This window comes from Cnephaeus nilssonii (genome assembly GCF_951640355.1).
Source record: "Cnephaeus nilssonii genome assembly, chromosome: 11".
In the NCBI taxonomy this organism is placed as follows: Eukaryota; Metazoa; Chordata; class Mammalia; order Chiroptera; family Vespertilionidae; genus Cnephaeus; species Cnephaeus nilssonii.
Genome location: NC_137082.1, coordinates 34,586,400 through 34,649,220, shown reverse-complemented (window position 1 = coordinate 34,649,220; position 62,821 = coordinate 34,586,400). Strand labels below are relative to the sequence as shown.

General features: G+C 50.2%; 3 protein-coding genes across 3 annotated transcripts in view; all 3 read right to left on the bottom strand.

Moving 5' to 3' along the window:
- Positions 1–2,239: 2,239 nt before the first annotated feature.
- Positions 2,240–18,747, bottom strand: LOC307107480 (uncharacterized protein; the record flags this gene model as incomplete). The annotated part of the gene is made up of 12 exons (XM_079784717.1): positions 2,240–2,334; positions 5,359–5,422; positions 8,088–8,228; positions 9,224–9,277; positions 11,378–11,560; positions 12,288–12,373; positions 12,743–12,806; positions 12,925–13,009; positions 13,839–13,970; positions 15,698–15,802; positions 17,380–17,596; positions 18,639–18,747. 12 exons carry the CDS (start codon positions 18,745–18,747, stop codon positions 2,240–2,242), a joined length of 1,335 nt encoding a protein of 444 aa, XP_079640843.1.
- A 608-nt stretch (positions 18,748–19,355) lies between these two features.
- BPIFB1 (BPI fold containing family B member 1) lies at positions 19,356–43,746 on the bottom strand (the record flags this gene model as incomplete). The annotated part of the gene is made up of 14 exons (XM_079784716.1): positions 43,629–43,746; positions 42,450–42,591; positions 41,670–41,777; positions 39,493–39,633; positions 38,439–38,520; positions 35,088–35,151; positions 33,337–33,422; positions 32,178–32,357; positions 31,249–31,302; positions 30,624–30,782; positions 29,027–29,094; positions 28,732–28,777; positions 27,580–27,643; positions 19,356–19,375 (listed from the first exon to the last, which is right to left on the bottom strand). Exons 1-14 carry the CDS (start codon positions 43,741–43,743, stop codon positions 19,356–19,358), a joined length of 1,329 nt encoding a protein of 442 aa, XP_079640842.1. The 5' UTR covers positions 43,744–43,746.
- Positions 43,747–62,135: 18,389 nt separating this feature from the next.
- Positions 62,136–62,821, bottom strand: part of LOC307106943 (BPI fold-containing family A member 1-like) — a gene marked incomplete at both ends in the record, with an annotated part of 4,520 nt that continues 3,834 nt past the window's right edge. Inside the window, 2 exons of the mRNA XM_079783765.1 lie at positions 62,136–62,176; positions 62,563–62,626. Coding sequence (XP_079639891.1) covers positions 62,136–62,176; positions 62,563–62,626 — 105 coding nt within the window. The remainder of the gene's footprint in view (positions 62,177–62,562; positions 62,627–62,821) is intronic.

The following is a 62,821-nucleotide window of genomic DNA, read 5'->3' as shown; positions in this document are numbered from 1 at the left end:
GACAGGGACTCTGCAGCAATCCTTGGGTGTCCCTCCATGGTCTGGGCTCCATGGTGGAAAACTGGCGCTTAGGAGGGCTTCGCCTATAACTCCTCCATTTTCCCAAGGCCAGCTGGGGTTACCGAGGGAGCCGGACACTAGGTAGTTCATTCCCAAGGCAGAGTCCATCATAAGCCCCCATTCTTTCTGTGGTGGGGATTTTATGACAATCCTAAGTTTCTCCTCACCCGCCTTTTTCTGGGGCCAGGCCTGACTTATTATCGGCTTTGGCTGGTGCCTATCTCTCCAAGCTTTGCCATCTCCCCACACTTGGCAACCATGGGGCTGTTTTCATCTGACTGCAAAGCCCTCTGGTTCCCTGCCCTTCTCTGCTCACAGCCCTGCCCTGCCGGGGCCACATGGGATTGGGACGTTAGTGAGGAGGGAGGGCTCAGGCACTGCTGTTGGGCACATGAGAACTCACTGCTGCCTGCCTCACTTTGCAGGGCCAGGGAAGCTGTGAGGTGCAGCTGTGAGGTGCGGCGTCTCACAGTCACCCAGCTTCCCTCTTGGGTGGTCTGGCTGCTTTCCTTTGCCCCTTTCCTCCATACTCACGGCCTCCCAAATATCTTTGGGCTTCACAGTCCTTATTTTCTTAGGCACCCCAAAACTTCTCTTCCCTGCTTCCTTCCTTTATCTTGACTAAGGAACCTTTCCTGCGTGTGTAGATTTTCTGTGTGTCTTTCTATACCTCATCCTCTCAGGGCCTGGACTTGGGAAACTCAGGCTCTTGGTCCATTCTCTGAGGAACCCTCCCTTCTCTGAGAAACCGAGCACTGAATTCATAATATTCTCTGAGGGGCCAGGGGAAGCAGGAACTATCAGGGAGAAAACCCTTTCTTTGAGCATTTCAAGGTGGCCTTGCCACCTTCCAGAACCTCTTGGCAAACTCAGAACCAGACTCTTTCTCAAGCAAGTCATCTTTATTGCAACCGAGATTTTCCACTGTGACTGGAGCCATTCTTGGAGTCTCAAGGGTCTGGAGCACTTGTGGTTGAATGGAGGGATCCTCGGCAAGAACCTATTCCTCTGGAATGGTCAGCAGCATGTAATCCTGTGGATAGAAGCAGAGCGGTGTGGACATCCATCCTACCAAACCAGCTCTCCCCGAGGCTGCGCCTGCCTCTCCTGAGAGGGGTTGTGTGAGTCCTATGAGCACACCATTCCCCCGTGGCAAGAAGACACAGTCGGGGACCGATTGGATAAGGGGATTAGTGGAGGGCATGGAGGGTCTTGGAAATGTCAGTGAGGGAAGCAACAGGCTGGTCTTTGGGGCTCTTCCTGAAAGCCTAAGTGTCAAGGCCTTCTAATGTCTCTGATGCATTGGGGTTCATCCTGCCGGGTCACCCTGAGGTGGACCTGTCACCGGGCTAGAGCCTTCCACTTGCTCCCACCCACAGTGCCCAAACCTCTGCTGGGCCCGCCCATGCTGCTGGAATCCAAGTGCTCCTGCCTGTACCTTCTTCCCCACCAGAATGGGAGCTTTCGGGGGGTTCAGGGACCGGGTCTAACTCACCTCTTTGTCCCAGCATCACTCAGCACAGGGCCAGGCACGAGCAGCTAGTGCCATATGTTGCCTGGCTGCATGAGTGGTAGTGAATGAATGAGTGAGCAGGGAAGCCAGGGAAGGAGGCACAGATTGTGCACCGCCCACTTCTAGGTGGTGCCACTCATGGAAATGACAGGATGAGTGGTGATACACCCTGTAGTTGTGCACCTGGCACAACGTGCGAGGCGGCTTAGAAGTGAATCAATGTGTGAGCCAATGAGCCCACCCACCATCATTCCTTTGCCTCTACAGGTCTGGCTCTGATGTGAGACAGCCGCTGTGGCCGTGCCATGACTTTGCCTCTCTGAGCCCTAATTCGCTTGTTTGTAAAATGGGACAAGTCACAGCATCAACTTCATGCAACTAATTGTGACGACCACCTGTGTAAGGCATTGAACCTCTCAGTGAGCCTAAGGTCTGGCTCCCTGAGGGATGCATGCAGCCCCTCGGAGCCTCAGTCTTCTCATCTGTAAAGGGGGCATCACCCCCAGGATGGCTGTGAGGAGACGGTGAGTTAAGGAAGGTGAAGGGCTTGCCACATGTAGTGACTCCTATGCCCAGGCCTCAGCTTCTGCCTCAGCAGGACAGGGACCAAGGCGACTCTAAGACCCTTCTAGCTCTGACCTCCCACTTGTGTCTCCAGAAGTTTCTTTACCCAGCATTTACCTCAGAGAACTCCACTCGGGCCTTGTTGAAGGAGATGCCCTTGATGCTGGGCAGCGGGAGGTGTTGTTCACTGAGCAGCTCTGTGAATGGGGTGGACAAGGAGCTCAGTGTCCTGTGTGTAGGCTGGGGCAGTGTGGGCCAGGCCAGCTGACCCCTGGCTGCTCCAATGCCCAGACAGGGAAGGGACTGGATGTGCCCCCTTCCCTTCCTCGGGGAGCATCATCTCCATCCCCCTTCAGGCAGCCCCTCCAGAAAGCCAGGCCTCTCTGATGCCCGCCCATTTATTAAAATCCTGTTTTACAGGGACTTCTCTCAAACATATTCACTAACTATGAATGCCTTCTTACAAAGTCATTCTTCTTAGCACAATTTTAAGGAATGTTCAATATGTTGGAGTCTTCTTATGATTGTATCAATGAATTTTATTATTCTCCTTTAATTGTGAGAAATGGTTGAAAATGCTATACATGCCTGAAAAATGCTAAAATCTTGGCAGAAACAGGAAATGTCTCAGAAAAGGATTAGAAAAAAGTCAGTATAAATTGAAAAATTAAGTTTACAACACTAGAAATTTGATTATATTAATAAGAAAATATCCATTGAAGCCCTGGCTGGTGTTGTTAAGTGGTTAGAGTGTTGGACCCAATCAGGGCATGTATGGAAGGCAACAATTGATGTATCTCTCTCACATTGATGTTTCTCTCCCCGCCCCCCCCACACCCCGCCGTCTCTCTCCCTCTCTCACTTTCCCTCCCTCCTTTCCACTCTCTCTTTAAAAATCAATGGAAAGAACATCCTCAGGTGAGGATTAACACACACACAATAAATGAAAAAGAAAATATCCATTGAATATGTCAAAGAAGGGAAAATATTCATGAATATACTGAATTATTAAATATATAAAAAATAATTCTTCAAGCAAGTTTTTGGTGAATTGGTAAATGTGGTGAACTTGAATATAGTCAGTTTTCAGATTGAATTTCAATGAATTCATCATTTGGCTGGTTGATTTTTGACACACTGAGTTTTGGGGAACCTGACCTGGGCCCCTTTTTCCCTGTCCTCTGCACTGACCAGCCCTCACCCCACCTCATCCACCCATCAACACTCTGGGCTCAGGGGAGGGTCTAATACCTCTTGCTGGCCTAATGTGGTATTTGGTCCAGTTAGGTGGGGGTTGGGATAGAGGAAGAGGGATAGTACCTCTGGTCTTCCATCTATCCTCTGATCTTTTTTAAAAACTAAAATATAGTTGCCACATAATATTATATTAGTTCCAGGTGTATACATAATGATATGACATTAAGAAGTGATCACCATGCCCTAACCGGTTTGGCTCAGTGGATAGAGCGTCGGCCTGCGGACTGAAAGGTCCCAGGTTCGATCCCGGTCAAGGGCATGTACCTTGGTTGCAGGCACATCCCCGGTAGGGGGTGTGCAGGAGGCAGCTGATTGATGTTTCTCTCTCATCGATGTTTCTAACTCTCTATCCCTCTTCCTTCCTCTCTGTAAAAAAAAAATCAATAAAATATATTAAAAAAAAGAAGTGATCACCATAATAAGTCTAGTACCCATCTGTTACTATACAAAGTTATTACAGCATTATTGACTATATTCCCTATGCTGTGCTTTGCACTCCCATGAATTATTTATTTTATAACTGGAAGTTTGCATCTCTTAATCCCCTTCACCATCTTCTCCCATTACAGTCTGCCCCCTTACCTGGCATCCATCAGTTTGTTTTCTGTATCTATGAGTCTGTCTCTGTATTGTTTATTTGCTTTTTGTAATATTCCACATGTAAGTGAAAACATACAGTATTTGTCTTTCTCTGTCTGACTTATTTCACTTAGCATAATACCCTGTAACCCCATTCATGTTGTCTCAAATGGCAAGATTTCATTCATTCTTTTTTTTTTATGGCTGAATAGTGTGTGTGTGTGTGTGTGTGTGTGTGTGTGTGTGTGTGTGTGTGTGTATTGCATCTTCGTTATCCATTTATCTGTTGAGGGACACCACCCTTCCTATTGGCCAGGATCTAAGATACACTTGTGGAATGGGCTCCCTGGGATAGGTACTAGCAAAACGGGGATGGGGGTGAGGCTTTCTCCTTCATCTTTTGCCTCATCCCAGGTCAGGTTGCATCCTTGCCTACCTGCATTCTCTCTGACTGCCTTGTCACCATCCTTCCCCACCTCCTTCTTGAACACAAAATTGCTCACTTCATGCCCAGAACCTTCCCTGGCTACCATGGGCCTTAGAATAGATGCCAAATTCTTCAGCCTGACTAGCATTTGAGCCTCTGCCTGCTCCTCTGGCCTCACTCTGCAGTCCCAACATGAGTCCTTGAGTTGAAACACAGAGAAAAGCCCCTGTTAGGGAAGCAAGAAGCCAGGGTTCCGGGTTCAGCTCTGCCAGAGACTTGCTTTGTGACCTTGGTTAAGTCACTAAATTTCTCTGGCCTATCTGAAAGACAAGGAGGCTGAGCCAGGTAATTTCTCAGAGGTGAATAATCATCTCTGTGTTTGTGGACACATGCGCTGACCAAATAATCATGTGGGTGGGTGGACAATGGTTACACAGACTGCATCAGGGGAGGCGAGAAAACCCATGAGTTCTGTGAGGAAGAGGCACCTGACTAGGCTCTTAAGTTAGCTTCCCACTTAAGGGGGGCATGTTTGCCTAGGCCTCACCCAGGCTGCTTCCTTTGGGTATGTAACTACCTGGGTCCTGTAGGTGTTGGTGTTGTGAGCTGTGGGCTCCACCACCTCTGATAGGCCTTCCTGTTTTCACTTTCCATGCTAACCTCTACCTCCCCCAGGAAGCCCTTCCTGGCTCCTCGCCCCATGTCTGAGTTCCTATCACTGTACTGCCTGGGCGAAGAACAGGAGTGCACACGTGGCCCCTTCCCCACCCTCCTCATCCACCACATCCCAGTGTTCAGGGTTTCTGTGCTGCGTCCTTTTGCCTTGTGTGTGGGCGATTCTTAACCAACCCCAGGGAACAAGACAGAAGTCAGCTGTATGTGCAGAGCTTTGGACACTGTTGGTGCTTCTCCAAGCTAGATGGTATGTGGGCATGAGGGGAAACCCAGTGGAGCTTACCGTTGTGATGGGGCAAAAACATCCTCCTCAGAAGCTCTGAGACAAAGGCTTTCAGACGTTCTTCCTGCAACAGGTGAAAGAGGACTGGAAGGTCACTTCAGCTGGGTCAGCAGATTGTGACCTCTGGAACGGGGGACCCCAGTGGATAGGTACCCACAGGAGATCAGGAATAGTCCTAGGGACCCCGCTTTTTAAGACTGTTGGAGCCAGATGAACAGATTAGTGAAAGGACTGGGGAAAGTTGAGGGGCCAGTAAAAGCAGCCTTCACCGCCTGTCTCAATGACTGTCTTATCGCTTCAGGGCAGCCCAGGGGTGAGGAAACCCAGAGAGGGGGGGGCCCACAGCCCTGCTGGAGGCACAAACTGAGTATTCTCCTGAAAGAGGCTGTTTCCAACCTGTAGAGAAGGAGGTACCCTTCCAAATCCTGGTGTCATCCGGGATGCATCTCTCACCTTCCCCATCCTTTCCATCAGGAAATCCCGTCAGCTCTACTAGTTCTTTCAGAACGTCCTGCACCTGCCACCACTGCCACCACGTGGTTCATGCCTCAGCAGCCTCTGCATCGTCTGCAAGCCTGGGGGGTTGTGGCCTCATTGCCTCCACCCTGGCCCTTCTGTCTGCTCCTCCATGGGCTTTCATGTCACTTGGTAAAAGCCAGTCCTGACTAGAAGGCCCTGATGGGTCTAGCCTTGCCCTCTCTGCTCCAGCCACCCTGGCACCTGCTGTTTCCAGAACGATCACGCACACCCCTGCCTTGGAGCCTCTGGTCCCCTCTTTCCCCATATTCCCACCGCTCCTTCCCTTACCTCCTCCCATCTTTGCTCAAACATTCACCTTCTCAATGAGGCCTTCCCTGACCTTTTAAATATTGCCCCTACCTACCTCTGCCCCCTCCTCTGCTTTTCCCACAGCACTGCTACCTGCCTACATAATATATAATTTACCTTATATATTATATATTATGAATGTGAGTTCTGCAAGGGCAGGGACCTTTGTTTTGCTCACCGATGTATCCTAAGACAAGGTGGGCATGTGACAGGTACTAGTGTTAAGTGAACGAAAGAATGAAATGGACCAGTTTAAGTCCTGGGTACACCCCCCACCCCAGTGGGCATGGGGGCTCCAGGGCAAGATGAGATGAGGGATAGAAAGCGAGTGAGTCTTTGAATCCCCTACATCAATGACTCAGGGTCTGCTGGTGGGGCCTTCAGGACCGTAGGGAGGCCAAGGCAAGACTCACCTGCTTTGCAAGGCCAGCAGGGTAAGTGCCCAGGGTGACCATGGTGCTACCAGAGAAAAGAGATCACCCCTTTAGGTCAGGGCAGCTGCTTGGGGGTACAGTGCTCAGTGAGGTTCGAGTCACAACCTCCTCCCTCGTTCCTTCTTTCCCTTCCTCCCTCTCTCCCTCCCTCTCCCCCGTCTCCCTCTCCCCTTCCTCCTATAAACCACTCTGTTCAGCTGACAGCAGGCATGAAAACGTGTCCCCCTTAACCGCACTCTCCCTCCATCTCTCTCTGTGTGGGTCATCTTATTTGTTCAACATCCAAAGCCAAAATAATTTACCTGTTTGGAGTGAACTGGAGTTTTAATTTCTGATTTCTTGAGGAAAACAGAGCCTTTGAAAGGAGTTTCTATGGCAAAGTGAAATTAAGTCAGAAAAGGAGAAGAATTTACATTCTGGTTAGAGGTTATTCCCTTCGTGTCCACCTCCCATGAGTACTTGTCCCGGGCTAGCCCCCTCTCACCCAGTCCTACCCGCACCCCAGCTGCTGGTTTGCATGTGTTCAGATTATGACTGTGTTGGTGTTGCCCAGGAGAGGGCATAGGTGGGTGCTGGGTGCTCCTGGAGGGCAGAAGGCGGGGGGGGGGGGGGGGGGAGGGGGCGGCGGTGGTGGGAATACAAGGGAAGGGACTCAGCCCACTGGGTGGAAACCCTTTGCAGCGTGCCAGCTGGCTCAGGGTTGAGGTTGCTGGAAGCCAGAGGAACCTTTGGTTTTCAGGAGGTTCTCTATGGATGACCATATTCACATGGCCACCGTATACACGAGAAGTAGGGCTTTCACCACCAGCCAGAGATGACTGGTTTCTTTGCCCCAGAACCATGCCAACTAGGATCCCAAGATCGTGTTGTACACACTGATGCCGCTGGGCTCGGCTAGGTGGGGCAACTCTCCTGCCCCTTATATGAGGCACTTTCCCAATGTCAGAGTCTGTGGAATGGCAAATAGGAATCCCGGGAGGCTCAGGATAGAGAAGTTGCAACTTGGGGGAGCTGTATTTCCCCAGGGCCTGGCCCTCTCTAGCTTGGGTCACCTCTCTCTCGGGGAGGAGAGAATGCAGACACATAGAGCCCCTCCATCAACTGCATTTCCCTGATCTTTCTCCTGGTTTTGTGGACAAGGGTTTTCGATGCAGCCATGTCCGGGGCAGACAGTTAAAATGCTACCACGCAAGGGTACTGAGCAGAGGGTCTCAGAGGCAAAACCCTTTAGTTGCTGAGGGGGTTCTCGGGGAGCACTGGGGCCTGACCTTGAGGCAGGAGGTGTTAAAGTATTTTCATGTTTTAACAGCAGGCTATTTGGGGGTGGACTGGTTGACTATTAGTAGATGATGCAGCAGTGAGGTTTGCCGCTGTTTTTCTGTCACACCGCTTCAGGCAGGGCCCGGGAATGGCCCTCAAGTGGACCCAGGGCCCCTGGGGAACAAAGACGTTCAAGGCTTAACTCACCCAGGAAACGGAGACAGAGGAGGTGTTACTGGGCCTCAGCAGCACGAGGGAGCCCTGCTGGATGACTGTGGCCCTGTGACCGTCAAGGCGGACCGTGGGAGGGTCAGGGGTGCTGATGGTCAGTCCCATCCTTCCTGGGGACTGTTAAAAAGCCAGAATGAAGTCGAAGCATAAAAGGGGTGGGCTGGCCTAGACGATGGCTTTTCTCAGCCCCTGGTTTGGAGGAACGGGGAAAGACCGCCTGAGGAGTCAGGGTGTCTTGAGGTTTTGTTCTAGCTCTGCAGCAACGTGCGGTGTGACCTTGAGACGGTTACTACCTCACGGAACTCCTTGGAGGTCAGATTACATCCTCCTTCTCCCGGGCATGCATAGCAGGTAAGAACATCGATTTTGGAGTTCGAGTCCTAGCTCCACTACTTACAAACTGTGTGGCCTGAGACAAGTTTCCTAATCTCTCTGTGCCTCAGTTTTCATTCTTGTAAAATGAGGATAATAATCATGTCTATCCTATAAGGTCATTGTGGGGATAAAATGAATTAATTGATATCAAGTGCTCAGGACAGAACCCGGCACCCAGTAATGCTATTGTTATCGATTGTGGTTGTTGTGGTTGCTGGTCCATCAGGTGCCATATTCTAGGAGCCTTTGGAGAGAGGACATTGAGCGTGAATTTTGGAGTCTGAGACTGGGTTCAAATTCTGATTCTGCCACTTACTGAGCAATGTGAGCTTAGGCAAGTGAATTCAGCATGCCGGACCTGTTTGCTGATGAATGAAAATGTGTGAGAGTGCAGGTTTGCTGAGAATTATGTCCACGGAGGTGGAGGGGCCTGGCACACAGCCACCACTCACTGTGCCTCAGGAGGCTGTGTCTTGTTCGGCAGTGGATAATGACAGCCGCTGCCATGGTCACTGGGTGGGGCGCTGAGCTGAGTGCCTTACTTGCATCATCTCCTTTAATTCTCACAGCACCCACGAAGCAAGTGCAATGATTTTGTGAGTCCGCAGGAGGAAACTCTGGCCAAATGGGTCATGCCCAGGGGGCCAGATCCTGCTCTCCCAGCCCCGAATCTTTTCTGGGATCCTTGCCAGGGAGCTGGGGGAGGCGGGGGCTGGGGGAGCTGGCAACACACTCACCTCGGGCCTGGGCTCCAATTCTCTCAGTGACAACAGCTGAATGAGGTCGGCAGCCTGGAAAAAGGGCAAAATGTGTGTTGGCCGTTAGAATCCTTAGATATGTTCTGAGCAGGTTTGGGGGATGCCCATTGGGGTTCAGTGAGATGTAATTGTCCCCAACAGAATGCACCACCTGCACACCAGTTAGTCTGCATGGGAGGAGCCATTCACTTGGATTCTCATTAGCATTTACCTGGAAAGAGTAGCCTTTTATTGTTTCAATGATCTCTCTCTCCCCCAACATTTTATTGTGAAAATTTTCACACATGCATCAAAGGTGAGAGAACTTTATAGAAAACATTTGTGTACTTATCACCTAGAGATTCTTCTGTGAATATTTTCCTATATTTAAAGCAAGTATATCACATTTTTATCAATTTACCTATGCTGCATTGATTTTTGAAGATCATAAATCATTATAAAAACACAACAAATTGTATAAAGTAAAAAGTAAAAGTCTACTCTAACACCTCTTCCCCCTTCTCCCTAAATCCTACTCTCAGGGGTACCCACTGTTGATATTTTGGAGTGTATCCTGACAGACATTTTCTCTACACATATAAGCATGAATAAATGGGAAAATTTTAACCATGTGGTCCTACACCTTGTTTATTCCTCTCACCATCAGTACATATAGAACAACTCCATTCTTTTTAACAGTCGCAGAGTATTCTGCTTTTTATGAACATAACCTGACTTATTTTTAAAATTCCTTATTGATGGACACCTAGGTTAACTTTGTTTTTCTCCCTATAACAAGTGAAGCTACAAAGAACCCCCTTGCACATACATTCTTGCCCTCTGGTGTAAGAATTTCTCTGGACATGGAATTACAGTGTTCACTTCTGTTTCTGAGCTGCCACACCTGTGTGGGATGGAGGGAAGAGCATGAGGAGGCAGGAGACGGGGCTCCAGTCCGAATTCCACCTGCTGGATGACCTGGGGCAAGTCACTTTTCCTAGCTGGACCTTGGTTTCCTCATGCAAAAATGGAGCGATAACATCAGAACTCTTCCAGATATGAATCTTAGGATTTTATATTTCAGTTTACTGAGTACCCACTGTGTGCCCTTCACATAGTATCCTGTTCTCAGTCCCTGCCCTCAAAATGGGGAAGACAGTAAACATACAAAGTTAAATAAATAAACATACAAATATACATATGTGTGTGTATATATATATATGTGTAAAACTTTATTCACACACACACAGTAATCAGTGTTTTGAGGGGGAAAAGAACAGAATGAGAGAGAGAAAGAAAGAGGTGGGGAGGGAAAGCTTCCTTTAGATGAAGTGATCAAGGAGGGGCTTTCGGAGGAGATGACATTTGCACGGAGACCGACAGTGAAGGGAAGAGAGTTCTGGGCAGAGAGACCAGCGTGTGCCAAGGCCCGGAGGTGGGAGCCAAGCTCAGCCTGTGTGTCTGGAGTGTACTAGGTGAGGGGATACGGCTGGAGAGGTGGGCTGGGGTCCGATCATGCAGGGCCCCAGGGGCTGCACGGAGGAGGCTGACTTTTATTTAGAATGTGATAAGGAGCTGCTGGAAGCTTTTGGCAGCGATGTTTCTGTTTTTCTCCCTCATCGATTCCCTCACTGACCCAGGGAGCTTGTTCTTCTTGCAGACCTCTTCTTGCAGGCCTCGTCACCATTCAGGACACCGCCTTAGAGATGTCTTCACCGACTTCCCTGTCCAGGGTAGGGGAGCCCTCTCATCTCGCCACCAGTTGCTTACTGATCCACTGCTCTATATTATTTCATGTATCTGACTGTTTTCTTGCTTGGTTTCTACTCCCCAATCTGACTGAGTTCTGCAAGGGCAGGGACCGGTGTGCACAGGCCCCGGCACACAGAAGGCCGTGAATAAATATTGGCGGCATAAATGAATGGATGAGTTTTGTGAAGCGAGCCATAAGGGGCCTGGGAGTTTAAGGACGTCTTCCGAGAGGAAGGGACTTCTATGCTGGAGGAGTTATCCAGGTGAGGTCCAGAGAGGAGAAGTGGCTTACCTAGGCCACCCAGAAAGAGATTTCTGCCAGCTAACCCTTGGTTTCTCATGCGAAAACAGAGCAGTAACATTGGTTATGTCCCACCCTCCTTCCCCTTCCTCAGCACTCACCGTGGAGTCCTGGGGGTCCACACGGACTTCCTTGCTGGTGTAGAGGCAGGACAGGATGTCATTGTAGGCTTCCACCCAAAAGGCCAGGTCTGCCATGCTGCCCTGGGCTAATTTTGGGAGGGGCTGGGGGGCCAGGTGGTCAGACCTTGGGGCTCTCTGGCCTGGGCCACAGGGGGTCACGAGCTTTAGAGAAATGAAGGGGGAAGAAGAAATTCCGTGGGAACGGCCTCCTTGGCCAACAACTGGCTACAGCTCATACACAGCTCACTGTGTGCCAGGCATAGTGCTGAATGTTTCCGTGCACAATCTCATTTGAGCCTCACAACCGCGCCATGAGATGGGGTCTGTTATTGGTACCATTTCACAGGCGAGGAAACTGAAGCCCAGAGAGGGGAGGTGGCTACTCTGGTAGGGGGTGGAGCTGGGTTTTGAACCTATGACCTGTTTCTTTGCTTCTCCCTCATTTGACGCTACTCCCTTCTCTGCACCCTGTTAACAGCACTCCTTCCTATCTACTCAAGTCCTTCCTGTCCTCCTCTTGTTCTATGGGGACTGGAGACGGGCAGCCAGCCTTGTCCTTTCTCTGGGCCTTCGTTTCTGCATTTGAGGGGTCCCTTCCAACGGGGCATTACACATGGCCCTGCAGCCCCTGCCTTTAGTTGGGGCTTGATCCTTGCTCATGGGACACGCAGCCCTGTGGCCTCTCCTGCTCTCCTGCAGGACTCCCTGGGCTCAGCACAAGCTCCGAGGGCAGGGACCTGGGTCTTCCTTTACTTCTTCCTCCTCCTTCTCTCCCTCCTCCGTTTGTGCCTCCGGCCAGGGAAGCCCCATCACATTCTCCTCTTTGTCCATCCTCCCCCAGACCGGGGGATGCCCCTGGAGGTCTGCCCTGGCCAGGGGGCTGGCTCACCAGGACTTTCATCAGGATGGCCTCCTCTGTGAACTCCGTGGTGGTGACATAGTACTGGAAGTCTTCTGAGCCTGAGATGGCCGGGGCTACAATAAGGAAAGGAATCTGGCACTCAGCCTCCCCTGGGGCACAGGGAGGCAGCAAAACGGAGAATTTGTTCTCCCTCTCTGCTCCACTTTAAGTTCTTTATGGGCTGGGCTGTGCTTCTTATAATAATGGCCATTTATTGAGCAATACCTTTGTGCCAGGTTATATGCATTATCACAACAGTCTACTCTGTGGGCCTCTGATAATCCCACTTTACAGGGTCATAGGCACATTGCCCCTTTTCTCCCCCACTAGAAATCAGGCACGCTGTGGGCAGGGTTTGTGTGTTTTGTTTCCCATCATAGCAGAGCCTAGGACAGTTCCTGGCACACAGTACAGGGACAGCAGATAAGCCTGGACCAACATACACAGGTTGATGTGCAGCAGGTCTTCTAGCAGCGAGTTGAGCAGTGTCGTGGCCACGGGGCACACCTGGAGGGAAGGCATGAGGGGGTCTTCGTTGGGGCTGGGTGAGGTTGAAGGGCTCTCCTTTGGGGTTGTGCTCCTTTTCCAGGGGGTGGTGGTGCTGGGGGGGGGATGAGCAACTCACTATCTTCTGCAGGAGGAAGGGCAATGCCTGGTCCAGGACACTTGTCACCATCCCCAGAGCTTCATTCACCAGGAGGGGGTTCATCCTAGGGGCAGGGAGAGCAGATGGGGTCTGAGACACCATGGAATGGGAGACTGAGGCCAGAACGGGGAGTCCAGGGCAGGGCTAAAGGAGGTCCCCATGGGCCTGTGCAATGTGGAAATTCAGAGTGGCTACTTCCTTTCTCACCTGATGTCTCCCTCCTCTCTCCTCCCTTTCCTTTTCTGCTTTTTCATCCTTCCTGCCTTCTTGCATTCTACCTCCCTCACTTTCTCCTGCTCCTCTTTATTTCTTCCTGATTCTTCCTCCCTGCCTCTGTCTCCTTATTTCTCTCTCTGATAAATGTTTCTGTGACTTTCAAAGAGGGAGAGATCACAATTGGCAGTGGAAGTCACGGCGGGTTTCATGAAGGAAATGGCTTTTGTGCCGGGTAATTTGAGAATCATAGATAGTGGCCACCTTTTGTGGTAGGTTTAATGATAAGTGGGTTCCTGGGTTAACTCATCTGTTCCCCACAACCACCCGTGCTGGCTGGGTTCTGTGAGAAATCCTATTTTACTGGTGAGGAAACGGAGGCTCCTAGAAGTCAGATAGCTTGGCTAAGGGCCCCAGTGTTAGAAAGCAGCCAAGCCAAGATTTGATGTACACTCTTAGCCATGACATTCAACGTTGAGGCTGGAGATACTGATGGGTGGTGTGGCCTGTGGCCTTGGCGATGATCCTGACCCTGATGTCCTTGGTCACTCTAGACAACTATGCTGGGACAGGCCGCCTCAGCCCTGAGTCTCAGTGAGGGACTGAGCTGCATGAGCAGTGCACGAAGGCCTGACATCTACTTCTACCCAGTGAAGGCACAGGAGTGGGCAGGTACTCACTGCTCCAGAACCGTGATGCTCAGGTATCCTGGTGGGGTATGGCACTCCTCAAAGGCCACCTTGGTCTTGTTCCCTGTCTGTTCCAGCCGTACCCCGATGCGGATGTTCTTGATGACTTTGAGCCGCAGAATCCTGTAGGGGCAGTGTGTCTAGACAGGCTTCAAGCCACAGCCCAAGGTTGAGACCAGAAGTCACAGGCTAGTGGCCTGCAATGGCCTGGAGGGCTCAAATGAAACACCAGGAGAGTTGATTAAGAATATGGAATTCAATCCCGGCCACAGTGGCTCAGTGGTTCAGTGTGGACCTATGAACCAGGAGGTCACGGTTAAAATCCAGGTCAGGGCATTTGTGTGGGTGGCAGGCTTGATCCCTGATCATGCAGGAAGCAGCCGAACAATGATTCTCTCTCTTTATTGGTGTTTCTCTCTCTCCCTCTCCCTTCCTATCTGAAATCAATAAAAAATATATATATAATAAAAGAATATAGAATTCACATATGCGGAACTTAATGAACAAACTGAACTACCAAGCAAAATAGAGACAGACTCATAGAAAGCAGGCAGACAGCTCAGGTGTTGGTGCGGGGGAGGGTGGAGTGATTGAGTAAAAAGGAAAAAAAAAAAAGAGAGAACTCCTGGACATGTACAACTATATGGTGATTGCTGAGGGGGTGGAGGTAGAAGAGGGAATGAGGGATAAATGGTGATGGGGAAAAAAAAGAACATGGAGTTCACACTTTGGAAAACCTGAAAGATCAGACAATACCAAGCCAGAGTCCTCCCTGGGTGGCAATCTCTTTGGGGGCGCTGAGGGTGACCTTGAGATGGGCTATATGCTCTCCAGTTTGCTACAGTTCCACCAGGTCAAGGGTCAAGTTGTATTTTTACTGCACATCATTACAAGGGTGATGATATATTTATTGTATAGCAGAGAGATATTTCTCTATGCCCATACCTCTATCAAAGAAATATTTCTTTGTGCTCCTCTATCAAAAAGGGAAGCTAGACCAAGAAAGCCATATTTTACAAAAAAACATATTTCTAAAGGGCATTGAAGAATATTCCTTGTCAGGCCAGCATGGCTCAGTGGTTGAGCATCGACCTATGAGCCAGGAGGTCAAGGTTCGATTCCTGATTAGGGCACATGCCTGGGTTGCGGGCTTGATTCCCAGTAGGAGGGGGCAGGGCGTGCAGGAGGAAGTGATCAATGATTCTCTCTGATCATTGATGTTTTTATCTCTCTTCTTTTTCCTTCCTCTCTGAAATCAATAAAAGTTTATTAAAAAAACATTCCTGTTTCATGTGCAAATACCGCCACAGCACTTCCTCTGTTGGCTGTTGTTTTTATAACCCCAGGTCAGCATCTTCCTCCATGGTTTAGCGAGCAATCTGAACGCAGATAGGCAGTGCACTTTCTCAATAGCCAAGTACAGCAGGGGACCTGATCATCTCCATTTTATAGGTGAGGAAACTAAGGCCCAGGGAACGGATGCCCTTGCTCAAGTCACCTAGATGGTAAGTGGGATTGGAGTCTAGGTGCGCTGAACTCCAAGGTGACCTTGAATTAGATCCTCCTCAGACCATCCTGTTAATGCATCAGCCTTTTACGCAGATGGGGTGACATGGAAGTCAGAGGGTTTTATCTCAGCTTCTGCGGCTGATTCACTGTGTTATCGGGGGCACGTCCCTCTCCCACTCAGTGCCTCAGTTTCCCCATCAGTAAAAGTGGCTTTGAAACATGCTCAAGCGGAAAAGATTCTTGCGATGCTTATGGTGACACAGGCAGCAAGCTTTTGCCTGCGGTGCACGGCTGCCTGCTGCTTGCTGCGGAAGGTGGGAGGAAGCGCCCAGGGCACTCACCTCTGGAGCGAGAGGTACAGTTTGCATCGCAATGTGACCTGCAGCAGGCTGTCGCTCAGGACTTGCAGGGTGACCTCAGGTCCTTTGGCATCTTCTATGACCAACCTGTGAGAGGTGTGGAGGTGGCATAGCCTGGTAAGGCTTCTGTGGAGTGGGTGTGTAATGTCTAGAATAGCAGTGGACCCCAGGAAGGGAGGGGCAGCTTTGGGACAACCCCTCCCTGACCCCCAGCTCAGCTGCAGAGCACTGGGCTCCAGTTCCAGCCTCCAAGCCTTGAAGACCTGGACAGGTCCCTTTTTCTCTCCAGACCTCAGGGCCTCACCTTCTACAAAAGGGGAGAAGACAGTGGAGGAGCTGGCTATACACATTTCACCTGTCTGAATTCAGTGCAGGCGTTCTGCAGAAGGGAAGTGGGCAGGTGAGAGTCTGGAAAAGTAAGATGGCTGGTGTACCCACCGCCATCCCCTCAGGAACCATCTGCCCTGCTGAGCATCTGGGAGGGAGGACATGAGCCTCTGCTCCCCTTGGTGAGAGGAGCCCAAAGTTTATGTCCTTTTTGGACATTAGATGCAAGCTGGTGACTCATTGGGTGCCCACTGGAATGGGCAGCAACAAGTCCCAGTGCCGGAGGAAGACCTGGCTCGTCAGGCTCATCAAAGGCTGTGTGTCTGCCTACAAGGTAGAATCTTCCAGAGTTTTTTTCCTTTTTTAAATATACATACATATTTAAAGAGGGGCATCAGCTTGGAAGGGCCATAGGAAAACCCTACATGGTCCAAATCATTCTTTTTTTAAAAAATATATTTTATTGATTTTTTACAGAGAGGAAGGGAGAGAAAGAGGGACAGAGAGCCAGAAACATCGATGAGAGAGAAACATCGACCAGCTGCCTCCTGCACACCCCCCCACCGGGGACGTGCCCGCAACCAATGTACATGCCCCTGACCGGAATCGAACCTGGGACCCCTCAGTCCACAGACCGACGGCTCCATCCACTGAGCCAAACCGATTTCGGCTCATTCTTCTTTTTTTATTGAATTAATATTATTGGGTGACATTGGGTAATCCTATGTAATAAAAACCTAATATGCTAAGATGAAGGCAGAGATCAGAGTGGTGCTTCTGCAAGCCAAGGAACGGCAAAGATTGCCCGCAGCCCCAGAGGCTGGGGGAGAGCCACAGGGAAGGTTCTTCCTCACAGTCCTCGGGAGGGAAGCAACCCTGCCCACACCCTGATCTCCGACTTGTAGCTCCAGAACTGGGACACCGCACATTTCTGTTCAAGCCACTCAGGTTGTGGTCCTTTGTTACAGCAGTTCTAGCAAAGTCAGACAACCAGAAAACATAGAATTTGGTGAAAACCCCCTTGATTTTTAAGTGCTGGCCATTTGTTAAGATATTTTTTAAGAACCCTAGGCAAGATTGTAATTCCCAGGTGTAGACTGAATGTGGAGGGTACCAGACAGAGATCCCTGGTTTAGCCCTTGCTTGGTTCTGTGGGAGATTTCAAGTGTCCTGGGGAGGTTTAAGAACACGAAAAATGCACGTGCGGAGTGCTTCCCAGGCCGTAGAGAGCCTCCAAAGACACCCAGGCCTCCCACCACCTCCTGGGGCTGCATTTAACTGGTGAGAACAAGGCGCCAGAGGGGGAAGACGGGCCGGAGCAGCCCCGGTTTACTCACCCGCCTGCCCGGAGCAGCTGCCCCAGCAGTGGGAGGCTCCTCCCCGAGAGCAGGTCCCCGACCAGCGACAGGTCAAGCCCACTGCTCTTCTTGGAGAGGCCTTTTCTTACGAAGGGCAGGTGGTCCAGGACGGCGATACCTTCCCTTGTGGCGCCCGTCACAGGTATCCTGGCCATGCGGTCCAGAATGTGGTGTTCCGAGAGCAGGTCTGAAATATCTGAGGACACAGGACACAAGCCCCTCCTCGGCATGGGCTCACGCTTCATTCAGTCGTTCAACAAATGCTCACCAGCACCTGCTCTGGGTCAGGGGGGGTCGGTGACCATTTAGCAACAAGTACTTACGTGCTTACTCTCTCCTGGCTCCGGGACCAGGAGCCATGTGGCTGCTGCCCTCGTGGGCTGTGCATGCTGGTGGGGAGACAGACCACACTGAGCCCTCAAGGAAGCAGGCACAGCAATTCTGAGAGCGCTAAGCAGTGCCACAAAGAAAATAAAACGCCGTCGAGTTGGAGCATGACTGGAAGAAGGGTGGTCACAGAGAGTCTCTCGGAAGAGGAGGCATTTGAGCTGAGACCTGAATGAGGTGAAGAAATCCACTCCTGCAAGATCTGGGTGGGGGAGGGCAATGTAGACAGAGGAAAGAGCATGCACGAAGGCCCTGAGGTGGTGAGTTTATGAAACAGATCCATGAGGTAGACTGTGGTGCATGGGGGACAACAAGGAGCTCACGGCCAAACGATAGGCAGAGAGACAGACCAATAGGGCAAGTGCCACCCACGTGGATAAGGCCATAGACAAGGCTTCACCAAAGGGCTGTGAGAGCCCAGAGGGAGGAGACCTTCCGCGTGGGGAAATTGGGAGGGATTCCCATCAGAGCTTTGCCTTAAAGGATGAGTCGGGATTCACCGTGTTGGGAAGAACGAAAAGAGCACAGTAGGCAAAAGGAACGGCACTAGCAAAGGAAGAAACTGGGGAGTCTAAGGGGCGGTTAGGGCAGTGGTGGTGGGAGAGGCTGGACATACATATAGGGCCTTGAATGCCAGTGTGAGGAGCTTGGAGGTTCTCCTGAGGGTACTGGGGAGCCACAGCAGTGCCAGAGCAGGGGAAGGATAGGGTCCGCTCTCAGTGAAGGAAGGCAAATTCTGCTGCCGGTGAGGGGAGGCCAGAAGAGAAGCCTTGGATAGGCAGGTGGTGCCATCTCTCACCCTTCTCCTTCCCTGCGGGCCTGCCTCCCTCGGCCCACCCCTTACGTTTTACCTGTTTCTATCTGGTCCTTGCTGATCCGTAGAAAGAGCAGGTGCTGGGCCTCCCCTTGGGCTTGGGGCAGCAGCCCCCAGCATAGCAGTGACCCCCAGAACAACAGCATCCTTCGGGCCAGGACCTATGGACACAGAGCTGGGAAGCCCCATGCCACCTCCATGTCCTCACCAGGGACCCATTGCTCAGCGTCTCCCAGCTCTGCCTCTTCTAGAACTATCTCTCACGCTTTCCTCCCCTTGCTTCTCTCTAGTTCCAGACCCACTGGTCCATGAACAGAGCCTGCACTTCCCACCATCTCACACGAGTGCGTTTAGTTCTCTTCGCCTGGCGTGCCCTTCCTCCTTGTGTGGGCTGCCTTCAAATCTGGGCTCTGCCACTTCCTGACTGTGTGACCCTGAGCACGTTACTTGATCTCTCGGTACCTCTGACCTCTCATCCGTAAAACTGGGATTAAACATTAATTGTGAGGAATACATTCAACAATATGCACCAAGCACTGAGCAAGCAATGGACCTAACCCCTGTTAATGTGGCTGGGCCACACTGTGAGATGTTTAAAGATGTAGGAAGTTTTAGGATCTTGAGGAGGACAGGGAAGGGTCCTGGGGGAGGCACCATAGTGGCTGAGCTAGGCCCCTGGGACTTGAAGCCATGGCTCTTCACCAACGAGTAAGGAAATATTTCAATATCGCAACTAGTATGTTTGTACGGGGTCCTAGCGGCTGAACTCCAGCCCTGCAGAGGGTGGCCAAAAGGGCACAGTCAGGACCCTGGAGCCTGTAGGTGGGGGCGGGGTGTCGCTGGGTGGGCATAAGTGCGTCACCAAGAGACTCGGCTTCTGAAATGCAAGGCAGGGACCAGCTGGGATGCAGACACATATGCTAGCGTAAGCAGGGCTCGCCGAGGAGCCAGCGATGCACCCCCACGGCACGCCTACGAAGAAGCCACCCAGAGGGTAAATGCTTCCCCTGAGCAAGGACAGGATACCCCCAAAAGCAGCTTAGCCTGCCCTCGAGGGCCTGAGAACATTCTGGCATTGCCTTGAGTCAGAAACATCCAGATTTTTGGTGCTTGGTGGCACGGGAGCTGCCCAAAACTGTGATATAATTGGGTATAAAAAAGAAAGTTTTTGTTTGCATATGCAAATTTTGGACTGGAAAACTTGTACTCGTGGCATTAGCTATTTATATTTTGCTTCTAGGATTATTTAAAATTCACCCACTATTTGTCAGTCCTATAACAGACACTTCCCTCAATCAGTTCACCCAAGTCAGTCCCTCCTCCCTCCCTGCCCTTAGTACTTCACACCATCTTCCCACCCTCTCCCTCTCTTGTCCTAGATCACCCCACCAGCCCTGACTTCTGCTTGAGCCCTCACTATGTGGCAGACACCATGCCAAGAGCTTTACCAGCTCCATCCCATCACTGAGTCCTCACCGCAGTGGTCTGGGATCATGGATTGCTAGCAGGTCCATTTTGCAGAGGACAAGAATTGAAGCTCAGAGAGGCGCAATGAGTTGCCTGCCCCAAATCACACAGGTAGTAGGTGGTAGAGCCTGGATTTGACCCCAGGTTGGCCTGGCACTAAGACCCTCTGCACCATTTCACCACATTAGTGTAGGCACTCTAGAAACACCCGCGAAGTGCCCCTGTGAGCCTCTTTGTCCTTACCTCTACACGAATAGGGATGCCTGGAGTCTTTCCCTGGTCTCTGTCTCCGGCTTCCAAGAAAGACACGTTTATAACCCGAGCTCTGAAGCCGGTGGGTGGCCCATGGCAGGAAGTCCAGCCCCTTGGCTGCGGCTGGTGCTCAGAGGAGCTCTTCAGGGGAGGGAGGGTCCTCTTGGCAGAGGGTGGCAAGGAGCTTCTGGCCAAAACTGATATGGCCTGTCCCCAAGGCTAAAAGGGCAGGCTCTAGGCTGGAGCCAACATACCCCAGGGAGGAAGTGGGAGGACGCTTCAGTTTGGGGGTTGGGCCCTTTCCCTGAGGTACAACATCAGAGCCGCAGAGCCTGGCTGGGCGATCACTCTTGAAAGGGACCCAAGGAGGCTCCTAATACAGAATGTGCCAGCCATAGAGCCCAAGGGAGTAAGGGTGTATATTGGGGGGCGGGGGGGGGGGGAGAGGAGGGGCGTGTGGAAGAGAGCAGGTGAGGGATAGAGGCAGGGCTGGGAGGAGCCCGGTGACCACTTTGAGACCATTCCCCATGCCTTTTCCATATGTGTCTTCTATGCCATGCCTCTGTGGTCAGACAGGCCTGCGTTCAAATCCCCACTGTCACGCGGTAACTGTGTAACTGTGGGCAAGTTGCTTTCCCTCCTGAGACTCACTTTTCATGTCTGCAAAAGGAGAAAAATAAATCCACGTATGTCTTTTGGATATTGTGAAGATCATTGAGGTAACGCATGTAGATGTTAGCACGGGGCCTGGCACATAGAAAGGGTTCAAAAGAAGTTACTTATTTTCATTTCCATTTTATAGATGAAGAAAACAGACTAAGAGAGGTTAAGTGGTTTTCTCAAGGTCACACAGCAGGTCTGAGACAAAACTGGATTTGAAATCAGGGCACAGAGAGGGGACTGGCTACCCAGTGAAAGGGAAATTCAGTGTTATTATGCAACACGGCTTCCAGGCCCCCAAGTTCTCACTCCCAACCAAACTGCTATGCAAAGGTCCTCTTATGTGAGTATCCTGGCGCCACCATTGCGAGTGTGCACAGCTGGCTCTGTCACCAGGGACGCCTTCATTAACTGCTGTCCAGTGTGGTTATTTTGAGGGCAGGCATATTCATCTCCAGGTTTAGATTTTCCACAGGATTCTCTCTATAATTAATTCCTTCCCCTTTCACAGCTCAGAGATGTGGTCAGCGTAGGTGTTACACTCCATTTTTTCAGCTGGACACACCAGGCAGAGGGTCTGATGGTGGAAGAGTGGGCCTGGAAGGCAGAAGCTGCCCAGGAAATGCTAGGTCAATGTCAGCTAGTGCTCAAAATCTCTCTTTGGCTAATATCAAAAGCAAGCGGTTGATGTTAGCATGATTCGGGAGCATATTTTAGATGGGGTGTACCTATTCTAGAATCTCAGTGTCATTTTTGGTCGGAAGATGCTCTAAAAGATGGCTGGTCCCCCTCATTTCTATTGATTGGGTCTCAACATGGCTGCCAAATACTCGGGCCAGAGAAAGGCTCTGGGGTTAATTTTCTCATCCGAGTCACTGGGGTTTGATACAGGGTGTTGGTGGAGGCTTAGAGGTCTTCCCCCCACCCCCTTCCAAAATCTGGCCTCTCTACACGGGACAGGAGGGAAGAATTTGGTTGGAGCCTCATGGAATCGGTCTGCTTTACCTCACTGACTAATCTCTGCGGAAAGGAGATTTCCTGGGGGAACGGGCACGTGGGTGAGGCTTGGGTTCCCTTCATTTCACTGGCTGTGTGTTACTTGGTCCCTCATCTGTAAGACAAAGACAATAATGACTCCTGCTAGGCCGGAGGGGTTGTTGAGATATCACTGGGTGTTTTTTTTATCTTCTGTGGCTAATAAGACTCAAAGAGAAATAGAAGACTTTTCTCTCCCCAGCCCAGGAAGGTCGTAGGGTCTTAGAGTTCTGACCTGGGGGTTCCTACCTCAGGGGTGCATGGACGGTGGTTGTGTTTCAGGCCTCAGATGGAAGGGGGCCGGCACAGAAGACACTCTCCTTTATGGGAGGTAAAGACCCGAGGGGAGTGATGAAGTTACAGAGTAGGAGGCATTGTGGGCTAATGTTTAGGGGCTGCTTGGTAGTCATGTAGTCAGAGCCTCAATTTCCTCGTTTGTCAAGTGGGGGTGCTGTAGGCCGTGGGAAAGGCTGGGCGGATGAAGGTCCGTCAGACCCTTAGCAGGGCAGGTGCTTGTCTTGGTGTGGGTTCCCCAGAAGGATTTACGTGCAGGTAGCTGATTTGGGAGGTGATCTCAGGAGACTCTGGTAGCGGGAGGGGGAAAGTAAGGGAAAGAGACAGCCCATCAAGCAAGTGACTCCAGGGGGCCAGGACTCTGTCCCGCTGGGGTATCATGGGAGCTGGTGTGGGGTTGTTCCCTGCCCCGTGGGGTGAAGAAGTGGGGTTATTTACCCTCTAACCTCCAGGAAGCCCCAGAGGTTGTGGGTGGTTGGAACCCGGAGCCACAGCCATGGCTGTTTAGGGGAGGTGCTTCTGCTTGACTGGGGGGTGGGAGTGCTCGCTGCTGCTGACAGGATCGCATCGTCTGGGACAGGGGCCCCTTCATCGGCACCAGATGGGACCCAAGAACACAGGCTCTGCCCCATCTCCCAGGCTCCTCAGAAGCCCCCCAACAGATCCTTGTATGACTCCAGGGAACCAGCAGAGACCTGCCCCAGTCAAGATGGAGACCGACTTCCTTTTTTTAAGTTAATACTCCCTAGAGGATATTTTTTCCGTTGATTTTTAAGGAGAGAGGAAGGGGGAAGGGAAAGAAAGAGAGAGAAAGGGCGGGGAAAGGTGAGAGAGACACTCTAATTGGTTGCATTTGGTGTGCGGGGCCAATACTCTAACCACTGAGCTACATGGTCAGGCAGAGAGCAATTTTCTGGATCTCTCTTGCCGAGTGGGAGTTCACCCCTAGAGGTAATATGATTTGGAAAAGAATGCGATGTGATGTTGGGGGACACAGACCACCAAGTGTGGCTGGGAGTCAGCGGTGCATTGGGAGCTGCAGCCCTGGGCCTAGAGCTCAGCCACGGCCGAGGAAGGAAGTGCTCACTGTCCCTGGTATAAGCGCCTTGTGCAGGGTCTTATCCTGGCCCCTCTGTGTCCCTCTTGGCCTAGCCTGTGTCTTGTAGATAGAAACTCCGTCTGGGCTGCCTCTCCAGGCTGCGAGCTGTTCTTATGCCTGGTTAGGCCCTGAAGTTGGGTAATGCCTTTTCCTGCAAGGCCCCTCGTGTGCTCAGGGGTGGGGGGAGGATGGGGGGGTAGGGGGTGGGGTGGGGGAGGGGGGGTGGGGGGGCCTGGAGTCTGGAGAACAGGGGCCCTATTGTCTGTGCTGAACCTGGTGCTTCAGGGATGTCAGGGAGACAATGGCAGTCCCGTTGCTGTCCAAGCAGGAAGGGCCTTCGGTGATAAGGCCCAACATCCTGGAGGCCAGGCAACAACAGTGACGATGACATCACCCGCAGGGACATTGTCTGAGCACCTCCCACCTGTCTGGAACCACTCTCTCTCATGTCATCCTCACTATAGCCTTCTAAGATTGGGAATATGACTCTCCCCACTTTATAGAGAAGAAAACTGAGGCCCCTTGAGGGGAGCCACCTTCCAGGGTCAACAACCATCGAGGGCGGCCGGCCAGAACGCAAAGCCTGCCTCTACAGTCACGTTGTTCAGACAGCCCTCGACCCCCCACACTGCCAAGACCAACAAAGCATGCGACCCTGGCCGAGAGGTTGTCCCACCAAGTGGGGGTCTTAGGGCCAACCCAGAAGGCAGGAGGGCACAACCAGTGCAGGTTACCCACATGTGGTCTGATGTGGCCCAGATCGGCTCAGAAGGGCCTGAACATGATCCAAGTGTGGCTCGGATGTCCAGCCCGTTAGCCTGCCAAGGACACAGTGACTCCTGGGACAAAGATACACTCCAGACTTCAGAAGTCATAGACAACTATTTATTTATTGCAAAGAGGGAACCTACGGAGCTGGATGCCACTGGGAGCCAGCCTGCCCCAGGTGGCCACTGTCCAGGTCTTCATTGGAAGAGAGGAGAGAGGTCCAGGGTTCTACAAGGAGACTGGGGTGATCACAAAGGCGTCCTGCAATTGGAAGAGAAAAGTCAACTGGGTTGTTTTTTTACCTCCTGCCTTGTGATTTACGCTGGCGTGTCCTCCTTAAGGTGACCACTGGCATTGAGGGTCATGGTCCTGAACTCACTCATACAGAATTCTTGGAAGGGACAGAGGAGTAGGGTCTGCCTGCAGAGTGTAAGATTATATAGGATCGTTGTCCCTAGTTCCAACACGCCCCCAAAAGTTTGCTCAAATGCAAGATTCCTGGTTGTATCCATTGGGCCTTAGGCAGCTGAATCTTTTAAAAAATCTTAATTTTTGAAACTATTGCATATATCCCCCCTTCCCCCTATTTAGGCAGCTAAATTTTTAACAAGGCTCTGGCTTTTTTTTTTTTTTTAACTAAGTGTGATATGAAGAACTTAATCTATTAGATTTCCCCAACATTTTATTTTGATTATTTTCAAACATACAATAAAGTTGAAAGAATTTTATGTGATCACTTATATACTCATGATCTAGATGCTCCCACTTAAAAAGCTATACTTGCTTTATCTCATATCTAACCACTTATTCATTTGTTTGACTAGACTTTAAAACATACTATTTTATAAAGCTATAAAAAGGAAATAAATGTGCTGCTGAGTCCAAAATAAATGAACAGAGTAGAACAGAAAATTTGGAAACCGTTCCAAAGAATGAAATCATACTTTTCCAACTCAAACTGTAAATGATGAATTATGTGATGCAAGTCGCTTTAAAAAAAAAGAAAAAGAGGAGCATTACTAAATGTCCCCTAATAAGAGATATGTGAAATAAACCAAGCTTCAGCTTGTATGGATACCCGTTGTCCATCCAACGCCAATCCAGTGCATGTATGTCTTAGATAAGTAAACGACTTATATTTTACTCAGATTATTGTGATGTCGTCCATCAGTGCATGGCCTGTGAATTCAGACATCTGCTGAGTTTTGTGGAGGAGGAAGCTGGGCTCAGAGAGGCCGGAGGACATGCCTGAGGTCCCGTGGCTAGAGAGAGGCAGGGTCCTCTGGCCCCTAGGTCTAGATTCTCAGCCTCTTTCGGTACCATCCACAGTGTCGTTCTCATTATTCTCCATCAAAGCCAGCTAAAGCGTGGGCACGGTTGTTGAGGTGGGCAGTTGATAATAAGTCAAATGTCAACTTGCCTTGGAAGCTTGTTAACAAAGCCTCTTGCCCTTCCCCCAAATTCGACTCTAGTGGGGTAGGGCATTTTTGAGACTTCCTTTCCCCTGGGGATTTCTCTGGAACTAAACAGCTTGAAGTGCCTCCCTGGCCTTTGGTTGGGCACCCTAGCTATGTAATGGTGGACAGTGACCTGTGGATGCTCTTAATGGTTAATACTTCTGCTTTCAATGTCTCCCCCACTTGAGGGTGGACTAGAAACTCCAAGAAGGCAGGGGTTTCTGTCTTTTTTGTTCACAGTTGTGATCAGTGCCTGGCACATAGTAGGTGCTTAGTAAATGCCTGCTGGCCAGCTGACTAAGATGGAATCACCTCACTGTCATTGGCTCGTGTGGAGATTGGAGCCTAAAGCGGGGGGTTTTCAGGGCAGGTGCTGAGTGCAGATCTCTACTCTGCCACCTACTGAGTGTGTGACCTTGGAAATGGACTTGCCATCTCTCACTCTCAGTTCCCCATCTGTAAAATGGGGATGACAATAGGATGTACCTCATAGGGTAGTTGTGAAAACTGAGCAAGATACCCTAATACCTGGCACAAAATGATTATGGGCTGTTAAATATTATTAATGACAATATTTGGGGGTGGTGGTGGATGATGCTACAGCTCCTCTCCCTAACAGCTGCCAACAAGAGTCAGATGTTCAATAAGCATTTATTGAACATCTACTGTGACAGGCCTTACTGAATCAATGAACAAACCAATGAATGACAGCTAGGATGGAAAAAGCTGGAGGTGTATTGACCCCTGTCAAGGACGGTTGTACTCTTCCAGTTACAATTGAGGAACTGAGGTCCTGAGAGAAGCAACTTGCCCAAGGTCCTTCATGCGTGACCAGCGGGGTCAGGACTGGAGCACAGCCCACACCTCCCAGCCCAGGGCTTTCCTAGTGACTATGCCCTCCCTGGGGCAGGATGTTCAACCCCACTCACCTCGTTCTGAGACAATGACGCTCCGGCAAATCCCAAGGCCTTCACAATCGACAGTGGGATCCCGGATCTTACTTTGCCTGAAATAACAAATATGGTTGGAGACTGGTAGGCCTGGGGTGGGCCTGGGCATCTGTGGGCAAGCTCACAATTCCCAGAGGTGGGCTCAGGACCTGGCATGCCCAATGCAGACTGTCCCTTTTGCCTCTGCTCAGCTGTTCTCCTGCCCAGCATCCATTTAGCCTCATCTCCTTAACCTTTGCCTCCACCCAGCACTGGCTCTGGCTGCTCCAAAGGGCACCCCCATTTCCTCTCACACTCCTGCTTAAGAACCAGGCCTCCCATCATCCACAGCACAAGTGTGGGAATTGAGATTTCTCATTCTAATAAAATAAAGAAATGAAAGAGGTGGGCTTGTCATAGGTTACCAACTTTCCCACCCCCATGACCTGAGGCTTAATTAGAGTAATTCCATCTTTTCTCTCGGCTTCCTCCACCATGAACACAAATAACAACACCAACAACAACAATGGCTGAGAAATGTTGAGCACCAACTGTGCTAGTCAGCCCCCTCCACCCCTTACAAACACCATCTCCTTTATGTTTCTGAGGAAGGTACTCTTATTTCCCCATTTTACAGATGGAGAAACTGAGGCTCAGAATAATAAGGCAGCTCATCTAAGGCCAGGCAGCCAGCAAAAGGGAATTGAGACTTGGGGAACCAGGTCTGTCTGAGGCACATCGAGTGTGCTCTTGTCTGTTTACACCTCCTGTTGTCACCCCCATGGGCACTGCCTGGCTCATTTTTGCGTGCCTAGGCTCTGGAACCAGTAAAGGAAGGTGGAGATGGGAGAGCTCATTTCCAGATGGGTGACCAGAAAGGCTTCCTGGAGAAGTGGAATTTGAATGAAATTCCAAAATGAATGAAAGGGGCCCCAAATGGAGACTCAGGCAGGAGAAGTAACGCACCCACCCTCAACAGCCCTGGGAAGTGGGGGGATGGATAGCAAAGGGACGCACCATTCTGATTTGGCAGCAAGATGCCGGCGAGGAGATCAGTGACGATGTCTTTCAGAATTTCAGGCTGTGAGAGAGAAGGGACATCGTTCCCCGGCTGAGAATCTCAAGTTCTCCCAGCCATTCCTAGAATGGGCACAGCCCAGCCCCATTCTGAGGACAGCTGGTGAAGATGCTGGAATCCCAAGTCCCCTGCCAGTCCAAGTTGCTAGGGCTCCTAGGAGTGACACAAACCCAACTGGCCCTGGGATCCCATAGGTCAGAGGGTTGGGGTGCATCAGAAGGATGTGCCCCCACCCTCTACTCTCAAGGCCTCCAGCAGAAGGTGCCTTAGGAAATTTAGCCCTGTATTTCCTGAGGTTTTGACTTCTCAAGGGAAGCCAGAGTCCTGATTTCATGTAAAACCTCCCGTTTTAAAATACCAATAAAAAAAAATAAAAAAAATATAAGGACAGCCCGGCCGGCATGGCTCAGTGGTTGACATCAACCTATGAACTAGGAGGTCACGGTTCAATTCCCAGTCAGAGGACATGCCTGGGTTGCAGGCTCAATCCCTAGTGTGGGGTGTACCAGAGGCAGCCAATGAATGATTCCCTCTCCTCATTGATGTTTCCATCTCTCTCTCCCTCTTCCTTCCTCTCTGAAATCAATAAAAATATATTAAAGAGCACATGTAAAGGCAAAAAACAAAAAACAAAACACCAACCGAAAAAACAAAAACAAAAACAAACCTACCAAACCCCCAGAACCGACACCACATCACAAGACAGGATTCAGCCAATTTCAGACTCTGATTTAGTCCGACTCAGATGAGGAAGCTGAGGATCAGGAAAAGGGCCGCTCATGGTCACTGAGGTGAGTTTATGTGATTGTGAATAGGGGAGAGTTGTTTCTTAATTTTGGGTCAAAACTTCACAGGAAAGTGGATGTGTATCTGAGTGTCCGTATGTGTGTGTTCTCAGCTGTGTTTGGCACATAGCAGGTGAGTGTCTGAACCAGGAGGTTAGACTGTGTAGCTGATAATGTGGAGGCCGGCCAGCCCATGATGGGGCTGCCCATGGGGACCTGTTGAAAGCACATTCTGCAAAATGTCTCCTTTGAAATGGACCATTCTGGGCTCTTCTGTGTCCCCAGAGACAAGCTGTTAATACTCACGCTGAACAGGTTAATTTCTGAGTTCAGCAGGTGGATCCGTTCAGAACTGCAACAGAAAATGCCCATAAGAATGGTCCCTCCAAGTCCCATTCATTCATTCATTCATTCATTCATGCATTCATTCATTCAACAGCTGTTTTGAGCACCTATTATATATGGCATTCTTTCTGCCTGCCCTGGGGTAGCCTTCACTGGATGCTCACACCCCAGAGACTCACAACACTGTGTTTAAAGAAACCCAACGGTCACCAGGTGGCACTCATTCTCAATCACCAGATTCTTCACTATGATTTACCTGATATCATTTATGTTGAGCATAAGATTGATACCTTTGGTATAAAACTGAGCTTCTGAGTTGGCTTCCTGCAACGAGAAGCCCACATTTCTTTTAGAGGATGCGTCAAAGGTGGGGTATGGGGTTCTGCAAGGGGTTCTGGGGTCAAGCTGACACTCGGATCTCAGCTATTGGTTCTGCGACCTTGGGAAAGGGTTTGACCTCTCTGGCCTCACTTTCCTCATCTATTAAATGGAATAGTACCTGTACCCACTCCCCACTGAACAGATAACCACATAGGATTGCTGTGGGAAATGATGACAGCAGCCAATATGCGCGGAGCCTTCACTATGTGCCTGGCAGTTTCAAGAAGTTTATATGATTATCTCCTTTGATCACCACAACCCTTTGAAGTGGCTTCTATTTTTACCTCATGGTAGAGGTGAGGAGACTGAGGGACAAGGATCAGTAACCTCCTGGTAATGTTAACTATTGTTATTATTATCAGAAAGGTCAGAAGCAAAGTCAAGTTTCAAATACAAGTGCCAAAGCTATACATCAGCTTGACCTGGGGGGAGGGGGGGCAGCCTGAGGGCAGGGTGCCAGGCTCCAGCTCCAGTGAGCTGCTCCCGAGGCCTTTTGAAAAGTGCCTTCCATTGGCCCTGGTGCGGCCAGGTCACCAGGGAAGCTCATTCTCACTGCTGGTTGGGAATCAAAATATCCTTCAATAGCCCTAGCCAGTTGCTCAGTGGTTAGAACGTTGGCCCTCAGGCTGAAGGGTCTCGGGTTCGATTGCCGTTAAGGGCACAGTTTGCAGGCTCAATCCCCTGCCCCGGTCGGTCGGGGCATGTGTGGGAGGCAACCAATCAATGTGTCTCTCTCACATTGATGTTTCTCTCTCTCCGTTTCTCCCCCTCCCTTCCACTCTCTCTAAAAATCAATGGGAAAAATATCCCCGGGGTGAGGATTAACAACAACAACAAAAGAATATCCTTCATTACAGGAAGCTAGGGCACTGTGTCTCCTGTAGTCTTTTGTGGATGGCACCCCTGAAATTGTGTGTGGGCAACCGTACAGCTATACACAGCAACTCTGCTGTGAGCATAGTCAGCATTAGCTTCCTTCCAACAACCAGGTACTCTCCAGACTCCTTGGTTGGGCACGGTTCCAGCAGCCAAGCATGAATCCTGTGTTGTCTCTCCCTTCTCTCTGCCTCTGCAGTGGGGTCCAGTCAGTGCCTTCCTCAGATCCCCTTTAGAAGGCGGGGCATCCATCCCTCCCTGCCGAGGGCTGCAGTTAGCAGTCCCCAGCCCCTTCGCTGCAAACATGCTCCTGCTTGAACAGAGCTGCCTTGCTGGGAGTCATGTCCTTACTACCCCTGGGGACTATTGGGTGGCCAATAACTGATTGAAAAGGGGGTACAAAGTCTTGACTGACTAATAAAGTCACAGGGTGAGAGTTGGGCCCCCAAAGCTCCTGATTCTTGGGGTTAGAACTCGCTATAGTCCCATCCTGCTGGGTGACAAGAATGGTGGCAACGTTTAGCAAAGCAAGAGAGATGAACCGGAATAGCGTAGGTCCCCCAGATTGCCGCCGATGTCACATGCGATTAACTCACGATGCCCAGGGTGAAGAAGGGGCGGCGGACTTCATTGGAGGCGAATATTTCCAGCACGATCATTTGGGCCACCTTGGCACTGCCCTTGTCCAGAAGGAGCTTTGGGGACTCCTGCATTAGTATCTTCACAATCTGCGTGTGCTTCAGCTGATCCGCCGCCTGGAAGGACATCAGACCTGCATGTGGCCCACAGGTCCCATGTGGCCTGGCCCGTGCCCAGCTTCCCGGCCTCCCTGCATCCTCTCCGTGCTCCAGCCGCACTGTCCTCTCCGTCCCGAAATGGGTTGCTCTCACCATCTCAGCCTTTGGTTTGGCTTCTCCCTCTGTCTGGAATCCTCTTCTCTCCAGAGAAGCCTCCCTAGTTTTCCGGACTGCGTCAGTGCCCCCATTAATGCTCTCATAACCCTTAGCATCTGTCCTCTGGACTGACATGTTATCTGTGTAATTATGTGACTCAGGTCAACCTGGCCTGTTGGACTGAAATCTTCCTGAGGACAGGGGCAGGTCTGTAGAAGTCACTAGTGCTGGAAGGGAGGAGAGCGGTCTTACGTCATTTTATTCCCCGGAGGCCTGAGGGCAGACCCCAGCAAACAGCCTTCAAGCTGCAGATGGCCAGGGGACCAACCTTTTCGCTGATCCGCTTGATGCTATCCTTCAGCCGGAGAGCCATCTCAGGAAGCTGAGGAAGAGAGGAAGCCAGGACAGGTCAGCTGGGGGGCGGGGGGGCGGGGGAGACATCCCTGCAGCAGCCCCACTGCTGCGGTCCCCAGGACCCCAGAGAAGCTGGGTGGGCCCGGTGGTCCAGGCTACATATCTGTCACTGGTGAAAAACAGTCCTATGTTAGCTGCTGTGAGGCAGGGGGTCCCCGCCGGCCTGTGGGTTGGTGGTGGTTGTGGGTTTGTGGGCAGTGCGTTGCTCCCAGAGCGCACAGAGAAGTGACCCCAATTCTTACTGTCGTCCTGAATGTGGTTGCTGGTGACCATCCCTCTTTTCTCACCATCTCAGCCCTCTACTCTGAGTTTTGATCCTCAAGAGCTTGGCTATCTGTTGTCTGTCAGCTTACTTTAAGCCCGGACACCCTCCCATAACTTTGGGGCAACGCTTTTGCCCTGTAGGCCTCGGTTTCCCCATCAGTCACCTTGGAGGCGGTGGCACACCCTGGTTGACTAGGGTGTGCTGTTTTGAGAAGCATTCCAAGGCTGTGTCAGCATCGAGGCTCAATAGGGAGGACCCTGATTGATTAGTCATGTCTGCCACGGGCCCCACTGTAGACAGGACTGCTATTTGGTAGGAGAAGTAGGTGTGTCCTGTTCTCAGAGGGCAGAACTAGGACCAGGACTGGATGTTACAGGGAAAGCTTCATCTTTAGAACTATACGTCAGAGACAGACTGTTAGGGGAGGGAGGGAGCACTCCATTACAAGAGGGGTTTAAACTAAGCCTGACAGGGGATTCGTGCCCACGGGCTTCAGGATCTTCGCATCCCCTTTGATTCAGAAAATTCCCATGATGCAGTAGAGGTGGCTTCATCCTCTGTCCCATGTCGAGGCTTACCACATAGTCCAGCAGGACCATGATTTCTTCTGGAGGGAGAAAGTCAGCTAGTACAGCATCCACCACATCCTGCCTTACTGTGAGGCTGAAAGGGGCGCTGTCCAGAGCGGGTATCGTCAGGGAAGCCACAGACTCATTGAACCATTTGATCCCCTTTCCCTGTGAGTCCAGCAACTTGGCCTAAGGAGACACAGAGCAGAGAGCTGGTATCAAAACTTTAACTCCACACCTTACCCAACCACCACCTGGAAGGAAACAATGCCACTCAACCTGATTCCCTTTTTGCACTTGCTGTCTGGAAGCTCAGCCCAGAATTCAGTGCCTTACTGTAGGTGATGAGTTATCTCAGGTGCTTAGCAATATCTACCCCACCTGCACCCCTCAGATAATCTCTGATTTTTTTTAAAGCTTTAAATGTCTTATTTGGCATTTAGGTTTCAACTTTTCAGATACCACACAAGCCCTTTGGATGAAGGGAAAATTAAAAACTGTAAAAAAATTGATGGAAATGCTTGATGCTGCAGTTTTCCAAGGCATCCATGAGAACTGGTCTGGGATACAAGCTGCCCACGTTGGTGTGGTCCCTTAGGGAGTCGAGCTCCAGGGTGTATGCAGCTCCATTTACCAGGATCTTCCTGCCTGCCAGTCTTCAGTGGCATTTCACTCTCTTCTTGGGGACTCTGATTATCTACACTTTACAGATGAAAAAACTGAGGCTTAGAGAGGGGAAGAAACTTGCCCAAAGTCCTACAGTCAGGGACTGGTGGAGCTAGGAGAGAAACTTAGGTCTGTGTGTTTTGATCCTGGGCTCCCGTTTTAAGGTAATCAGATGTTTGGGGATTGGCAGGGGCTTGCCTGAGAAAAAGGCCAAGAGCCCCAGTGCAAACACTCTGGCCTGTGACTGGGGAGACCAGGGTTGGAGGAAAGATCACCAGGATCGATGTTCTGTGCTTGGCCTTTAGAGTCTACCTGCCGTGTCTCCTCCATCGGAATGGTTTGCACGGGGCATGTTCAGCACAGTGAGATTTTTCTAAATCAGCCCGTGTGTCTTAACCGTGACCAGGGTTTTCTCCCCTGAAACAGACCCCAGGTGTCTGACCCTGGTGGTCAGAGAAGGCAATGATGTCCCCACTTCACTCTCAAGGTCCATGACACTCACCCCCAGGTTGAGCTGGATGGTGTTATCTTTGATGGCAGAAGACAGAAGGTCAATCTCCAGATGGTCACTGCTTATGGAAATGGGTGCTGCTCAGAGACAAGAAGAAAGTTGTGTGAGGGTGAAGGGCAGGATTGGATGGGTTGTTTGGGGGCTGCTTTTGGCTGGAGCTGCATTATTGCATGGGGAGAAGTAAGAAGAGAGGAACAGGAGTAATGATGATGTTGATAATGACAATGGCGAAAATGATAACTGACATTTATTAAACATATATTGAGTGTTGAACTGTGTTAAACCTTTATATGTGTTGGCTCATTTAATCCTCACAATAACCTTAGGGGGTGGGTCCTGTTATTACCCCCATTTTACAAATGGGAAAACTGAGGCTCAGAAAAGTGAAGTGATTTGCTCATACTGTGAAAAGATTTGAACCCAGTGATCCTATGTCAAGGTCCTGGTTTGAACAAAACTGACCTATTGCTTGTAACTCTCCACCTCCCCACCAGACATCCTATCCAGATGGGTCTGGATCTGTTCACTGGATCAAACGTGTTCGCCTTGGGATTCCCTATTTGGCCGCGAGGGGGCAGTGGCGTCTCAGCTGCCCTCGCTGTTGGGCGGAGAATGGGAAGGGCAGTGGAGGGGGCTCAGGGGTGGGCGGGGCAGGGAGTAGGTCCTTGGACCAATTACACCCTCCCCCCTCCCTGCACCCCCAAGCCTGCCCTACCCCTGGGGAGCAGAGGAGCCAGATAGACTTCCGTTCTAGCCACAGTAGCCTTAGGTAGCTTCTTCCCTCCTCAATCTCAGTTTACTCATTTTAAAGTGGGGGTGTAATACAGTAATGCTGGCCTCATAGGTTGTACAGGACAGGTACCTAGTAAAGTTGCCTTGAATCTGAATTACATCACACTTGAAATTTGAAGAATTGGATTTAAGCCTTCCCCATCACTAACTTCTGTGAACTCGAATAACTGACTTAATTTCTCTGCGCCCCAGTTTGCTGATCTGTGAAGTGGGGTAATGATCATATAAAAGACCAAGCACAGTATTTGCTCTATGGGTGCTCAATGCTACTGATGCCATTCTCTTCCCACTCCTCTCTGGTGGCCCCTTTGAATGAGCCACTTCAGATCCCCAAGCAGTAGACAATAGAATTTTCTCCTTCCTTACAATCCCCACTCTGAGGCACTTGAGCACAGCAGAAACTTGAGGTGGGGGTAGAAGCCTGTGACCTCCATTTCTGCTATCTCAGGGAGGGAGAAATGACCTTCCTGAGCATACATCTGATCTTTTCTCTAAGCCCACAGTCTTTGCTGTATCATTCATTTATGCATCCATTCAGCACACATTTGGATAAACTTCTCTCTGCTATGTGCCTGGAACTTTCCTATAAACTTTTAATCCTCACTAACAATCCTGAGGTAGGGCTGTATAAGTCCCATTTTACAGATGAGGAAGCTGAGGATAAGGAGGTAGAGCTGGCTTCCCATATCCATGAGACAAGTCAATGGTAGAGCTGGGATTTTAACTCAGATTTCTTTGGGTCACTGGCTGGCTCATGTGGAAACCTGCCTATAGTAGGTACTGGTGAACTCAGAACTGTGAATTCCTGTCTGCTCCTCCCAGGCAGGGATCAACTGGTGCTCTTCCCACCGGCTGCTCAGGCCAGACTGGGGAGGTGCCCCCTCCAGAGCCGCAGCCCGGAGGCTGGCTCAGCAGAAAAGAAAAAAGGTGGGAGAGAGCAGTGCACTCACCCTTCACCAGGCTCAGGAGCTCCTCATGCATGTCTTCAAAGGCCGCCTCGATCACGGGACACAGCTGTAACAGCACAAATGCGGGAGCTTCATCAGCAAGGGGGTCCCACAGTGACCCATGCCCAGCCCACGTGGCCTCAGTCCCACCGCTGTGCTCATGGCCAGCCAGGACTTTGTCCATGGGGAAGAGGACTCAGTAGCAATCTGCCCCCCAGCCAACTCTGCTGCTCAGAGCACCCCACTTTTGTCCCCATCTTGTTCCCAAGAGCCCATGTTTTCCATGAGAAGGAGATGGAGAGGCCATTTCTTCAGTCACATATTCTTTCAGCACGTCGCTACCGAGCTCCTTCTGCATGTCAGACTCAGAACAGAGGCCAGCAGGACAGACCGAACCAGACATGAGAAGAATCTCTTTGTGTCCTTTGTGGGTTTCTAGCTCCCCCCAAATTGCCAGCAGTTCTCATCAGGGAGCGACTTTGTCCCCCAGAAGACATCTGGAAATTTCTGGAGACATTTTTAGTTGTCACAAATTGGGAGGTGATGTTATTGGCATCTGGTGGATAGAGGCCAGGGATGCTACTAAACATCCCACAGTGCCCAGGACAGCTCCCCACAACAAAGAATGATCTGGTTTAAATGTCAGTCCTGCCAAGAGTGGGAAACCCTAGCCTCACATAATCCTGGCCTTATCTGTCCTGTTCAAGACGGGGATAAACATTTACCTGCCCGTGGGCCCCAAAGGAGCTCATTCTCTGCTCTAGGCAGCCCATTTTCAGGTACCTAAGGTTTTGTCTTAGGTGCAGTTTCCCCAGTGGAAGAACCTTTTGGCTGACCACCCATTGCTATCTCTCAAGAAAGGACCTTACACTTTGAGAAATGTTAACTTTTTCTCTGAAAAACCCATTTCCTGCTCCTAGCTGCTTTGCCAACCCAGAACCCAGGAGGATGGAGGACTTGGGTTTAGAGACCCCCAGACTTCACTGCCAAGGGACCACCTGTTGTTCATGGGAAAGGTGTCCCTGGAAACCTTTGCATCTTATCCCAGAGTTCCTCTTCCTTCAGTTTCACCAGTGGTGTCAACTCTGGTCACACATTAGAATCCTCCAGGATACGAGCCAGAATCCTCTGGGATACTAAGGCGTGACCCAGACTAATTAAATCTGAATCTTTAAGGTAGAGCCCGCAGTCCCTCCTAATCCACAGAGGATATATCCTAAGATCCCCAATGGATGCCCGAAACCACAGATGGTACCCAACCCTAGATATACTATGTTTTTTCCCATTTATACATACCTTTCACATCTGGATTGTCAGGATCACTACTCTTGAACTTTGTGGCCATTATTAAGTAAAATGAGGGTTATCTGAACACAAGCACTATGATACCAGGGCAATCTATCTGATAACCAAGAGGATGACTAAATGATCAAACAGCAGGGAGCAGAGGTAGCATGGGGATGTTGGACAAAGGGGTGATTCACCTCTGGGCTAGGACAGAGCAGAACAGCTCTAGATTTTATCACGATCCTCAGAACAGTGCGTCATTTTAAACTTATGAATGACTATTTCTGGAATTTTTCATTGAATATTTTGGACCAGTGGACCATGGGTAACAAACTTTGGAAATTGAAATCGTGGATAAGGGGGGCACTCCTGATGGGACCCACATATTTACACTGAAAGGGGCTCTAGCGTTTTCTAGATGGGCCCCTGCCAGATTTCAATATGCCATGCCTTTCCCCTTCACATCAAGTAAAATATTTACATGACCATATTATATCGACTCCAGTGAGTCATGATGGGAAAACATGATGAATAGACAGCCAATTGTCTCATATCGTTCACTATGTGTGGCTCTTCACCCTTAGAAACAGATCTTATGCAAAGAGCATTTTGTAATCCCAAGTCCTTGCCATTTTTTTCTAGTAAATGTAAAATGTAGAAAATGTAAAAATACGTTTTAGGCGGTTAAAGTATGATGCCAGTTTAAGAATGGTTTTGGTTAAGGCTTGCAAGAAATTTCCAGGATCCTACTTTAAGAAACTCCCACTTAAAAAAAAAAAGAAAGAAACGCCCACTTTTAAATAGAAAAAAAATACTTTCTTAAAAGAAAAATTATCTCATGTAAGAAAAGCCAAATTTTACAAAATTACTTTCAGATTCCTTTAAGAAGGCTCTCTGGAATGGTTTAATAAAGTATTAAATATGATATAGCTATTACATAATTATGAATAGTGTACAATGGCATAGAAAATATATATCACTTAAATAATACAAAGTAGTACTGACACCGAGTGCAGATATAAATATATATCACTTAAATAATACAAATAGTACATGACCATTTGAGTGGATTATATAAAAGAGAAAATAGCTGCCAAGTTAAGGTAGAAGCATTATGGGTATTTTTCCCCCTAATGTGGTTTAGTTATTACATCATCTTTTTCTTTCAAAAAAGTTTTATTATAAAAAACTGATTAGTTATATGACAAGGTACTTTGAACCTCAGGAGGCCCATTGTTGTGAAGCTGTCTTGGAATTTATAGAGATCCATGGTCCAAGTGGATGAACCAACTTATAGAGTTTTAACTTACCCGGGCATGTAAGGGACATATAAAATGAGACTGACTCGTGTTTACTGACTCAGAAAAATAAATCCAACAGGACCCGGTGGATGACAGAGCCCTGAAGACTGCCGGTTGGTTTGAGACACTAGGGTACTAGAGTCAGCTTGTGCTGGTTTGTGAGGACAAATTGTTAAATTTTCAGGCGTTTCTGAGCTGGTGCCAAGCTGAGGCATCATTAAAAATTAAAGTATATAAACCTACAACTAAATAAATTATACTAAAAGCAAAGTTAATGAAAACTCAAAACTCATTACTTCCTAATTATTTAGTTAAATCTCACTAATTGTTTTGTTATATCTTACTATTATTTCTTGCTCTTGAGGTTATTAATGTCTATTGTATCTGTGTGGTGGAAATACCAAACAGCGGTGTGCTACAGCACACTTCTTCCCAACTCTGCTCAGTGACATCACATTAGTAGCTTGATATTGGCCTTGGAGGGAGTGGTTTACATCAGGGAGAGCAGCAAATGCTACATACACATCTGGGCTCTCTCCCCTCAACTCTCCAGAGTGAATGGTTAACGCTTTATCAGCACATCACTATCCAAAGTCTCCTGGATGACTTTTGGCAGTTCATTATCTTGACCTCAACGATTCATTGCTGAAATAATGATCCAGACTCAGTTTCCTACTCCATGTCCCTTCATACCAGCTTGCAGTTCCACCCCAGCCCTTAAGGGGGAGCGATCTTCACAGGCCCATGAGGTCCCGATTCCACTTACCTGGGTTTTTACCAGTTTGGGCAGGGCTGGCACCAGGAGTTTCATGACACTGTTGGCTAAGGGGTTGGCCATGAAAGAGAGCCTTCCGGAGAGGAGAAAGGGAGAGAGCTTAGGGAAGGTCAGAGATGATCACCCCTCTCTTGTTTTATAGAAGGGGAGACTGAGTCCAGGGGAGAAAGGAACTTGCCCAAGGTTCCTGGGCCTGTTGGAGACAGGGCTGGGAGTAGACCCTGTCTACTGAGCAGAGAATTCCCAGGGAGCAGGGGAGGGGAGGGTTGTCCTAGAAATGTGTGCTGGACACTGGGACAATGGCAGTTGGCATTTCTCCCCATTCTCCTGTTAAGGGGAAGTTGAGGGAAGCACCACAGTTTTGAGCCCTTGCTGTGTGCCCCATACTCCGCTGAGTTAGTTACAGCTGTGGCCTGAGCTAACCTCTCACTGCAGCTTGAGGCACAGGGAGGCAGGCCCAGCATCACCCATATAGTAAACTAGAGGCCCGGTGCATAAAACTTGTGCATGGGTAGGATCCCTAGGCCTGGCCGGCGATCAGGGCCCATCTGTGGGGTGACCGGTAGGGTGATTGGGTGGGGGGGGGGGGTGGCCCACTGGCACCCACCTTGGCTGGCCTGGGGCCTGTGGGCTGGGGGCAGCTCCTGCATTGAGCGTCTGCCCCCTGGTGGTCAATGTGCATCATAGTGACCAGTCGTTCCACCCGTCATTCTGCCGTTTGATTGATTTGCATATTAGGCTTTTATTATATAGGATGAGGAGATGCATTTGCCTGACGCCAGAGCAGGATTTTACCCCTGGCTCTACCCTAGCCTGCCTGGAGGGTGGGTGGGGGATGTGAGGGGCCCAAGGTAGGTGGCTCCTCTCCACCTTTAAAAGTTTGTCCCACTGCCTGGCACGACATCACAGGTTCTCTGCAAGGAGCCCCAGATCAAGAGTCAGGAGGGTTGGTCCCTTTCTATCTCTGGGTGTCAGTGCTCTCCATTTGTAAAATGGGGCTTCCCTCCAGGCACGGCGGGAGCTCAATGGGAGGGGCCACACTCACTTTTTCAGCAGGCTGATGCGCAGGCTCCTGCCGCTGTTGGAGCAGCTGCTGAGGATGAGGCCTTTCTTGCTGATCTCCACGCGGATGGTGGCTTGGGCCTCTGTCTCCATGTGAATTTCCACAATGCTACTGACCAGGGGCCTGGGAGTGACAGTGCCCAATGCTGTGAGCACACCCAGCTCCAGCTGGAGTGAACCTGCTGCCCCTTTCTGTCCTCTGCTCTCACCTCTCTTCTCAGGCTCCTGTGTTGGGTTCTCCTCATCTCCCCCTCCCCGCCGCCCCCCCCCCGCCCCGCCGAGCCCCCCCTCTCGCCCTCCCCCGCCAGCCCACCTTTTTATTATTTTTACTCCAGCATGTCCCAGGTTCTGTTTTTTATTTCTCTCCTGGTTTAAATCCTAAAACAGCTTCCAAATTTATACCCAACTCCTTACTCAGGTGTCTTACAGGCATCTCACATTTAGCATGCACAAAACTGAATGTGGATCCTGCCCAAACCTGCTCTTCTCACGATCTTCCCTGTCTTGGTTGCTGGCCACGCTATCCTGCCAGTTGCACAGGCAAAAACCCTGGACTCAGCCTTTTTTTTTTTTTTTAAATTTCTTTATTGATTAAGGTGTCACATATTTGTCCTCATCCCCCCATTCCCATCCCACACCCCTCCCCACGGATGCCCCAACCCCCTGTTGAACTTAACCATTGGTTAGGCTCATATGCATGCACACAAGTCCTTTGGTTGATCTCTCCCCCCTCCCCCCACCCTCCCCTATCCTCCCTCTGAGGCCCGATAGTCCGATCGATGCCTCCTTGTTTCTGGTTCTGTTCTTGTTCATCAGTCTATGTTGTTCATCATTTCCCCTAGGTGAGCGAGATCATGTGTCACTAGAGATATACTTATATGAACTGAATGTGAGATGAGCAATAATAGTTATGCTGACAGGCAAATGAATCAGTCTGTAGTGAGTTTCTTTCTGGACCAACAGTTCTTTTGAGACCCAATATCAATGTCCATCAGTTCCTTATGTGTACATGTCGGCACTGACCCCTCAGCTCTGGATGGTGGACAAATGGTGGTAATGCAGGTTCGATTCCCTCTGGAATCGGGGGGACCCAGGGTCTCGGCCGGACCCAGGGGCACGGCTTCATCCTGACCCAGGGGCACGTGGCCTCACCCGGACCCAGGGGGTGCGTGGCCTCACCTGGACCCAGGTGCGCGCGGCTTCCCCCGGACCCGGGACCCAGCCTCACCCGGATCCAGGGGCACATGGCCTCACCTGGACCCGGGATCCAGCTTCACCCGGACCCAGGGGCGCGTGGCCTCACCCGGACCCAGGGGCGTGTGGCCTCTCCCAGACCCAGGGTCGCGTGGCCTCACCCGGATCCAGGGGCCCACGGCCTCACCCGGACCCGGGACCCTGCCTCACCCGGATCCAGGGGCACACGGCCTCGCCCAGACCCAGGATTCAGCTTCACCCGGACCCAGGGGTGCATGGCCTCACCCGGACCCAGGGGCGCTCGGCCTCTCCCGGGCCCGGGACCCAGCCTCACCCGGATCCAGGGGCACACGGCCTCGCCCGGACCCGGGATCTAGCTTCCCCCGGACCCAGGGGTTGGACTCAGCCTTGACTCTTTAATCTCTCTCCTCCTCTCCCCCCACATTCAATCATCAGGAAGTCCTGTTGTCTGCACCTACCTCCAAAATGTATCCAGAATCTGACCACTTCTCGCCACCTTCCTGCCCCAAAACTCCGGTCCAAGCTATCCTGGTCTCCCTCTGAATTATTTCAGTATTTTTCTAGATGGCCCTCCCTGCCTCTGCTCTTGCCTCCATATACAACAACCAGAGGGATTCTTTTAAAATAGTAAACATGTCATGTTTCTCTTTGCTCAGAACCCTCCATGGTCCCACCTCACTCAGTAGAAGCCCAGTCCTCACCTTGGTCCAGAAGGCACTGTATGATCTGACCTTGGCTGCCTGCTGGCCTCACCTCCCACGACTCTCCTCTCTCCTACCCCACCCCCTTTTGCCATTCTTTGAACAAAGCAAGTGTACTCTTGCCTCAGAGCCTTTGCACTTGCTCTTCCCTCTGCTTAGAACTCTTTTCCAGACACCTGCATAGTGGAAAAGGGGGAATGAGTGGGTGAATCTGCCTGCTATGCCTGACCGAGGGGATACTCACGTGTTGAAGCCAGCCACCAGGTCCAGTGGGATATTGACGATCAGCTCCTGGTCGTCAGCAGAGGGTTGCACCTGCAGCTCCAGGATGTTGGCTGAGGTGATTTTCAGCCTGGATGGATGCAGGAGAGATGGGATTCATCTGAGCATCGGCCACAAACTTGTTCCCCTCAATCTTCTCCATCTCCCCTGGTGCCCAGCCAGTCGCTGGACCCAAGCCCTATCCACTCGTTCTTCCCCAGCATGGTCTTGCCACCTCTCTCTCCCCCCCCCCCCCGCCCCCCAACCCTTGCTCCTGCTCTCAACACTCCCCTGGCTCCCTATTACTGAAGAGATGAATCCAAGCTCTTTGAACTGGCTTTGTAGACCCTCTGGGACCTGGCCCCTCTGACCTCCCAATCCTTACCTTGGGGTTTGGGCAACATCTATTCTGACCGCCTCTCACCCTCTAGGCCTTTGCCCAGGCTGGCCCCTCTGCCTGGAATACCATTTTCTTCTTTCTCCTGGTGAACATGGAGTCAATGGCCCACCTGTCACCGAGACTTAGAAGCATCACCTTCACCCTCTCACCCCAGTGACCTTCCTCTGGAGTCACCCTATCAGGCTCCCGTGTGACTCTCTTATGCTTATTAACTCATCTGGGAGCTTCTGAGGAAGGGACGTGATTTCTTCCATCCTTTGTGGTCAGACAGAGATTTGATACCAATTGATGCTTATTGACTGACCAATTAAACGTGCCAAGTGTGTCCTGGGCAGAAGTGTGGGCAGGGAGTTCCCAACTTACCAGATGATGTGGTTCAGGGCAGAGTTCACCAGGCTGCCTAGTATGGGGATGCCCCCGGCCGGCTCCTCCCGTATGGCGCTGAGCAGAGGCAGCTCGTGGAGGATGCGGAGGGCATCGTGGTCCCTCAGCTTCTGTGTCAGCTCTGGAGACAGATTCTAGGTGTTAGAGTCCAGCAGGAGGGGCAAGGAGGGGCTCCATGCTGGGAGAAGGCATCACTCAGACTACTCGGGCCTGGACACAAGGTGAGGGTATGGATGGTTCCATCCTGGCCCTCTCTACCATAGATGTGGCCCAGATGGGGGAGGCTAGGGCATGGATGGACCATTCACCCCCCTGAGCATTGCCAGCCTCTGCATCCCTCCCACCAGCCAGCAGCAAACACTTCTGGAGCCAAGAGGCAGGGAACTCATAAGTCCCTGTTTGGGGCTGTTTTGCTGCCTAAAACACAATTCTCTGGCATCCACATTCTATAGGTCTGTTGTCCAAAGAGTATCAAGTGCTGAGCAGAGAAAGGAGGTCAGGCCAGGGGCCTGGGAGCCAGGAGCCCTGGGTTCTGCCCCATTTGGCTTGTGTGCAGAGCAGGTCAGAGGTGCAGGAGACCTGATGCTGGGGAAGCAGCCCTCGCCCAATGACTGACCAACCAGTGATGTATAAACACCCTGCTCCCTCAACCCTCGGCAGGATGACTCAGGTGTACTTGTGCCCCACTGTGCCCCGGAGGCCTTCTTGTTTGTTTCCAAAGGACAAAACCCAGGCTCAGGAAGGTTCCGGGCCACAGAGCTGGAGGGTGAGAAGGGTGTGCCTGGGATCCAGGCCGCCAGGTTTCCAGCCGAGGGGTCTTCCCTCTGCCGACTGGTTGGTCACTGACTCAGACTCTGAGGAGGTGCTTTGCCAATGGGTTTTAGGCGAGGGCAATTGCATCGTCACACCCAGGGCCACCCCCCTTCTGCAGGAACCTCAGAGCAGTCAGTTTTGGAATCATGGCATTTAAAAAGGGTTTCTTGGGATCACAGGCACTTGCAACCTTTATAATTTACCCACTCGAATCTCATCTAGACCTGGGTCCCAACTGTGTCTTGCACACCCCCAGTCATGGGCAGTCCCCCCACCCCACCCTGCTCCTTTGCTCCACCTGCCCCATTGCCCTATGGTGCTGAAGCCTGGGCGGCCAAGACTTACTTTCTTTGATGATTTCTGGGCCGAGGATGAGCACTGCAGGAGGACTGAGGGTGGCTCCGACCAAGGTGGCTGCCAGCAAACCACAGAGGAGGGTGAAGGTCCTTGAACTGGCCATCTTCCTGGGCGCCAGGGAGCAGCAGGTGCCAGACGTGAGAACCTGGGGTGAGCATAAAGGGCCCTGTTAGCCAGGCAGAGAGGCCAAGGGCAGGTCTTCCACGCCTGGTGACTTGGGCATGGATTCCAGCAGAGGCTGTTTAGTGGAGTGATTAGGAATAGTGTGAGCTCTTAGAGACACTGGCAGTAATGATTCAACACCTGCCTCCCTGACCAGGCCATGAGCTCTGGGAGGGAGCATTGGTCTGTCTGCTCCCCATTGTGTCCCCAGCACCCAACACAGTGCCTGGCACACAATGGGTGTTTAATAAACAAATGGTTGCTGAATGAATGAATGACCTTTGGGGACCCTGGAAGAATGGGGAATCTAAGCCTGCTAAACTGAAAAGGTCTAGGTCATGGGGACCCCTGCCAAGTCACAGGATCCCCCATCCCTGTGTGCCAGGAAGCCTAAGGGTAGAGGAGAAATATGGGCATCGGAGTCAGACAGACCTGAGTTGGTGGACTGCCTCTACCACTTGCTGTGTGACCTTGGGCAAGGGACTTACCCTCTCTGAGTCTCAGTTTTCTCATCTATAAAATAAGGGATACTAATAATACTTACATCACAAGGTTGTTGGGGGGATTAAATGAAATCATCCATTTGTGGCCTGGCATGCTATAAGAGCTCAATGAATATTAGCTGTTATTATGAGTACAACAGTTATTACTAATCCTGCGCTCAGAAAGAATCACCTTGCAGTTAAAGTGAGAAAACAGATATGATGCTTTCCACTCTGTTCTTTTGCCCAGGAAGTTTCTTTCATTATCTTTGCATGTTATTCTGTCCTCTGATTGGAGACACTCAGAGTACCAATACGATGGTAGCATCTGTTTCTGTGGAAAAGTGTCTCCTCCCTAAATCCCAGCACCACACACACACACACACACACACCCCACATCCTATCTCACCTCCTGGCATTTGCTTATGTGGTTCCCTTCGCATGGGATGCCTTTCTGTCCTTTGTCCAACCAACTTTTACTCACTTCTCACCTGACATGTCACCTCTTCCTGGAAGCCTTCCCTGATTGCCCTCCACCACCATACCCCTGGGATTTCCTTGAGCACAGCACATACTGCATTGGCCTATATTAGGAGGACCAGGACTGTCTGATACTTCTTTTCTCCAGAATCACCCCAGCCCAGGGCTGGACACAGAGCAATTGGTGTGTGCAAAATGGGTTTATGTCATCCGGATGCAGTCAGGGAAAAATTCAGCCATTCTTATTCCTCAGAACCATCCTCTGGTCTTCTGGGTAAGGGAGCGGGGCACCTCTATACCCCCTCAGAGGGTCCTAGTCGACAGAGGGACCTTACCTGAGGACCAAGACTCCCTCATGTTTCTGACCTGACCCCTATAGGTGTCTCCAGCTCAGAACCTTCCCGGTACCCTAGGCTTTCGGCCCCTTCCCCACACTTTTACCTGGACACACCAGAGTCCTCAGCCTCCTCCTCACCTGGGCAGTGAGTCTGCAAGTCCAGCCTTATATCCTGCAAACCCTGGGCTAAGTAGTCACCCTTTGCATTTGGGCTGAGGCCTCAGACTGGGCCAAGATGTCCAAGGAAAATATTTGTGGCTTCTGTTGAACCATATCTTTGCCTGGAGCAGCCCCAGGACTCCAGCTTCCTGAGGTTTGGAGAAAGTCTTGGGCTGTCATGAAGGTGGGCCAGGTGCTGGGGCACATGGCAGGCACCTGGACCAGGCACAGTGTAGCTATGTTTGCAAATGCACCGAAGACCTCCAGCTCCTAAAGATGAAGCCTCCTGAGCGGGACCCTGCACATCCCTTGGGCACATCTCCAGAGAGGCAAGCAGCCCCTCCTGGGCTTCCCACATGGCCATGCCTGCTGCCTATGCACAATGCCTCTCTGTGGAAGGCCTGAGCTCAGTGCCAGGGCCTGGGCCCGCATCAGCTCCTGCTTCCTGCCCCTGGGTCCCACACATTCTCTGGGGTCAGCAAGCATGACTGTGCCTCTATAGGCCTGGCATGCTTTGGAATCCACGGGTTGCCACAGCCGTGCCCTCAATATTGCTCAGTTCCCTTCAGACTGCTGAGGGCCTCTTTATCCCGGCCTCGCCCCTTCCCAGCTCCCAGGTCTTTGATTGTGCTGTGTCCTCTTCCTGGAATGCCTCGCCCACCCCCTGACAACCCGTCTTGCCCTGTGTGGGCCGCAGAGCAGGGGAAGCCTTTGGAGTTTCACAGACGTGGTTCAACGTCTGCTCCTGGGCTGGCCAGCTGTGCGGCTGTGGGAAGATGACTTCTCTCTGAGCCTCTCTTTCCTCGGCTGTAAAATGGAACTGTTTTGAGGGTCACATAAGACAATGTGGAATGCTTGGAACATCAGAGAATTCAGTAAATGGTGAAGGCTATTATTACTGTTGAAATAATATCACTGACCTTCAAGACCCAATTCAGAAAGCAGGGTCTGCATAAAGTGGCCTGGCCTCGGCTCTACCTACACCTGGAATCCCTTTGCCTTCCTGGGAGCCCCCAAAGTACTAACTACTTACTCTCTTGGGGCTTGGATTCCCCTTTGCCTTGAGAGATGTCCATTTTATCCATCCATCCATCCATCCATCCATCCATCCATCCATCCATCATTCACTCATCCCAGTCTCCTCTCCAGTCTCCCTCTTCCCTCCCTAGTCCCCCTACCAAATTCCCAATTTCCACCCAACAATCTGAGTTTAATTTTAAATATATTACTCAGACCTTCTCACTCCCCTTTTTATTAAAACCCCCCAAGGCCTCTGCAGCTCTTGCATGAAAATCCAAACTCTGGGAGACCCCACATGGTTGGCTGCTGTCCACCTCTCAGCCCTCATGTCTCATCCCTTTGCCTCTGTCTCTTCTCTTTCCTAGCTCAGGGTCTTTCCTAGCTCAGGGTCTTTGCACGTGCCGAGCCTTTCCCAGGAGTGCTAGTTTCCTAGCCTTCCCCTGGCTGGCTCCTGCTCCTTCACCAAGTTTCAGCTTCAGTTTCCCTCCCTGGAAAGGCCTTTACTGGCCACTGTGTCTAAATTAAAGCTCTCTCTCACTGCCCACTCATGGTGTCTTCAATAGCCCTTACTCAATCTGAAAACTCAAGTGTCATCTGAGGCACTACAACTCCGCAGATGCTGTATACCAAGGAAGGGGCCAGACCACGATGGAAGCAGGTGGCCAAGAACTGGTGGCATAGCTCTTCGGTCCCTCATGCGGGAGCTCCTCACCCGGATCAAGGTGATGAAAAGGTCAAGAGGGAAAAGGAGACAGCTGTGGTGCCTTTTCCCACTTTCCCAGGGAGGAGAACAAGGGTGTTTGCCCCTAATGCAGACATAGAGGGAGTGGGATTTTCAAGGACAATTTAAGGGCTTGAGGGTCCCTGAAGTTGGGACAAGGAATATCCTGGATTCTCTTTCTTGCCTGAGGCAAGGCTGATGAGCTAAAGTTATGGTGGAGAGCCCTAGCCGGTTTGGCTCAGTGGATAGAGTGTCAGCCTGCAGAATGAAGGGTCCTGGGTTCGAGTCTGGTCAAGGGCATGTAACTTGGTTGCATGCTGGTTGTGGGCTCCGTTCCTGGCCCTGGTCAGGGTGTGCACAGGAAGCAACCAATCGATGTGTCTCTCTCACATTGATGTTTCTCTCTGTCTTTCTCCATCCCTTCCACGCTCTCTAAAAATAAAAAATAAATGAAAAAATATTCCCAGGTGAGGATTAACAAAAAAGGAAAAAGTTTTGCTGGAGAGAGCGGCTTCTGTGAGTCAAAAATTGTAACTCTTTGCTCCCTCTGGATGGGGTCAAAGCTTGTGTGTGTTTTTCCTAGGGCCTGGTGTGGACCCTGCAGGAGATATCTGGTCTGGGGCTGGTCTAAGTCCTTCCCACTATCTCTCCCTGGGCAGGTGAGGAAAGGGTGTCAGGGGCTGGGATGGCACGCAAAGTGACTGGTGGGAGAAGCTCTGTTTGTATCTGAGGTTACAGCCCGAGAGACCTGCCAGGAAGGTTTGGTCTCCCCCCAAAGAAGGTGCCGTGAGACTCAACTTGAAACATATTTTGGCTCCCCAGAGAGTAGGGAGCCATCTATCAGTCAGGGGAAATCTCTCCTGCCCTCTTTCCTCTCATTTTTGCCAGAGATAGAGGGAAAAGGGGTGTGCGTGAGAGAGCCTCCCCTCCCCTGTCTCTCTACAAGCTGGTCCATAGAAGCCTCAGGGGTGGAGGGAGAGAGTTTGATGTTCAACTGAAGCCGGTCACTCTGACATAGTGAAGTGGTGGAGTGGGGAAAGGCCATCTCCTTTCTACAGATCACCACCATGAGGCCAGGTCTGAGAAAATAGAGATGTTATCACCCTCATTTTCCAGAGAAAAAAGGTTCTTGGAGAAGGGGAGTGATCTGCTCAAGGTCCCACAGCCATAAAATGTGGAGCCAGGATCTGGACCCAATTCTGGCTGACTCTGGAGCATGCTCTGCTCCCCTGTCCAGCCCACCCCATCACCTCCAGCTGGGATGAGGGGCTTCTTCTGGGAAGTCTGTGGTCCTGTAGAAAGCCAGAAATGGTTTCTGAGGACATGGCAGGTTGGACAGGTGGAAATCGGGAGGTCTTGGGGACTGTCACTCACTCAAAAGGCAAGAAGGAAGACACCTTGAGGAACTCGCTAGAGTGGCCTCAAGTCCACAATTTAAAAAGGCTCTCTGTTGGCACCAAAGGTGCAACCAGGATGGCAGAAACACCTCGCCTCTCGTTGCCTGGTACTGGTTGTTGGAGAAGTCCTCACGGTCTGGACCCAGCGGGGGAGAGTGTGATGATTGATTAGCAACGTCTGCCATGAGCAGTGTAGATGCTACGTCCTCGCTGCAACCACCTGCCTCTTTGCTGAAGATTTTGCATTCCCTTGCAAAATGTCAAAGAGAAAACAAAGTGGGGAGGAAATATCTAGACAACATGGAGTTTGCGAATGCCTTTGGACAAATCTTCTTATCTCTGGGCCTCAGTTTCCCCAACTGTTATATAAAGATATTGGGCTCCTTGATGCTGTGGGTCAGGTTGGTTTGGATAACCTTGGCTTATAGCAGAGGGACCTCGGTAAATATGCAGTGAGGAATGGCCTGTTTCCAGGGACAAATCTATTATTTGGAAGGCTCATACCCATTGACGCGGGGTCTGTGTAGGTTCTGTGCCAGGGAGCCCAGTGGTGTAGGACACATGAAATATTAGGCTGCTCATTGCAGCATTATTATAATGGCCCTAAAGTGGGACCAGCTTAAGTGTCCAGCAATAGGGAATTCAGTAAATAAATGGTGGGCCACCAGGCAGCTGTCCCAAAACAATATAGAGAACGTATTGAAGGCTCTTAGCAAGTGAAAAAAAGAAGTGGTTTCTACTATTTTTTTATCAAAAAAACTTTTAATCTAGAAAAAATACTGGAAGGAAATACCTCAAAATGGTAACAATGTTTATTTCTTGGTGGTGTCATCACAGGTGACTCTTACCATCTTCTTTGTGTTTTCAAAATTAAACAAATGTTTACACTAAATGCATTTTTTAATCGGGAAACAACCCCATGAAGCAGCTTGAAAATGAGTAAATAAAAGTTGGGCAGAGGACAAAGGAGCTGAGGCAGCCTTGTTCCTTTCCCAGAGCCCACCCACTGACTCAGGATTCCAGGGAAACATTGTGATGACATGGCTGACAGCTGCAACAAAAGCCCAGTCACACGAGTCCCGGAACCACCGGAACCACCGGGAAAGAAAGACAGAAATCAGAACTGGAAACACATGGGCATAATCTCTCTTTTGTGGGATAGGAATACATAAGCTTTAACGCAAACAAACCCTGGCTAAGCCAGAATCCTAGGTTGGGTCATGGTCAGGGTCAACATAGGAAGGGTCAATCACAAGGGCTGGATTCCCATCAACGGGAGCAGCATGTGATGAGGTGGAGGTCGGAAAGGGAAACCCAGACAGAGTGATGGGTGCTCCTCCATTCTCTGAGGCATTTAGGACTGTGGATGGATAGAGGCATCAGGTCGGCTGGTCAGCCAGCTAATTGTATTCCACAGTATGTGGGCCTAGTTCTGGGTGCCTTGGACATAGCAGCAAACAAACAAACCGTCCCATGCCTTCCTGGGGCTCACATTCTCCTGGGGAGACAGTGAGCCAGAAACAGACAAAGAAATATCAAAACGCAGAGGTCAACTGTCTCAGTTGTGGGGTCAGAGAACAAAAATAAAGAACACGGCCCTGGCTGGTGTTGCTAAATGGTTAGAGTGTTGGCCTGAGCACCAAGGGCTAGCAGGTTCGATTCCGGTCAAGGACAAGTACCTGGGTTGCAGATTCAATCCCTGCCACCTTTCAGGGTACATGGGGGAGGCAACCAATCAATGTGTGTCTCTTTCACATCGATGTTTCTCTCTCCTCTCTCCCCCTTCCTCCCTCCCACTTTCTCTGAAAACCAATGGAAAAAATATCCCTGGGTGAGGATTAACAAAAACAAAACAACAAAACAAAACAAAACAAGAAAAAATACGTTTGGAAGGCTGGAGCTCTATCGTCAAAGCATCATGAGGATTGAAGCGCTTTAGCTTCAACTGGATGCCCTCCCCCACCGTCCAACACACACACACACACACACACACACACACACACACACACACGCCCTGTGTAAATTTCTCCTTGTTTGACTTTCACATTTCACATGATTGACTTTGGGAACACAATTTGGGGAGTAAATTATGTATGAAGGGAGGGGCTGCCTAAAGAATAGAATGGGAACAGCCCTACCATTTCCTTTCTTTTTTAAAAAAAATGTTTTTATTGAATTTAGAGAGGGGGGAAGAGAGAAGGAGAGAGAGATAGAAACATCAATGATGAGAGAGAATCATTGATTGGCTGCCTCCTGCATGCCGCACACCAGGGATTGAGCCCGAAACCCTGGGCATGTGCTCTGACTGGGGATTGAACCACATGACCTCTTGGTTCATGCGTCAACACTGAACCATTGAGCCACACCGACCGGGCAGTGCTACCATGTCTGAATGCTCACTACCTGCCAGGCTGAGCTTCTAGCCCACAAGGTCACTGCTATCACCTCCATTGTGCAAGTAAGGAGATGGAGGTGCAGAAAGGCCAGGTGACCCTGCTTATGGTCACACAGCCACTGGGACAAGAGGCCCGGAGTTGAACTCTGGTCCATCTGACTCTGAAACGTGTGCTCTTAACCTCTCAGCCATTGTCTCCCAAACAGCTGTTGTCTATGTATCGTGTCCCCTGCCGGCCACATAGCTTCTGAAATATCTGCCAGATCACTGCTCACTCAACACACATTTTGGTAAATGGAATCACGTTTGAAAAATTAAATACACTTGATTTTCTATTTCTAACAGAAAATTGTATAACCCTACCAAACTGAGAAAAGAACATCGCTTCCCATAAAACAGGTGCCAACATGACTCTGGTGACAATAATGATGTTGGTGATTCAGCTTAATGAGCACTTCCATGCCCTTTGCTTGCATTAGCCCATCTAACCCCACACCGATGCCCGAGGTGGGCACTGTTTTATCCTCACTTCATAGGTGCGGTTTGAATGAACCCCCTTTCGAGAGCGGAAATACTTTTTCTAGAGTCACGGGGAGAACAAACCGAAATGCTCTGGCCATGCTGCCTGCTCGAGGCGTCCGGGCCGAGTCGCCAGCGCTCGGAGAGCTGAAGGGCTGAGGACGCGTGAGAAGGTCAGTCACCTTCTCCCACCAACAGTGTGGGAGGCAGCCCTGCTTCTGGAAACTGCACCGGGCTACTCACCTGCATCAGGAAATGCCTCTGCTTTCTCAGAGTGTGAGGCGGACGGCACATCGCTTACCTTGTGCGCGGCTGTGTCCGCTGGCGGTGGGCGTCCGAAACCTGAAAGAAGGGTGTTCTCCAATTTCTTTGCAACCTCGCCGCAACCTCCCTGGACTGCAATGTCTTGCTCTTTGCTTATATGGACTTTCCGGGGGCTGGGAGGGGAGGCCAGGAACCCAGTGGCCACCTCCCTCCAAGTTACCCACATGGAATTAGGTTCCTGTGCTAACATTTACTCACTTAGTCACCGGTTCTCTGGAAGGGAAGGAAGAGGTCACTCGTGCGCAAACCAGGAGACCCATCTGAAGGTGGGAGCGTGGCAGGAACTGTCCAAAGCCTTCCTTCGCGTTGGATAGGGACACTCAGGACACCCCTCTGCCCCCTGCACCCCTCCCCCCTCTGCTTCTCTGCACTTTCAGAGTCTGCTGCTCCTGAGAGGAGGTCATTCTAGGGTCTCTGTGCACAGAGGGCCGACTTCTGCCTGTTTCCACTCACTCATCAACTCCCTCCCTCACCTCCTGAGTGTCCCCACGGTGCAGCCTCTGGCCTCCCTCATCTTCGCCCTGCTGCCTGGCCTCATCTCAGGCCTCACCAGGTATTGCCTGGGGCAGCTGCAGCAGTCTCCTCTTGGCCTCCCTGGGTCTGGCCTGGCACCTCAAATTTCCTCTCCACACTGTAGCCAGAGCCACGTTCCCTCCCCCTAATCCTTTCTTAAGAAAATTTCAAACAGAACAAAGTTAGTTTCGCAAACACTGTCTATCCACCAGCTAAGTTCTGTCCATGCAACCCAAGTTGCAGATATCAACACCCTTCCCACTAAGTACTTCAGCTCGAGTGTCATGCCCTAGAGCAAACCAAGGCTTTCGAGCCACATGCAGCTCTTTGGCCCCTTGAGTGCGGCTCTTCCACAAAATACCATGGCCTGGGCGAGTCTATTTTGAAGAAGTGGCGTTAGAAGTTTAAGTTTAAAAAATTTGACTCTCAAAAGAAATTTCAATAATTGTACTGTTGGTATTTGGCTCTGTTGACTAATGAGTTTGCCGACCACTGGCCTAGAGTTTAACATTTGTCTGCAGGTGGAGGCCAAGGTGCATCTTTCTCTGGTGGTCCAGTGTCTGAGTTCATCCAACACCAGCCTCCTCCTCCATGACGCCCAAGTTTAACCCAATGAGATCTGTCTTTCTGCGTTTCCAAGTCCCCGCGTCCCGCGCTGCAATAAACAATGATTGCTGGGCGCACTTCTGCAAGAAAGTCACCCTCACTTTCCGACCCGATTGCCGACAGTCCAGCTTTTCCCCGTAGGCATCTGGGTCCCCCGAGTCTTCCCATAAACTGGATTTCAGAGTGATTGGAAGCTTGTCTCCCTGCGAGTTGTAAAAAAGCAGCGCTCCCAGTCGCCCGCCACCAGCCCGATTCGCATGCCTCTGTACCTCAGCTTTTCAGCGCTTGTGCTCTCTTTCCTTGTGGAACTTCCACTCAGCCAGCTTTCCTGTGGTTCTGGGTGATAGATGTTTTGTCTTTTAGTTGTAGTTTTGAAATTGTTGTGTGAGGCGGCAGTTAGCTGTTTACCTACGCTGCCATCTTGGTTTCTCCTCAACTACTTCTGCCCCTGGCTCCCTCTTGATGGCTCAGGAGGAAGTCCAGCTCTCAGCCTTAGCTCTGAGCTCCCCAAGGTCCAGCCCTTCTCTGTCCAGCCTTGTCTTCTCCATCTCCCATTTAGTTTTCCTACTCCCTTGACCTGAATCTCCCCCCGTCCTGCATGAAACAGGTTAGGTTAATTTTTCTCTGCTTTTGCATGGGCTGGCTTTTCAGCCTGGAATGTGCTCCTGTCCTTGCTCATCTGATGACATCCCAATTACCTTTTTAGGCTTATCTAAGATGTCACCTCCTCCAGGAAGCCTTCTTGGACATCTCACTCAGAGGAAGTCATTCCCTCCTTCGTGCCATGAGGGTACTTTCCAGCTACTTCTCCTGCAGCTCCAATCACCTTGTTCTGTACTGTCTCACCGTTTCAGCTGTGAACTCTGTGAGGGGAGACACCCATCTGACTCACCCTGTGTCCTCAGCACCCAGCCCAGGGCCTGCACAGGAGCTTGGGCTTCATTTAACAGACTCGACAGCAACAGCAGTGGCAACTGGAATAGCCCCTGACATTTGTTACATGCTCACGTGTGTTGCACCTTGTTCCTTCATCCCTCATTAATGTGCCTTGGAGACTTTTACACATCAGCATATACAATTTTAGTGTTTCATTTCCTAGGCTGTATCATACCATGACTTTTCCTCTTGTCTCCAGTAATGAGCCTCTCACATGAGTTTACTCTCCCCCATCAGGACCCTGGCGGTACCTCCCACTATTTCTGCTGCAGCTCTATCACTCTGTTATGAAAGGGAGGGTAAGGGTACACCACAGAGTGTCTTACTGTAAAGCACAGGGGCTGGCCTTTTCCCTTTGGATGTGTGTGGACTGTCCCCCAAGGGGTGAGAGGCTCCTGTCAGTTGAAGGCAATTCTCTGGAGAAGAGGGAGGCGGTGAGTTGTTAGTGGTCAACATTGACAGCTCCTGGGGTGAGTACCCAGTAAAGGGGCCCTGGGTGGGGCAATGCCGGTGTCCACAGTCCACCCCTTGCACTGCTGAAATCAACTTGTCTTTCGTAAAAAGTTCACTCTGTCCAGGTGCAGCTGCTCCATGATTCTGGCTGGTCATTGTTACAGACTGAATTGTGTCCCCCGCAAATTGTTATGTTGAAACTCTAACTCCCAGTACCTCAGAATGTGACTGTATTTGGAGATAGGGCCTTTAGACAGGTGATTAAATTCAAACGGGGCTGTTAGAATGGGTCCTAATCCAATCTGACTGGTGCCCTTACAAGAAGAGGTGATTAGGGTACCCAGAGAGATGTCAGGGTCACAGAGGTGCTGAGGGATGACCATGTGAAGAGGCAGCAAAAAGGCAGACATCCACAAGCCAAGGATAGAGGCCTCAGAGGAAACCAATCCTGCCGGCACCTTGACCTGGGACTTCCAGCCTCCAGAACCGTAAGAAAATAGATTTCTGTAGCTTAAGCCACCAGGTCTATAGAATTTGGTTATGGCAGCCCTAGCAAACTGATGTAGTCATAATTCATGCTAAATAAATATTAATCTTCAAGATGACTATTGGGTTGCCATGCAGCAGCTCCCTCTAGTGGTCATAGGACATATGTGTGAGCACAGGTGCAAGGCTAGGATCCTGGAGGTCTTAGCTCACGGTATTCAGTAGCCAGGCTAGTCAGGCATTGGATAATGGGGTCCCAAGCTCCCTAGATTCCAGTTATTCACATATTACCTCCCCAATTTCTGCCACATACCAGCCACTGTTACTTTTATTTACTAACTAAGGGCCCGGTGCACGAAATTCGTGCACTGGGGGTCGGGGGTCCCTCAGCCCAACCTGCGCCCTCTCACATATTGGGAGCCCTCAGGGGATGTCCTACTGACGGCTTAGGCCCGCGCCCCACAGGGAGCGTACCTAAGCCGTAGTCTGGCCTCCCTTTGTGGGAGGCAACCGGGCTGGTCAGGGGAAGGCACCAGGCCCATCACCCCACTGCTGCAGCCATTGTCAGTCACCGCAGCCACCAAGGTGTTTTCATCCACACAGACTCCAGTCCCTTCACCAAGAAAAAATGACAACTTTCTTTAGGCATTTTCAAGATGTGTCTTTCATAGGATATGGATTTCTTTATTTATTTTTTATCCTCACCTGAGGGTATGTTTCCATTGACTTTTAGAGAATGTGGAAGAGAAAGGGAAAGACATAGAGAAACACTTTGATTGGTTGCCTCCTGCATGAGCCCTGATCTGGGCCCCGGCCAGGGAGGAGCCTGCAACCTAGGTACATGCCTTTGATCAGAATCAAACCCAGACCCTGCTGTCTGCAGGCTGAGGCATTATCCACTGAGTCAAACCGGCTAGGGCAGGATATGACATTTCTTAGCCTTCCAGCAGCGGACCTTCATTTTTTTCTCCAGAAGTGTGGTGGAAAAACCCTAGATCACCTTTTTGGATTCTTATTACCCAAGTTACTAAGAATATTACCAGTGGCATACAGGAAGCTTAGACAATGTGCAGTCAGAAAAGGTGTTTCCTCTATAGTTCACACCAATGGAGGGCTGGGCCCTGCCCAGGCCTAAAGCCTCTGGCTGAAGCTTTAGGCCTGGGCAGGCCTCTCCAGCTCCCTCTGATCACCGGCTCAGCCCCTGCCCAAGCCTGCCCAGACCGAAAGCCTCTTGGGCAGGAGCGGAAACCCAGCTCCCTACAATCAATCACAGAGGGTCCGCTCCTGCCCAGGCTGAAAGCAGACCCACAGCTCCCTGCCCAGGTGATCAATCGCAGGGGGTCAGCTGGTGTACCAGGCCGAAGAAACCCTCAGCTCCCTGCAATTGATGGCAGGTGGTCCGCTGGTGCACCAGGCCAAAAGCCTCTGGCAGGGGCTTTTAGCCTGGTGCCGGAGCGGACACCCAGCTCCCGGCTTTCGATGGCAGGGGAGCTGGGTGTCCACTTGTGCACCAGGCCAAAAGCCTCCGGCGCCTCTCAACGGCCGGATAGGCCCGCCCCCCGTGCCTCTCAATGGCCAGATAGGCCACCCCGAGTCCAGCCCCCCAGCCTCCCGCCGGCCCAATTGTGGGCGTAGCGGAGTGATGATTATTTGCATATTACCCTTTTATTAGGTAGGATTTTCCTTTATTCCCCTTTAAACTGTGTCACTATCTTTAAAGAAATCCTATCTAATAAAGAGGGAATATGCTAATTGACCCTCACACAATTGCAAAGTTGGCAGTGCCCACAGCCAATAAGGAGGGAATATGGTAATTGACTGCCTCACCCTCAAAGCTGGTGGCACCCACAGCCAATAAGGAGAGAATATGATAATTGACTGCCTCACCCTCAAAGATGGCAGCACCCACAGCTAATAAGGAGGGAATATGCTAATAGACTGCCCTACCCTCAAACATGGTGGTGTCCAAAGCCATAATATGGAGGCGCCTAGTCCCCTCAGCCCCGCTGGGGCCTTGCCATGTGCCTGCCTCTGGAGTCCCCCAGTCCCCTCAGCCCCCCAGCTGCCCAGGGCCAGCCCAAGGCACAGGCAAGCCTCAGATGACAGCTGCCCAGTTGTCTAGGGCTACCTAAGGCTCAGGTAACCAGGGCCGGCCGAGGCTTGTGCTGCTGGCAGTGGCAGCAGCAGAGGTGTGATGGGGTGTCGCCTTCCCCTGATCGCCAGGTCGCCTCCCACCCCTGAGGGCTCCTAGACTATGAGAGGGGGCAGGCCGGGCTGAAGGACATCACCCCCCCCCCACCTCCAGTGCATGAATTTTCATGCACCAGGCCTCTAGTCCATTATAATAGGAAATGTTACAATTTTAAGTTAAAAGCCCAGCATCAACTTTCAGAAATAGAAGCTAACCACCAGTAGATACAAGTGAAATAGAAAAGTTTGTTTTCCTGCATAATGTGGTGAGAAGAATTGGAAGGTTTCTCTCTTTTTCCCCCCAATGATGAAATAAGGCTCAAATAATTTGCTCCAAATTTTACTCCAGGAAGTAGTTGGCATGAATAATAATAATAATAGATATGTTTCTGTTTAAAATCTATTTTTATTGATTTCAGAGAGAAAGGGAGAGGGAGAGAAAGATAGAAAGTCCATGATGAGAGAGAATCATTGATCTGCTGCCTCCTACTCACCCCCAACTGGGGATTGAGCCCACAACCTGGGCACGTGCCCTGACCCGGAATCAAACTGTGACCTCCTGGTTCATAGGTTGACATTCAACCTCTGAGCCACACTGGCCGGGCCAGATATGTTTCATGAACCCTGACTCCATGCCAGGCATTGTGATAGGCACATATTTTACATGGATTAGCTGATTTAATCCCCACAAAACCCCTCTGAGATTTTTTTTTTTTCAGATGAGGAGACTGGGGTTCAGAATGTCTGGCCAGTGGGATGTGAAGGAAGTGATGCATGCATGCTAGTTTTCAGCCTGGCCCTCAGTAACGTCTTACCCATCTGCCAGCCCTCACTGTGCTGTCATGGTGACTATGGAGCTCATGAATTTAAAATGGAGTAGCTCCAGAATGGAGCGTGGAGTGAGTGTGTGAGTGAAGAATCAAATTTTATTGTGTTACTGCAGCACAGGCTTGCTCTGTTCTGACTAATACCATAGAAGCTTAGATTCTTTTTTTTTTTTTTAAGTGAGAAAATTCGGAGACATTTCTATTGAGGATGATTAGTAGAAAAAGGAAATGGGGAGTTGGAAATAGGAAAGAGAATGAAAGCAGGTAGCAGAAAAACTTTTGAGGTTTTATGATGAAAACTCGGGAAAGAGGAAGGAGTCTGAGAGACAGTAGATCCAGGCCCTTGTGAAGGACTGGGAGGGACAAGAGAGATGAAACAAGTCAAGATGTTGTCGTTTGAAATTAATGATCAAGCAGAGATGTGAAGCACGTTGCAAGGGCAAGAACTCAAGCACATTTTCTCCTCCTCACTGGCTGACATTTAAGACAGATGTGGCCCTAGCTGGTTTGGCTCAGTGGATAGAGTGTCGGCCTATGGAGTGAAGGGTGCCGGGTTCCATTCCAGTCAAGGGCACATGCCCAGGTTGTGGGCTCGTGCAGGAGACAGCCGATCAATGATTCTCTCTCATCATGATTCTCTCTCATCATTGATGTTTCTATCTCTCCCTCTTCCTTCCTCTCTGAAATCAATTAAAAAAATATTAAGACAGATGTTGCTCTGAATGGCTGGTCATGGTGAATGACCCGCCTTCCTTCTTTCTTTCAGAGAGCACTCCGCTAGATAGGATCCTGTGCTTGATGGGGTCAGTGCCTGCCCCCTCGTGGTCCAGAGGGTTCATGGTCATGGTGAGAACCACAGTCTTCACTCCCCCTGGTGGATCAACTTCATCCAACTCCATGAAAACCTTTGATATTTGCTCTGCATATTATTTGGAGTCCTTAGTGGCCTCTATAGAATATGAGAGGAAATGCTACTGAACAAGGCAGGCTCACAGAGTCCAAGATTATATATCAATTGAATAAATACCCCCCAGGTTCTTATAAGTCTCTGGTTAATTTCAAGAGTTCTGAAAAAGTTGGTTCTGACCATTTTGTTGTTGCTGCTGTTTTTCTAATTGCTTTTATGTAGGAGATAATTTTCAGAGGTCTTTTTAAAAAATATATTTTTTATTGATTTCAGAGAGGAAGGGAGAGGGAGAGAGAGATAGAAACATCAATGATAAGAGAGAATCATTGATCAACTGCCCGTATTGGGGATCAAGCCCGCAACCTGGGCATGTGCCCGGACCGGGAATCAAACCTCGACCTCCTGATTCAAAAGGTTGATGCTCAACCACTGAGCAACACTAGCTGGCAAAAGATCTTTAGTCTGCCATGTTCACTGACATCCGTCTAGAGAGGGTTTTTTTTTAGTGTTATAATGTTGTCACTCTTTAAAAGTCACAAATGTGTTCTCATTAACCTGCCACCTCTCAGACTGTTTTGTATCCAGGGGAGTCTTAGACTAGTTAGTTACAAATTGAAATTGTTAGGGGAGGGGAAAGACCCATCTGTGAGCTACAGGAAGAAGTCCAGGGAGCAGCGGGAAAATGGTCTGGAATGGGCAGTGGAAGTGTGTTTAGGCAAGAATGCAGTTTGGTGCCATGGTCATGGGGCAGCAAGACCAATTCTCATGGTCCCAGGTGTGTGTGCCTGCCCTTATCCACATTGATTTTTGGACCCTCAGCCAAGGAGGACTCTCAGTCTTGACCTAATGCCTGCCCCACAGGAACATGAAGGTAGCTAATGCTTGGATCCTCCCTGAGCCCAATCAGGCCCTGATGGCTGACTCTCATTCAGGAAGGTCCTCTGTACTTCAGGTCACTAAGTAGACATTCACAATGGTCATGCAGCTGTTTATGGAATTTACTCATCCTGAGCTCAAAGATCTCATACTTCTGTGAGTGTGAAAGATGCCTCCTCCTTTAAGTCCTCACCAGGAGATACATGCTGGTTTCCTACAATTGCAGTTCTGAACTTCGAACTCTGGGACTGTCCTCCCATGATGTCACATTAGTTGGTGGCAATAATAGGTGCAGACAGTGGTGGGTCTGGACATGGTGACAAATATTGGGCAGGGATTGAGAAACACTACCCCGAATCAACGCGGTCTCCCAAAGAGCAAGGGACAAGATTTTCTGTGAAGTCTGGGATGTTTCAGTTCTTGATTTGCCTTTTTGTCACTCTCTGACTTTGTGCAAGTCATTCTTATAAACTACAAGGCTCAGTACCCTCATGTGTGGAGTGAAAGGGTTGAGCAAGTCCAATAAGGATCTCAAACTATGATAGCATATTTATTTTTTTATTTAAAGGGACAACCTTCCCCATCCTGGGTAGCCCTGTTCTTCTTCATTCTTGCATTCAGTTTTTCATAAATATTATCTACATTAACAGTCTCAATATCCTTAAAATCTTCCTCTTCTTAGTTCCTTTAAGTCTTCTTCCTCCAAAACTATGACACTCACCTGTGGCCTCAATCATCTTTTCATATGCAATTCCAATGCCCCTTTTCTATCCCTACCTTCCTCAAGCCTTTCAGCAATGAACACTTTGGACCAGGTTATCCTTCTTCCTACACTTCTTTTTTTAATCCTAACCAGAGGATATGTTTTTTATTGAATTGAGAGAGAGAGAAAAGGAGAGAGAGAGAGAGAGAGAGAGAGAGAGAGAGAGAGAGAGAGAGAGATCCTGACAGGATATCAAACTGCAACCTTTTGGTGTATGGGACAATTCTCCAACCAAACAAGCCATCTGGCCAGGGTCTTCTATTTCTTTCTTTTCTTTTTTTTTAATCTTTAGCTTCCTCTTGCTGTGAGAACAGAAAAGAGGCCAGTATGACTAGATGCAAGTAGCAAAGAGGAGTGATAGATGAACTGTGTAACTGTCAGTTTCCTGGACTCTCTCTTGGGGTTGCCCAAATACTTCTGTGCAGCATGGCCACAGCTAAAGACATAATCTTCCTGCTGGAATCAACTCACCCTCCCACATTTCCAGTTATCTTTGGGCTCCCCAACTTGAGACATGGACAGGAGCCCCTGTCCTCATCTATACCTATCCAAGTCCACCTCCTGAACATTTCTCAAATCTGCCATTTTTACTTCTTTTGTGGTAATGTTGCCTGGAGGGTTACATCTACCCCTAACCTCCTGTCCTCCCATTCTAAGGACCCCAGAGTAGCCACTCTGAAATCCACATTCATCTGAATATCTGGTCCTGCTGAAGACCATTAAGATCTCCTATGTAAGGTCCCAACTCTGTTCTATGGCTCCAAACACCCAGGCCTAGAGCCCTCAAGTGATGGTGAGGAATGACAAGGCACTCTGTGCAGACAAAGAGCAATTTTATTTGGTGAGGAATATGGAATGTAGTGGGAAAGGAGGGGGAGCAGTTTCCTTGGAGAAAAGGCTGTTCTGGTCCCCAAACAGTGTCCAGGACATAGATAGCCTTCTGTGAGTCCTCAGAAGCAGCAGGAAATGGTTCTGTTGGGAGAAGACACCAATCAGATTTGGGTCACTGACTCTTGTTGATATTGGTGATCACCAAACCCTCCAGAGAAAGGGGAGGAGGCTGAGACCCTGGGGCTAGGGGTCTTGTCTCAGCCACAAAGGGAGCCCAAGACTGGGGTGATGAGGCTCCTTGTGCATGTGTTTGAGTGAATGTGTGTTTATGTATCCATGGGCACTTGTGTGTGGAGAGTTTGCATATATGTGCACATGTATGAATGTGCTGGTGTGAGTGTCTTTGTCTGAGTGATCATGTGTTTGGGTGTGAGTGTGCATCCATGACCATGCATGTTTCTGTTTCCATCTCTGTCAGCATTTATGTGGACTTCTCTGTGCAAATCTGTGCTTGTCAATTGCTGGGGGCTAATTCCAGCAGCTCATAAATGCAAGAAATTCATCAAAAGGTTGGTGAACCTTGAGGCTTTAGCAGGGCTGAAGATACATATTATTGTCTGCTGTCAGACAGCTGAGGGCTTTTCCCCAAACCTGAAAATCTACATGTTATTACCTGCTGCTGGCCAAACAGCTGAACAGCCGAAGGCAGTTCCCCCAACCTGATACTTTACTGCTTACCAAACTTTACCTTTGATATGTGTGTTTGCTTTGTTATAGGGAAAAATGTGGGAATAAAAAGCTTTGGGCCCGGAGATTTGGAGAACTCCGCTACTAAAGCTAAGCTTCCCTGGATCCCCCAAAATGCCTTCTAAATTTATATTTCATGTCTAGACTCTTTATTAATTTACTCACAACCCCTTCTCAAGATTCCTGAACCCTTCTAGATGCAAGATAACACCCTGGCAGTCAATGTGGGTTGTTTATCTCTCTCTTTGGATGTTACTGTCACAGCCCCTGCTGTCCCCAGGAGAAGAGCAGTAGCCCCCCAAATCCTGGGGAGTTGGGAGCAGCACTCACAGCTCAGCAGAGGCCAGGTCCCTTTCTGGAAGGCTTAGGCCTTGATGACAAATGTCAGCCCATGGATCAGTTTATCTGAAAAATGAGAAAATAACCACTGAAGACCTGAGTGATCATCTCAGTGTGAAGGAGTCTGGGATATTCAGCATTCCTCCTAAGGCCTAGGGTCAGGGAATGGGAACTCTGAAAGTCTGAGCAAGCTCAGGCTGGGGTTGGCAGGGGCAACGCCTCCTTTCACCAACCAGCTTAGTTGTTCTCAGTGTCAGGGTTGATGAGGGCGGAGGGGAGAGACAAGGTCTATACCTCAACATTCTCTGTATAATTCAAGGCAAAAAGAAACCATTTCTGGAGAGAGTTGAGGTTGGAGGGATCTATCTGTCCCATGGTGTGTGGGGACAGAGCTCCTCGGGGGCAGGCACTGCTCCTGCAGCAGGGGAGAGGGCTTGGAAGCAGGTACTTACCGGCAGTGTCATGCACCAGGGTCATGTCCAAGTTGCGGAGAACTGAATTGACCAGAGGGCACACCTGATCCAGGGTGAGAGAGGGGAGTTAGACAAAGTGGTACCTGGAGGGGGACTCTGGGAGTAGCACCGTTTTAGGATGGATTCTCTGGGGTAGATTTTCTATTATTTCTCCGTGACTGAGAGTGTTTGTTTCTAAGCATTCCCACAGATATATGCTTGTACCTCCAATGGGCAGAAGGAGAAACCGAAGGCCTGT